This window comes from Anomaloglossus baeobatrachus, chromosome 9 (assembly GCF_048569485.1).
Source record: "Anomaloglossus baeobatrachus isolate aAnoBae1 chromosome 9, aAnoBae1.hap1, whole genome shotgun sequence".
Classification (NCBI taxonomy): domain Eukaryota; kingdom Metazoa; phylum Chordata; class Amphibia; order Anura; family Aromobatidae; genus Anomaloglossus; species Anomaloglossus baeobatrachus.
Window position 1 is genome coordinate 201,930,337 of NC_134361.1, and position 70,000 is coordinate 202,000,336.

General features: G+C 50.2%; 1 protein-coding gene across 2 annotated transcripts; it reads right to left on the bottom strand.

Moving 5' to 3' along the window:
* Positions 1-13,122: 13,122 nt before the first annotated feature.
* Positions 13,123-33,487, bottom strand: CCNQ (cyclin Q). 2 transcript variants are annotated; one of them, XM_075322873.1, is made up of 6 exons: positions 33,381-33,487; positions 31,013-31,107; positions 27,023-27,206; positions 26,764-26,896; positions 17,660-17,887; positions 13,123-13,861 (listed from the first exon to the last, which is right to left on the bottom strand). In XM_075322873.1, exons 2-6 carry the CDS (start codon positions 31,095-31,097, stop codon positions 13,772-13,774), a joined length of 720 nt encoding a protein of 239 aa, XP_075178988.1. In that variant the 5' UTR covers positions 31,098-31,107; positions 33,381-33,487; the 3' UTR covers positions 13,123-13,771. The 2 variants fall into 2 exon arrangements, with proteins under 2 accessions (XP_075178988.1, XP_075178989.1); XM_075322874.1 differs by lacking the exon at positions 33,381-33,487 and adding an exon at positions 33,199-33,279.
* Between the last annotated feature and the right edge of the window lie 36,513 nt (positions 33,488-70,000).

Here is a 70,000-nt window from a genome sequence, read left to right on the forward strand (position 1 = left end):
TGCTTAAAAAAAAAAATAACAATAAATATTAACTATGATTTAAGAAAAAAATACCATAAAAAAAGGGAAAAAAAATAAAAATTAAATTATAAAAAAAGCCAAAAGATGCAACTTTGTTTCTTTCAGCATATGAGTGTGACGATATTTAAAAAATAAAAATCGTTAAAAAAAAAATAAAAAAATTAAAAAAAAAACAAAGTTGTGTTTAATTTGAAGATGATAAAACAAATGTGTAATAATAATAATAATAATAATTAACTGTTCATTTGCAGGCTTCTTTTCATTATATATTGTAGATATATTGATAGAACAAAGGATACAAAGAATTATATATTTAAAAACCAAAAAAAGACAAAAAATTAAAAAAAAAAAATAATATAACAAAAAAGCCACTACTGCTGTATAAATCTGCCAAATGTAAGCGTGCTTTGCTTATTATTTTATGGGGTGGGGGAGATAGGTTGGGCTTGGGAGCAGTGCAATATGTCCATGCCGTCTTCTATTTATTTTTTCAATTTTAATTTTTTTTTATTTTATTTATTTTTTTTTATAAAGAGAAATGCTTGTAAATTTTTTCAGGGCGGAGCTTAAAAACTCATATTGGGAGGCCTCCCTGAAGCATAATACTGTATTGAATGGCTGATTTTGTTTAAATTGCTACACAATGTTAAAATTTTACCTGCCTGTTAAAAAAACCAACAAAAAAAAAGTTATATATGAAAGAACAACACCCTGTATAGTATATACAAGTCTGTATTGGAATTTAAAATTTAAATAGGCAAAAACTTTGTCTGTATAAAAAAAAATATGAAACTATTCTACAAGCTCAGTTCTGATAATGTGTGTTTTGTTCTGTGCTCTCTTTCATGTGGATATATTAGTTTTTGAGTAATGATGTCTAGCACAATGGACTTTACAAAACAGCAATCCCCCACGCGTTGTAAAGAGACAAATACTTCCTCTGACGTCCTGTAGAGTGACAAAATCTCTTTCCTATTTCCTGGAAAGAGACAAAAGACCTGCCTCCCCCCCCCTTCTTGTCGAATGGTAAAGACCTGCCCCCACTTCCTGCAGAAAGGCAAAGACCTGCCCCCACTTCCTGCAGAATGGTAAAGACCAGCCCCCACTTCCTGCAGAAAGGCAAAGACCTGCCCCCACTTCCTGTTGAATGGTAAAGACCAGCCCCCACTTCCTGTTGAATGGTAAAGACCTGCCCCACTTCCTGTAGAAAGGCAAATACCTGAGCTCACTTCATATATAGAGGCAAAGACCTGAGCTCACTTCATATATAGAGGCAAAGACCTGCCCCCACTTCCTGTAGAATGGTAAAGACCAGCCCCCACTTCCTGTAAAACGGCAAAGACCTGAGCTCATTTCCTGTAGAAAGGCAAAGACCTGCCCCCACTTCCTGTACAATGGTAAAGACCAGCCCCCACTTCCTGCAGAAAGGCAAAGACCTGCCCCCACTTCCTGTTGAATGGTAAAGACCAGCCCCCACTTCCTGTTGAATGGTAAAGACCTGCCCCCACTTCCTGTTGAATGGCAAAGACCTGACCTCACTTCCTGGAGAAAGGCAAAAACCTGCCCCTACTTCCTGTAGAAAGGCAAAGACCTGAGCTCACTTCATATATAGAGGCAAAGACCTGAGCTCACTTCATATATAGAGGCAAAGACCTGAGCTCACTTCATATATAGAGGCAAAGACCTGCCCCCACTTCCTGTACAATGGTAAAGACCTGCCCCCACTTCCTGTACAATGGTAAAGACCTGCCCCCACTTCCTGTACAATGGTAAAGACCTGCCCCCACTTCCTGTACAATGGTAAAGACCTGCCCCCACTTCCTGAAAAAGGCAAAGACCTGAGCTCACTTCCTGGAGAAAGGCAAAAACCTGCCCCCACTTCCTGTAGAAAGGAAAAGACCTGCCCCCACTTTCTGTAGAACAGCAAAGACCTTAGCCCACTTCAGTACAAATGCAAAGAACTGACACCAGTTCCTGTAGAAAGGCAAAAACCTAAGCCCACTTCATATATAGAGGCAAAGAGGCACCACAATTTCCTGTGAAGTGACAAAGACCTGAACTCAATTTCTGTAAAGAGAAAAATACTCGCTCACATTTCCTCTAGAGAGACAAAGACCCACCCGCACTTCTTGTAGAGGCAAAGATTCACCCTCACTTCCAGTAAAAAGACAAAGACCTTCTCATTTCCTGTAGAAAGACCATCCCAGCATTCTATAGAGACAAAGACCCACCCCACTTCCTAGAAAGAGACAAAGACACACACCACTTCCTATAAAGACACAAAGACCAGCCCAACTTCCTAGAGACAAAGACCCACCCACTTCCTATAGTGAGACAAAGACCTGCCCCACTTCCTATACAGCAAGAAACACCTACCCCACTTCTTATAGAAACAAAGACCCACCCCACTTCCAATAGAGAAACAAAGACCCACCCTACTTCCTACAGAGAGAGAAAGACCCCCCCACTTCCTATAGACACCCACCCCACTTCCTAAAGAGAGACAAAGACCCACCCTACTTCCTATAGAAACAAAGGCCCACGCCACTTCCAATAGAGAAACAAAGACCCACCCTACTTCCTACAGAGAGAGAGAAAGACCCACCCCACTTCCAATAGAGACAAAGACCCACCCCACTTCCAATAGAGTGACAAAGACCCACCACTTCCTATAGAGAGAGACTCACTTCAATTTCTATAGAGCGACAAAGACCCACTCCACTTCCTATAGAGACAAGGACCCATCCCACTTCCTATAGAGAGACAAGGACCCACTCCACTTCCTATAGAGCGACAGAGACCCACCCCACTTCCTATAGAGAGACAGAGACCCACCCCACTTCCTATAGAGACAGAGACCCACCCCACTTCCTATAGACAGAGACCCAGCCCACTTCCTGTAGAGACAGAGACTCACCCCACTTCCTGTAGAGAGACAGAGACTCACCCCACTTCCTATAGAGAGACAAAGACCCACGTCACTTCCTATAGAGAAACAGAGACCCACCCCACTTCCTGTAGAGAGACAGAGACTCACCCCACTTCCTGTAGAGAAACAGAGACCCACCCCACTTCCTATAGAGAGACAGAGACCCACCCCACTTCCTATAGAGAGACAGAGACCCACCCCACTTCCTATAGAGAGACAGAGACCCACCCCACTTCCTATAGAGAGACAGAGACCCACCCCACTTCCTATAGAGAGACAGAGACTCACCCCACTTCCTGTAGAGAAACAGACATCCACCCCACTTCCTATAGAGAGACAGAGACCCACCCCACTTCCTATAGAGAAACAGACATCCACCCCACTTCCTATAGAGAGACAGAGACCCACCCCACTTCCTATAGAGAGACAGAGACCCACCCCACTTCCTGTAGAGAGACAAAGACCCACGTCACTTCCTATAGAGAAACAGACATCCACCCCACTTCCTGCAACCGATATTAGGGTTTTTGCTACTGTAGATGGGTTAAACTTGACAACAGGCAGTAAACAATAGTAAAACACCAGGTGGCGGCACTTTGAAGTGATTTTATGGGGGTATATCATATCATCTATCTAATGAGTTCTTATTGTCTGAAGGTAGAGTGACCTTACAAATGGTTGTCTACAATGTAAAGCCGAAAACTGTGGTGCACTTTTTACACCTAGCTGCCTTCAGCTTATCAGACACTGGGTGTCCTTTCTTATTCCTAAAGCACTGTGGTAAGCTGTGTGCACAGGACACCAAAAACATAGCTGCTTTCTAACAGGAAACAGCGCCACACTTCTCACAAGGGTCTGTCTGGTATTGCAGCTTGGCTACATTGTAGGCGATGAGACTAAGCTTCAATGCTACAAAAGGTGTGCTATTTAAAGCAAGTAGCCATTTTTTTTTTTAGACCTCCGCAACCTCTGGAAACAAAAAGTGTCAACTCTCCTTCCATGTCCGGTTTATTAGACATATGTATTTTTCATGATAACACAAATCTGGAGCATCATTTCCAAGTGAATGGCAAAAGGGAAGGGAAACCCTGTGTCTAGGGAAGGGGGATATGGTGACACCTGACCAAACCTTCCGCTGGCCCCTGGCTTCCTTAACACCCTAGATAGGTTCCGCACCTATGCGCCGAGCAGGATACCTGGCCCTGACTGACCCTGAAATAGGCCTAAGGTAGGGAACGGATGCGATGAGTGCTTAGTCAACCCCACTAAGCTCTAAAGAACACACAGGGAGCACAAACAGGGGGAATGCACTAGACAGGTTTCACATCTACGCGCCGGACAGGATACGTGGCCCTGGCTGACCCTGAACTAAGCCCTAGGTAAGGAATGGATGGGATGAGCGCTTAGTCAACCCCACTAAGCTCTAAAGAACACACAGGGAGCACAAACAGGGGGAATGAACTAGACAGGTTTCACATCTATGCGACGAGCAGGATACCTTGCCCTGGCTGACCCTGAACTGGGCCCTAGGTAAGGAATGGATAGGATGAGCGCTTAGTCAACCCCATTAAGCTCTAGAGAATACACAGGGATAACAAACAGGGGGAAGTAAATGAATAACTTATCTCGAGATGATTCAGGGAATGGAACTGCAACAACAAAAAAGTCTCTCCAGATGAATACAAGCCGACTGCTTGCACTGAAGACTTGCTAAGGGTATTAGACCCATCAACAGCACAGAGTAAGGGGGAATCAGGGTAAATAAAGACACCAAAGGAAGTGCTGAAGATTAACAGCTGAAAAGGTGAGGAAATCCGCAGGGTCCTAAAGAGAAAGGGATAAACCCCAAGTAGGTAAAAAGGGAAAGTCACAGAGCAGCTCCTGGAGCGACACACTGCGACCTTCTACAGCCGGAAACTACAGGACTGTCTGTCAAACGTGACACACCCACGACACTACCAGTTGAAGGTATGTAAGACACATAGAAATATATATATACAGCAGGAGAAATAAGTATTGACCAATTTTCTAAATAAATATATTTCTGAAGGTATATTATGCGCAGAATTATTCCAATACGGGTAAAAGGGAAACAAAGCTATCTCAATGATTGTCAGGTACCGCAACGGCGTTGGACCTGCCAGGAACCCAGAACTCGTTCCATCTCATACTCGTGATCCTCCTTCAAATCCACTTCAGTTATGTCCTGAGGACCAGGTGTTTCCTCAAGCTTCTTAAGAAGAGAAGAATGGAAGGAGTTATCGATCTTCCAGGCCGCAGGGAGTTGAAGTTTAACCATCAGAGGACTCAGGATTTTAATAATCTTATAAGGACCTATAAATTTGGGAGCAAATCCACTTGGAGACGTAAACCTTTTGAGGACAACCACACAAACTCCCCCACCCTAAAGACAGGAGCCCTCCTAGGGTCAACCTCCCTCCAGACTTCAAAGGGAACCGGTCACCAGTTTTTTAGCGTATAACCTAATACCACCACCTTACTGACCCTCTGTTCTGCATTAAAAAAAAACATTGTATATTGTGTCCTGACCCCCCCTGTATATCCCCAAAAAACCTTTTGAATAGCTCCCGCACTGTATGCAAATCCAATCGGTCTGGTCTGATGGGCATTATTGCAGCGGCTCCTGTCCCTCCTCTCCGCTGTGAATTGCCATCCTTCTGATGTGATTAATGCGGTATCCTTATAGCAAAATGAAATCTCGCGCATGCGCAGGACCATCTTGGTTCGGGCACGGCCTGAAACCTAACTGCGCATGCGTCGGTACATGCGTTGGAACTCCTCTTCCGCTATTTCTAGTTGCAGGGAATAAAACGACTTTATTTTTCAGATTATAAGACGCAGTTTTCCTCCCAAACATTCGGGAGGAAAATGAGGGGTGCGTTTTATAATCCGGGAGGCGTTGGAGAGGGGTAGCAGGAGGCAAGGGCAATGCTGCGGTTGCGGATGCTGTCGGTTGCAAGGCAGGAGCCTTGTCGGCGGTGCGGGCTTCAAACAATGGCTCCCAGAGTTTGCGAATGCGCAGATGGAGCTCTTTGCTCAAGATCTTAACTGCGCATGCGCCACCTGTTGCTCACTGATCTCCCAGCAGCGGATTTAAGCAAAATGGCACTTGCGCAGATGAGATCTTGGCTTGTCATTGAGCTGATAGCTCAATCTGCACACGCGCCGACTACCAGCGACTTTTCTTTGAAGCCTGCACCGCCAATTTCTTGGTGTTTGCCTACCTCACAGTGCCGCTGCCGCCAGCAGCGAGCATCTGGGCCCCTCTTGGCACCACCCGCAGCATCGCCCTGCTCCACCACCGCCCCTGCCTCCTGTGACCTCGCTCCACCACCGCTGCTGCCCAACACCGGTAAGACACCACCGGATTATAAGACAGACTCCATTTTTTATTTTTAACCTTTTTTTTCTCTAAATTTGGGATACGTCTTATAAACTGAAAAATACGGTATATGGGTAAAATAGTTCCGGTGCAGGAGCCAGAAATACGAGTTCCAACACATGTGCGGTTAGGTTTCAGGGCAAAGTAAAGTGCGTCTGCGGGAATCGGGGATGTCCCTGCGCAGGTGCGAGATTTTTTCCGGCTACGTAGATGACGCAGGACGTGTCATCCACATCAATCACATTGGGAGGATGGCAATTCACAGCGGACAGAAGCCGCTGCAATGTCACTGAGTGGGTCGGTTGGATTTGCATACAACATGGCAGCTATTCAAAAGGTTTTTTTGGGGGGGCGGAGGATATACAGGGGGGTCAGGACATAACTTTTTAAAATGCAACAGAGGCCGAGTAAGGTGTTGGTATTAGGTCAAACACAAAACAAAACAAAAACTAGTGACAGGTTCCCTTTAATCAATCAGGAAGAAAAGCCGGCATTGAGGTCTTGCGCAGGCGCATTTGAATACTTTAATCTGCCCTGAGTAGGGCAGAGCAAAGTGCGCCTGCGCAAGACCTCAATGCCGGCTAATGTGGATAACATAGGAAGCGTCATGCACCCAGGCTTCAGAAGGAGGACAAAGATGGCCGAAACAGTAGGCGCAGGTACCGGAGAACAGAGACGCCCATCCAACCAGTCTGCACGGCCCTTTAGGTGAGTATTATAAAGAGATTTTTACGTTCTACACAGCGGCCTGGGCTCTTATATACAGTATGTAAGAATGCTGTATATAGGAGCTCACTGGTGGTGGCCGCAGCTTTTAGGCCCCAAATCTGGTGACAGGTTCCCTTTACTACCCAATGTGGAGCTAAAACTATGCCAAAATATAGCCAAAAACTGAAACCCGCTATTGGAAATAATGTTCTTGGGAACACCATTTAATTTAACGATATGGGACCCACTGGACTACAGAGCCCGGGCTTACCCTAGAGGGGAGTGACTAAGAGGCTACCTGGCCTTCTGGTGGGGAGGTTAGATTTGTGCTGCAGGTAGCCACCAGATACCACTCCAAGGCAGTCCCCAAGTTTACAGTAGCTGACCCGAGCAGCAGCAGGTGAGACAGAGGCGGAGCCACAGGCAAGGGTCTGGACTGACAGCAGGCGAGAGAGGCGGAGCCACAGGCAAGAGTCTGGACTGAAAGCAGGCGAGACAGAGGTGGAGCCACAGGCAAGGGTCTGGACTGACAGCAGGAGAGACAGAGGCGGAGCCACAGGCAAGAGTGTGGACTGACAGCAGGAGAGAGAGGCAAGAGTCTGGACTGACAGCAGGCGAGAGGCAGAGACACAGGCAAGAGTCTGGACTGAAAGCAGGCGAGACAGAGGTGGAGCCACAGGCAAGAGTCTGGACTGACAGCAGGCGAGAGAGGCGGAGCCACAGGCAAGAGTCTGGACTGAAAGCAGGCGAGACAGAGGTGGAGCCACAGGCAAGGGTCTGCACTGACAGCAGGAGAGACAGAGGCGGAGCCACAGGCAAGAGTGTGGACTGACAGCAGGAGAGAGAGGCAAGAGTCTGGACTGACAGCAGGCGAGAGGCAGAGACACAGGCAAGAGTCTGGACTGACAGCAGGCGACAGAGGCGGAGCCACAGGCAAGAGTATGGACTGACAGCAGTAGAGAGAGGCGGAGTCACAGGCAAGAGTATGGACTGACAGCAGGAGAGCGAGGAGGAGATACGGCAAGGGTCTGGACTGACAGCAGGTGAGGTGGAGTCGGAGCATAGGCTGGATTGGTAGCATGTGAGATTGAGTCGGAGCCTCACAGGCAAGACAGGAGCAGATGCAGGCTCAGACAGGACAGCTAGTATACGAACTGGCAAAGACAGGTTCACAATCTCAGGACAGGTACTGGAGCACAGGGAACTGACAATCTAGTAAATAACAGACACACTAGACACTGACTACAAACGTTGCTCAGGCACCTCCCTAAAGGGGAGGGTGACTTAAATACCTTGTGACTTAGCGGTAGGATAGGGAAACTTCACAATGGCGCACACTACCCCTTTTAAAAAGGGCAAGAAGGGGGAAGTGTTCGCCCCAGGCATGTTAATAGGAGACTTTTTTTTATTAAAAAATGAGTCACATAAACACCAAAATTCTAAGAAGAAAAACTACAACTTGTCACGGAAAAAATAAGTCCTTACAATTAATAATTAAAAATATAATCATTAAAAAAGGCACGGCTCTTACAATATGGAGACACAAAAACATTTTTTTTATTTGGAAAAATTAATGGATTTTATTGTAAAAACATTTGGTATCATCGTGTCCGAAACTACCCAAGCTAAATAGCATAAAAAAAGCAAAAAAATAAGCAGACAGAATTGCTGTTTTTGTTATTTTTGCATCCTTTTTCCTGTGAGACAATCACATATTCTCCAAAATGTTAACAATAAAATATACTCTTTCACCTGCAAAAAATAAGCCCAGCTCCAAAGTGGAGTGGATTTTTTTTTCGCGGATGACATTTTGTGAAAACAAAAACATTGTTTAAAAATAAGCAGGAAAATGTTTTACCTCACAGAAAGAATAATATATGATCCCGTGCTGTAATATCTGTATACTCTTCTGCGGCCTCCCCTGCTCAGGAGATGTGGTATGATCAGACCATGTTCCTGTACAGTCAGACATGGTCAGACACAGCCATTACACAGTACACAGCAGGGGCTGTCTTCCCTGCCTCGGATTTTATACTGGCTCTGACAGTCCTTCTTATATCATGTGATGTGATAGCTACAAGGCATTATGAGTAAAGCCACATCATATACAGCGGGTGGAGCCGTAGTCCTGCATGTACACTCCCAAGGAGAGTCCAAGACCCTTGCGTTCCCCATAGATCACCCACGATGGTGGAATAACCTTTTATTTCACCACATTGAACAGTATCTGGGTCTGATGGAGGTGAAGGTGGTCTGTGTTGTAGCACTTAAAAATTACACTTAAAGGCTTACAAATAAAATGTTGGATTTTTTTATTTTTTGCAGGAATAGCGCCACTCCTGTCCACTGGTTGGGTCTGGAATTGCAGCTCAGCCATATTTACCATTTAGGTACATACATTAAAGAGAACCCAACCATTGTAATAAAGGACACCCTGAACCAAAACCTGAAGCCCCCCGACACCCTGCAGGATGGGCAGTTCACGCCATATTGTGACCCATCAGAAATCGAGAGAGCAAGGTTTATCTGGTTGCGTTTATTGTAGTCTCCGCTTCCTTAGCTGGCGGGAGTCGTCTCTTCCACTAGAGAGATCGTCTTCAAAATATATACACAATATACCGCTGTATACAAGGAAGTACAATTACCCACAGTGATTGGTCCTACAGCCCCCCCACACAGTACGACGCCCCCACAGTGAATGGTCCTATAACCCCCCCCACACACAGTGCGATGCCCCCACAGTGAAGGTCCCACAGCCCCCACACACAGTATGATGCCCCCACAATGAATGTTCCTACAGTCCCCCACACACCGTACGATGACCCCACAGTGAATGGTCCTATAGCCCCCCACACACAGTATGATGCCCCCACAGTGAATGGTCCTATAGCCCCCCACACACAGTATGATGCCCCCACAGTGAATGGTTCTACAGCCCCCCACAGACAGTATGATGCCCCCACAGTGAATGGTCCTATAACCCTCCACACACAGTATGATGCCCCCACAATGAAGGTCTTACATCCCCCACACACAGTATGATGCCCCGACAAAGAATGGTCCTACAGCCCCCCACACACAGTACGATGACCCCACAGTGAATGGTCCTACAGCCCCCCACACACAGTACGATGCCCCAACAGTGAAGGTCCTACAGCCCCCCACACACAGTATGATGCACCCACAAAGAATGTTCCTACAGTCCCCCACACACAGTATGATGCCCCCACAGTGAATGGTTCTACAGCCCCCAAACAGTACAATGCCCCCACAGAAGGACAGTACTCACAATTAATGACTGTCAAAATAAAAAATTATATGTATGCATGTATTATATATATACAGTCATATGAAAAAGTTTGGGCACCCCTATTAATGTTAACCTTTTTTCTTTATAACAATTTGGGGTTTTGCAGCAGCTATTTCAGTTTCATATATCTAATAACTGATGGACTGAGTAATATTTCTGGATTGAAATGAGGTTTATTGCACTAACAGAAAATGTGCAATCTGCATTTAAACAAAATTTGACCGATGCAAAAGTATGGGCACCCTTATCAATTTCTTGATTTGAACCCTCCTAACTACTTTTTACTGACTTACTAAAGCACTAAATTGGTTTTGTAACCTCATTGAGCTTTGCACTTCATAGGCAGGTGTATCCAATCATGAGAAAAGGTATTTAAGGTGGCCACTTGCAAGTTGTTCTCCTATTTGAATCTCCTATGAAGAGTGGCATCATGGGCTCCTCAAAACAACTCTCAAATGATCTGAAAACAAAGATTATTCAACATAGTTGTTCAGGGGAAGGTACAAAAAGTTGTCTCAGAGATTTAAACTGTCAGTTTCCACTGTGAGGAACATAGTAAGGAAATGGAAGAACACAGGTACAGTTCTTGTTAAGCCCAGAAGTGGCAGGCCAAGAAAAATATCATAAAGGCAGAGAAGAAGAATGTTGAGAACAGTCAAGGACAATCCACAGACCACCTCCAAAGACCTGCAGCATCATCTTGCTGCAGATGGTGTCACTGTGCATCGGTCAACAATACAGCGCGCGTTGCACAAGGAGAAGCTGTATGGGAGAGTGATGCGAAAGAAGCAGTTTCTGCAAGCACGCCACAAACCGAGTCGCCTGAGGTATGCAAAAGCACAAGGAGAAGCTGTATGGGAGAGTGATGCGAAAGAAGCCGTTTCTGCAAGCACGCCACAAACAGAGTCGCCTGAGGTATGCAAAAGCACATTTGGACAACCCAGTTACATTTTGGAAGAAGGTCCTGTGGACTGATGAAACAAAGATTGAGTTGTTTGGTCATACAAAAAGGCGTTATGCATGGAGGCAAAAAACCACGGCATTCCAAGAAAAGCACTTGCTACCCACAGTAAAATTTGGTGGAGGTTCCATCATGCTTTGGGACTGTGTGGCCAATGCCGGCACCGGGAATCTTGTTAAAGTTGAGGGTCGCATGGATTCAACTCAGTATCAGCAGATTCTTGACAATAATGTGCAAGAATCAGTGACGAAGTTGAAGTTACGCAGGGGATGGATATTTCAGCAAGACAATGATCCAAAACACCGCTCCAAATCTACTCAGGCATTCATGCAGAGGAACAATTACAATGTTCTGGAATGGCCATCCCAGTCCCCAGACCTGAATATCATTGAAAATCTGTGGGATGATGTGAAGCGGCTGTCCATGCTCGGTGACCATCAAACTTAACTGAACTGGAATTGTTTTGTAAACAGGAATGGTCAAATATACCTTCATCCAGGATCCAGGAACTCATTAAAAGCTACAGGAAGTGACTAGAGGCTGTGATTTGTGCAAAAGGAAGATCTACAAAATATTAATGTCACTTTTATGTTGAGGTGCCCATACTTTTGCACCGGTCAAATTGTGTTTAAATGCGGATTGCACATTTTCTGTTAGTACAATAAACCTCATTTCAATCCAGAAATATTACTCAGTCCATCAGTTATTAGAGATATGAAACTGAAATAGCAAAAACCCAAATTGTTATAAAGAAAAAAGGTTAACATTAATAGGGGTGCACAAACGTTTTCATATGACTGTATACATATTTATTTATATCTATCTATCTATCTATATATATATATTATATACACACACACACACACAGGGTGGTCCAAAAGTAGGTGGACAGTATGTGTAATAGGGTTATGAAGGGGGTGATTTATCATACATGGTGTAAAGTGAAACTGACTCAGTTGCCCTTAGCAACCAATCACATTCCACTTTTCATTTCATACTTCAGACTTTGGAAAATGAAAGGTGGAATCTGATTGGTTGCTAAGGGCAACTGAGTCAGTTTCACTTTACACCATGTTCACCTACTTTTGGACCCATAATATATATATATATATATATATATATATATATATATATATATATATATATATATATATATATATATATATATATATATATGTATGTATGTATGTATGTATGTATGTATGTATGTATGTATGTATGTATGTATGTATGTATGTATGTATGTATATATATATATATATATATATATATATATATATATATATATATATATATATATATATATATATCTATATCTATATCTATATATATATATATATATATATATATATATATATATATATATAAAAGCAACATTAGGGGGGCAGGTTCCATTCTGATGCCCACCACAGACGTTCATGCTGCCGTTGAGCTCTTCCCCTTTACATTGCCCGCTGGAGAGGACTACCACTGCAGCTTAAAGGGAACCTGTCAGGTCCGATATGCATCCAGAACCACGAGCAGTTCTGGGTCCATATTGCTAATCCTCCCTGTATATAGTAGCATAGATAAAGAGATCTTTGAAAACAGTGTTTCCAAAGATCCTTTATGATATGCTAATGAGGCCAGCAACTAGTCACAAGGGCGTGATTTTCCCCCCGACTAGTCCACCCTCTTAGCATGTTAGCACGCCCATGATTAGCAATATGCCCCAGAACTGCTCGTGGTTCTTGGTGCATATTGGACCTGACAGGTTCCCTTTAAGGAAAGATAATCATACACGAACACGATGAATTTATAAAAGCACATGTATTAATCGTCTTGAAATACAAGAATTTGGTCTCAGCCTCTGCTTTGTCCCGATGAAATAATGGAGGGTCCTATGGTCGAGGAGGGTCCCGTCTCTCCTAGATGAGACCTTATAAGTCAGGTAATGGTCCCTGGGAAATAAGGGTATGCAAAGGAGCGCTCCTCTAGAAGAAAGCTGGCTCTCTAGTGCCCCCTACTGGAGATGGTGACCCTTTAAATGAGCCTTGACTTAGGATTTCTGCACCTCGCAGGGTGCGGGTTGGTACATTATCACAAGGAGACGGGGGACAATGTGTGGGACACGTTCCCCATGAGGTCTCATACCAGACACGTGGCTCCGTCCAGGCTGTATAACGTAGAGGGGTCTCAGCGGCTTCAGACCACCGTACCCAGCACCTACGGGGGAAATTGGTGACCCTCTGATGACAACTGTAAAGCAGCAACCCAGGGCTGCAATGTCTTCCATGTTGTTCCTCTGGAAGTGGCTACCTGGAGGACGTGGTCCAAGCAACGATATTGAATATCTGGGCGGACGCAACCCACACCAAGCATCTTGTGGAAGTTCCCTTTAAGGAATGGAGTTCATTCAGGTCCCATTAGTTCAAATGGTAGGAAAACAAACCTCAGGGGTCAGGGTATCCCCGTATCCATAGTGTATACGTGGATCAGCTCCGATATGATGCAGTCTATGGTCTCTTTGGTAATGTCTTCGCTAAACACCTAAGAGACAGATGACAAAGGGGAAAAATAAATCAGATTTTAGGCTTTTAAGTTCGCACTCAAGGTTTTTGCTCCATTCTGTCATTATACCCCATATAAAATTATATATAAATAATCCAGATAGTTTTGTAGTTGCTCCTTTCTTGCTAGATATTCACAACATACATCTGTTAGGTCATGTGATCGCATGGTCACCCCTTTTATGTTCTGTAAAACGGGGTGACCATAACGTCCTGTGTAATGCAACTGCATGGATTGTACCACTGAAGTTCTACACAATAGTGGGACAAAAGCTCCTATCAAAGGTAATGATGATGACTGCACAGCTCCTGTCACACAGCTATAATATAAGAAGCTACAATCAGTAAGGGGAGATAAAAGCTCCTATCAAAGGTAATGATGATGACTGCGCAGCTCATGTCACAAAATCACTAGGAGGACAAAAGCTCCTATCAAAAGTAATGATGCTGACTGCGCAGCTCCGGTCATACAGCTATAATATAAGAAGCCACAATCAGTAAGGGGAGAAAAGCTCCTATCAAAGGTAATGATGATGACTGCGCAGCTCCGGTCATACAGCTATAATATAAGAAACCACAATCAGTAGAGGGACAAAAGCTCCTATCAAAGGTAATGATGATGACTGCACAGCTCCTGTCACACAGCTATAATATAAGAAGCCACAATCAGTAGGGGGACAAAAGCTTCTATCAAAGGTAATGATGATGACTGCACAGCTCCTGTCACACAGCTATAAGAAACCACTTCTATCAAAGGTAATGATGATGACTGCACAGCTCCTGTTACACAGCTATAATATAAGAAGCCACAATCAGTAGGGGGACAAAAGCTTCTATCAAAGGTAATGATGATGACTGTGCAGCTTCTGTTACACAGCTATAATATAAGAAACCACAATCAGTAGAGGGACAAAAGCTCCTATCAAAGGTAATGATGATGACTGTGCAGCTTCTGTTACACAGCTATAATATAAGAAACCACAATCAGTAGAGGGACAAAAGCTCCTATCAAAGGTAATGATGATGACTGCACAGCTCCTGTCACACAGCTATAATATAAGAAACCACAATCAGTAGAGGGACAAAAGCTCCTATCAAAGGTAATGATGATGACTGTGCAGCTTCTGTTACACAGCTATAATATAAGAAGCACCAATCAACAGGGGAACAAAAGCTCCTATCAAAGGTAATGATGACTGCACAGCTCCTGTCACACAGCTTTAATATAAGAAGCCACCATCAGTAGGGAGAGAAAAGCTCCTATCAAAGGTAACGATGATGACTGCACAGCTCCTGTCACACAGCTATAATATAAGAAACCACTTCTATCAAAGGTAATGATGATGACTGCACAGCTCCTGTCACACAGCTATAATATAAGAAACCACTTCTATCAAAGGTAATGATGATGACTGCACAGCTCCTGTCACAGCTATAATATAAGAAGCCACCATCAGTAGGGAGAGAAAAGCTCCTATCAAAAGGTAATGATGATGACTGCACAGCTCCTGTCACACAGCTATAAGAAAATAATCAGTACAGGGACAAAAGCTTCTATTAAAGGAAATGATGATGACGACTGCGCAGCTCCTGTCACACAGCTATAAGAAAATAATCAGTACAGGGACAAAAGCTTCTATTAAAGGAAATGATGATGACGACTGCGCAGCTCCTGTCACACAGCTATATGAAACCACGTCTGTCAAAGGTAATGATGATGACTGCGCAGGTCAAGTCATACAGCTATAATATAAGAAGCCACAATCAACAGGGGAACAAAAGCTCCTATCAAAGGTAATGATGATGTCTGCACAGCTCCTGTCACACAGCTATAATATAAGAAGAAACAAATCAGCCTCTGTAACTTTATACTGATAATTTAGAAGGCTATAAAAGGAAGGATAATCAGAGGGTCATCCCAGGAGATCGAAACGAACTGGTTCTGGTTATTCACGGAATTGCATATTAGGTGGAAAACCCAAAGCAACTGATAATGGGGTGGTGATTATACAGACATAAGAAAACTGCCCTATAATCAGGGGGCAGGAGGTTCGTTATTTTGGGCATGGGATGGGTTAGCTTTCAGTAGTGGTCTGGTTTACATAACCCACCTCTCTTTAGGACCCTCATTATTTACACAAAGCGAGGAGTGGTACAAAGAGTCTCTATGGCGACATTACATATTAAGCTCATAGAATGCAACAGGCACTATGTAATGCATCCTCCCTCCTGTGGTGGCGCTGCAGGCAAACGCTACACTTACTGACTGGTGTCTGGGGTTCCTTAACTTGGGCAACCTGTGATCAGCTTGTTCAGAGCAGGTCCTTCTGACAAAAAGTGAATTTGGTCAATGGACAATACCTTTATATTGGCCTCATTTAAAATGTTTGTATGGAAGTGTAATGGTCGTCATCAGACATGAACATTCAGCTTTTATAGGCCGGGTAAGTGTAAACAAGTCAGCCATTAATGACACGGTGAACGTCTTGGCCTTGTTAGGACCCCCACTGATCAAGAGAATAAGGATCCCAGGTCTCGTGTATGAATGGAGCTGACCTTGACAGATGCGATTGCGTCTCTCACAGACAGAGAATGGAGCGTGTTATGATCTGGTAACCGTGGACAATCACAAAAAATCCCAATAATAAGGAAAAAACAAAAACCACAAGAGTAGTTTGAAACTGAGCTGACCGCAATCCCCTATCAGACAACACTAGAAGTAGCAGTGGGATGTTCCTAACACACCTCGTCGCTGCTGGAGAAACGTGCTAAACCTCAAAGATAGAAATGAGGAATCCTAACTTGCCTCGGAGCAGTCCCAAAGAAATAGCAAGCCCCAACATGTAAACGACGGTGATGTAAGAAAACACAATACACAGATAGAAAATATAGATCAGCAAAGGTGAGGCCCGACTCACTAAATAGAACAGGGCAGGACAGATAACTGATTGCGGCCAGCAAAAAAGCCTGAAAAAATACAAATCTCTTGATAATAAAAATACTGAGACTACACGGTCTCTCCCCCACTATATCAGATACTCTTGTGCCAGACACTTTAAACAAAACTGCAGATATAATGGGAAGAAACAAAGTCACAGAACAAGTCATTTTCTCAAGTGCAAATAATCCAAAACTGACCAGGGAGCAAGCTTCCTTTCTTGCTGGAGGGACTGCCCTGCTCACAAAAGCAGAAAGCCAGATCCTCACATACAAGAAGCCAAACAGAGAACCAAATGGAATAGGCAGAAACACTCAAGTGCAAATCCAGCAATTAAGCACAGAAACAGTAAACTTATCTGGAGTAGATTCAGGCACAGAATAAATGGGAAAATCAGAAGGGAAAACTCCCGGCCATCTTCAAAAGCAGGCAGGAACATTTATCACCGGCGACCGCCAGGCACACAATGCTCTCCTAAATAAACTAGGCTGATATGCAATAGGATTTCCTGGATTCCCAATTAATTCCATCACCTGTCTGAATCACAGATTCAAACTCAGCTTCCTTACCATTCCTGGCCACCAGAGGGAGCTCCACACCAGCACCCACTCGAATGACATTCACAACAGGAGCGGTAATCACACATGGGCACTACTCTGTCCTATTGATCTACAAAGATCCCAACATTCATACCCCCAACGATCCTACAGATGTAATCAGTGAATAAGAGGTAAATGTTTTGGTTGGAAGACCCCTTTAACAATGTGCACTATTTGCAGGTTCATACATTTGTTCGTGCCAATGCTTTCTACTAAAGTCCGGCACCCCCAGTGTCCTCACCTTCCACCACTCGGTTTCTGCGCTCTCGTTTCCTGGGACGTCCATCCCATAGCATTGCAGAGCGAAATATAACACTGCCACAGCTATGTGCTGTGCCTGGTAGCGGAGGCAGATGTCCCCGTGGTAGCTGTCCCTGAGAAGAGCCCAGGACGCGGTGGCAATAGGCGTGCGCTCCCAGCTGTGCCGATTCATCCAATTCTTTAAAGACACCAAATAATGAAGCAAATACTACAAAGGGAAAAAAAGAAAAAAAAAGACATACAGAAGACAAATGGTAAAACTCCAGGACTTAGGAAATTAACTGCAGTCCTCAACCCCTCCAATTTTCCCTTTTTTCCTCCCCTTTTTCCAAGAGCTATAACCTTTTTGTTTTTTCCTGTCAATATAACCGTATGAGGGCTTGTCTTTTGCGGGACGAGTTGTACTTTTGAATGACAATATTACCTTTACCATATAGTGTAGTGGAAAACAGGAAAAAAAAATTCCAAGTGCGGTGAAATGGCAAAGAAAGTTGAATATATGGTAAAACTGATAATTCCTCGGGTTAGTTACGAGTACACAGATGAGAGATGTGAACTTTTGTGATTTTTATTTCTGAATTTTTTTTTATTAAGTTTAAAATACTAAATAGTTCCCTATGGGGACTTGAAGCTGCAACCGCCCGATTGTCTGTGCTATACACAGCAGTGCATCAGCACTGCTATGTATAAATCATGGACCGGCGTTCACAGGACAATCGTAATGACAGGCACAGCGGTCTTCAGCAGACCCACGGCCCCCTGGCTGGCAGGACAACCCATCGGTGGCCTGCGATCATGTGACAGGAGTGCTGATGGGGGGGGAAGAAGGGAATTTTGTTTACTTACCGTAAATTCCTTTTCTTCTAGCTCTAATTGGGAGACCCAGACAATTGGGTGTATAGGCTATGCCTCCGGAGGCCGCACAAAGTACTACACTTAAAAGTGTTAAGCCCCTCCCCTTCTGCCTATACACCCCCCGTGCTCCCACGGGCTCCTCAGTTTTGGTGCAAAAGCAAGAAGGAGGAAAAAATAATTATAAACTGGTTTAAAGTAACTTCAATCCGAAGGAAACTCGGAGAACTGAAACCATTCAACATGAACAACATGTGTACACAAAAAAACAGGGGCGGGTGCTGGGTCTCCCAATTAGAGCTAGAAGAAAAGGAATTTACGGTAAGTAAACAAAATTCCCTTCTTCTTTTTCGCTCTATTGGGAGACCCAGACAATTGGGACGTCCAAAAGCAGTCCCTGGGTGGGTAAAATAATACCTCGTAAGAGAGCCGTAAAACGGCCCTTTCCTACAGGTGGGCAACCGCCGCCTGAAGGACTCGTCTACCTAGGCTGGCATCCGCCGAAGCATAGGTATGCACCTGATAGTGCTTCGTGAAAGTGTGCAGGCTCGACCAGGTAGCCGCCTGACACACCTGTTGAGCCGTAGCCTGGTGCCTCAAAGCCCAGGACGCTCCCACGGCTCTGGTAGAATGGGCCTTCAGCCCTGAGGGAACCGGAAGCCCAGCCGAACGGTAAGCTTCGATAATTGGCTCCTTGATCCACCGAGCCAGGGTTGATTTGGAAGCCTGTGACCCTTTACGCTGGCCAGCGACAAGGACAAAGAGTGCATCCGAGCGGCGCAGGGGCGCCGTACGAGAAATGTAGAGTCTGAGTGCTCTCACCAGATCTAACAAGTGCAAATCCTTTTCACATTGGTGAACTGGATGAGGATAAAAAGAGGGTAAGGAAATATCCTGATTGAGATGAAAGGAGGATACCACCTTAGGGAGAAATTCCGGAACCGGACGTAGAACCACCTTGTCCTGGTGAAAAACCAGAAAAGGGGCTTTGCACGACAACGCTGCTAGCTCAGACACTCTCCGAAGAGAAGTGACTGCTACTAGAAAAACCACTTTCTGCGAAAGTCGTGAGAGGGAGATATCTCTCATTGGCTCGAATGGTGGTTTCTGAAGAACCATCAGCACCCTGTTCAGATCCCAGGGTTCTAACGGCCGCTTGTAAGGTGGAACGATGTGACAAACTCCCTGCAGGAACGTGCGTACCTGTGGAAGTCTAGCTAGGCGCTTCTGGAAAAACACAGAGAGCGCTGAAACTTGTCCCTTAAGGGAACCGAGCGACAAACCCTTTTCCAGTCCGGATTGAAGGAAGGACAGAAAAGTAGGTAATGCAAATGGCCAGGGAGAAAAACCCTGAGCAGAGCACCACGACAGGAAAATTTTCCACGTCCTGTGATAAATCTTGGCGGACGTTGGTTTCCTAGCCTGTCTCATAGTGGCAATGACTTTTTGAGATAACCCTGAAGACGCTAGGATCCAGGACTCAATGGCCACACAGTCAGGTTGAGGGCCGCAGAATTCAGATGGAAAAACGGCCCTTGAGACAGCAAGTCTGGTCGGTCTGGTAGTGCCCACGGTTGGCCGACCGTGAGATGCCACAGATCCGGGTACCACGACCTCCTCGGCCAGTCTGGAGCGACGAGGATGGCGCGGCGGCAGTCGGCCTTGATCTTGCGTAACACTCTGGGCAACAGTGCCAGCGGAGGAAACACATAAGGGAGCTGAAACTGCGACCAATCCTGAACTAAGGCGTCTGCCGCCAGAGCTCTGGGATCTTGAGACCGTGCCATGAACGTTGGTACCTTGTTGTTGTGCCGGGACGCCATGAGGTCGACGTCCGGCACCCCCCAGCGGCAACAGATCTCCTGAAACACGTCCGGGTGAAGGGACCATTCCCCTGCGTCCATGCCCTGGCGACTGAGATAATCTGCTTCCCAGTTTTCCACGCCTGGGATGTGAACTGCGGATATGGTGGAGGCCGTGGCTTCCACCCACATCAAAATCCGCCGGACTTCCTGGAAGGCTTGTCGACTGCGTGTGCCGCCTTGGTGGTTGATGTAAGCCACCGCTGTAGAATTGTCCGACTGAATTCGGATCTGCTTGCCTTCCAGCCACTGCTGGAACGCTTTCAGGGCAAGATACACTGCCCGAATTTCCAGAACATTGATCTGAAGCGAGGACTCTTGCCGGGTCCACGTACCCAGAGTCCTGTGGTGGAGAAAAACCGCTCCCCACCCTGACAGACTTGCGTCCGTCGTGACTACTTCCCAGGATGGGGGTAGGAAGGATTTCCCCTTCGATAATGAAGTGGGAAGAAGCCACCACCGAAGGGAAGCTTTGGTCGCCTGAGAAAGGGAGACGGTCCTGTCGAGGGACGTCGGCTTCCTGTCCCATTTGCGTAGGATGTCCCATTGAAGAGGACGCAGGTGAAACTGCGCGAAAGGGACTGCTTCCATTGCTGCCACCATCTTCCCCAGGAAGTGCATGAGGCGCCTCAAGGGGTGTGACTGGCCTTGAAGGAGAGATTGTACCCCTGTCTGTAGTGACCGCTGCTTGATCAGCGGAAGCTTCACTATCGCTGAGAGGGTATGAAACTCCATGCCAAGGTATGTGAGCGATTGGGCCGGTGTCAGATTTGACTTTGGAAAATTGATGATCCACCCGAAACTCTGGAGAGTCTCCAGGGTAGCGTCGAGGCTGTGTTGGCATGCCTCTAGAGAGGGTGCCTTGATCAACAGATCGTCCAAGTACGGGATCACCGAGTGACCCTGAGAATGGAGGACCGCTACTACAGTAGCCATAACCTTGGTGAAAACCCGTGGGGCTGTTGCCAGGCCGAATGGCAGTGCCACGAACTGCAGGTGTTCGTTTCCTATGGCGAAGCGCAAGAAGCGCTGGTGCTCTGGGGCAATCGGAACGTGGAGATAAGCATCTTTGATATCGATCGATGCAAGGAAATCTCCTTGGGACATTGAGGCGATGACGGAGCGAAGGGATTCCATCCGGAACCGCCTGGTCTTTACGTGTTTGTTGAGAAGTTTCAGGTCTAGGACAGGACGGAAAGACCCGTCCTTCTTTGGGACCACAAACAAGTTGGAGTAAAAACCGTGGCCCTGTTGATGAAGAGGAACAGGGACCACCACTCCTTCTGCCTTCAGAGTGCCCAGCGCCTGCAGAAGAGCCTCGGCTCTCTCGGGAGGCGGAGAAGACCTGAAGAATCGAGTCGGGGGACGAGAGATGAACTCTATCTTGTAACCGTGAGACAGAATGTCTCTCACCCAGCGGTCTTTTATTTGTGGCAGCCAGGCGTCACAAAAGCGGGAGAGCCTGCCACCGACCGAGGATGCTACTAGAGGAGGTCGAAAGTCATGAGGAAGCCGCCTTGTTAGCGGTGCCTCCAATGTTCTTTTTAGGACGTGACTTAGACCGCCATGCATCAGAGTTCCTTTGTTCTTTCTGAGACCTTTTGGACGAGGAGAATTGGGACCTGCCCGCGCCCCGAAAGGACCGAAACCTCGACTGCCCTCTCCTCTGTTGGGGAATGTTCTGTTTGGGCTGGGGTAAGGATGTATCCTTTCCCTTGGATTGTTTGATGATTTCATCCAGACGCTCGCCAAACAGCCTGTCGCCAGAAATTGGCAAACTGGTTAAGCGCTTTTTGGAAGCAGAATCTGCCTTCCATTCCCGTAGCCACAAGGCCCTGCGGAGTACCACCGAATTGGCGGTCGCCACCGCCGTACGGCTCGCAGAGTCCAGGACAGCATTAATAGCGTAAGACGCAATTGCCGAGGTCTGGGTGGTAATGGATGCCACTTGTGGCGCGGCCGTGCATGTGGCTGCTTCAATTTGCGCTTGACCTGCTGAGATAGCTTGCAGCGCCCATACGGCTGCGAATGCTGGGGCAAAAGAAGCTCCGATAGCTTCATAGATGGATTTCAACCAGAGCTCCATCTGCCTGTCAGTGGCATCTTTGAGCGAGGCCCCATCTTCCACTGCAAGTATGGATCTAGCCGCCAGTCTGGAGATTGGAGGATCCTCTTTGGGACATTGAGTCCAACCTTTAACCACGTCCGGGGGGAAAGGATAACGTGTATCCTTAAGGCGCTTAGAAAAACGCTTATCTGGACAAGCATGGTGATTCTGGATTGCCTCTCTGAAATCAGAGTGGTCTAGAAACATACTCTGTGTCCGCTTGGGAAACCTGAAACGAAATTTCTCCTGCTGAGAAGCTGACTCCTCCGCCGGAGGGGCTGAGGGAGAAATATCCAGCAACTGATGGATGGACGCAATGAGATCGTTCACTATGGCGTCCCCGTCTGGAGTATTAAGATTGAGAGCGCTCTCAGGATCAGAATCCTGATCAGCTGTCTCCGCATCATCAACCAAAGATTCCCCCCGCTGAGACCCTAAACAATATGATGTCGAGGGAAATTCTAAGCGAGCCCGCTTAGTCAATCTGGGGCTGGGGTCTAAGTCAGAACCCTCAGACTGGGATGTATGAGATACCCCGGGAGGACATTGTTGGTCCAACTGAGGGGGGCCAGGGAACAACGATTCAACAGGGTCCCGTTGCTGAGATACCGGCCTGGACTGCAAGGCTTCTAGTATCTTAGCCATAGTCTCAGAGAGTTTAGCAAACTCAGTCCCCGTCACCTGGACAGTGTCAACAGGTGGCTCCCCCTGGGCCCCTCTTAGCATAGGCTCCGGCTGAAGAAGTGGCACAGGGGTCGAACACTGCACACAATGAGGGTCAGTGGAACCTGCCGGTAGTGGGGTCTTACAAGTGGCGCAGGCAGCATAATAAGCCTGTGTTTTGGCACCCCTGCCTTTTGTGGGCGCCATGCTATAGTTTTCCTTGAGTTACACAAAAGGGTATATAGCCAGAATACACTGTGCTCATACAGTGTAAAGTATATATGATACACAAATAATGTACCAATACCCTACAGCACCATGGGGCTAGCACCAACAGGTGCTGCTTACCAGCCGCCTAAAGCGGTTGTGAGGCCACCAGAGACCGTGTCTGGGTCTCCCAGGACTTGTCCCTCTTCTGCAGCGTCGGTGGAGCTGACAGGAATGGCTGCGGCGTCCTGACGAGATGAGGGAGCTGTGGGCGTGGCCGAGAAAGAGCGCGAACTGGTGCTCACACCGTGCACAGTGAGGGGGGTGGAGTATGTAAATCATACTCCAGCCCTCAGAGCTGCTCGCTCCGTGCAGCGTCCCGCCCTTCCCCCTGCCTGTCAGGGCTGAGGGCGGGAGAAAAGTAAACTAGGCCGCAAGGAAGCCGGGGACTCTAGTAATAAACGCGGCCGCCGTAAAAGCGCGGCCGGCGTGAAAGTCCCCGGCGAACTACAAGTCCCAGCCGCGCCGCAGTGTCCCATGGCAGCGGCGGTTAGTGCGGTAGCCCTTACATATAAACACACTCAGCGACGCTGAGTGTGTAATGGCACATATAGACCCGGTCAGCGCCGCGGTCCCCGGTGCACTAGCACACCCAGCAAAGCTGAGGTGATGCCGTGCGCGGTCCCCACAGGGATACAGAGTACCTCTAAGATGCAGGGCCATGTCCCTGAACGATACTCGGCTCCTATCCATCAGGCTCCACAGGAGTTGTGGATGGAGCACGGTCTCAGTGCCTGGAGACCGGTAAGATCCCACTTCACCCAGAGCCCAGAGGGGGATGGGGAAGGAAAGCAGCATGTGGGCTCCAGCCTCCGTACCCGCAATGGATACCTCAACCTTAACAACACCGCCGACAAGAGTGGGGTGAGAAGGGAGCATGCTGGGGGCCCTATATGGGCCCACTTTTCTTCCATCCGACATAGTCAGCAGCTGCTGCTGACTAATCTGTGGAGCTGTGCTGTGCGTGTCTGACCTCCTTCGCACAAAGCAAAAAACTGAGGAGCCCGTGGGAGCACGGGGGGTGTATAGGCAGAAGGGGAGGGGCCTAACACTTTTAAGTGTAGTACTTTGTGCGGCCTCCGGAGGCATAGCCTATACACCCAATTGTCTGGGTCTCCCAATAGAGCGAAAAAGAAATCAATAATGCGCTCCCTGCCTGCCCGTGATAAGTGATTGACAGAGGCATTTAACTGGCCAACAGCAGTGGGTATATCTTTTATCCACTCGTTGCTGTTAAAGGCTCTTGATGGCTGATTAAATCAGCCATCAAGTGCAGGGAAAGATGCGGGCACAGCATCAAAGAGAGGGACACGGCCGATGAGGTAAATATACATCATCGGCTGTGAAGGGTTAAAAGGAGGTGACAATTGGAACTGCCAACTCTGTCATGCAGTATGTCATCATGTAAATAACTCGAGAAGTGTCAGCATATGGACTCTCGGACTAAGCCTGGTCTCGCACATACAACATTCAAGGTCCAAGTTCAAATTGTGATGTCCTTGAGACGACATGGACTCTGTCAGTGCCTAGCATGGGTTAAGTTTCTTAAAATTCAGCCAGACATGATGACAGTTTGTTAATAAACGGGGGATAAGCCCCTCATTGTTCCTACAAGACTCCTAGGAGTCTAGTGTTAAAGTTCTTGTTGACTCATGTAATTGCCTTGGCCAGTGAAGGTCAGATACCCAGACCAATCAGTTATGTGAACCTCCCATTGTATTACTATGTGTATTGCTAGATGCGATGTAACTTAGCTGTCTCTGCCAGAGACCATTACTACTAGGGATATTCTGTATATGGCTTGAAATCTAGCCAATAAGAGCCCAGTCTTACCCATTAATCGTAAAGACACCAATGGTCTGAATGGAGAGCTCAGGGGTATAAGAAGGAGGTCTCTACATTGCCCGGGTAGACTCTTGCTACATGCTACCAATCTAGGATCTGCGGATCCGATTGGATAGCCATAACCGAACCTGGATTATAACACTACATGGACTTCAGCATCAAATGCAAGGATTCGGCTGAGATATCAAGGACTACCCTAAGGAAGGAATCCAGTCACCGGACTACAGACTTTGCGGTCCTCAGCCAGCTTCCTAAATCTGGCGTTATTCCATTCTCAGTGGGTGCCCGCTGAAAGCGGGATGCTGCTGGTTTGGAGTAAGTAGCCCTGGAAGCTCTGAGGCACGGACATTCTAATCCCTGGTGAGCCAGCGGAAGGGGGAGAAACTGCTGCCGGTTACATTCTGTGGTTTTGCTGGTTATGTGTTATGTGCCGTTAATTGTTTGGGGATCCAATAAAGTCTTAATATTGTGATTCCCGCACCCTGTGTTGTCTGAGTAGTGTTCCGCCCACGGTTAAGGAGGTCGGGAGTTCAGTTGGGATGAGCCCTGGGCCATGCTGTCTTTCTAAAGGCGGCCGGGCCAGCGGACGAGAGCGCCCGCTGACCCCCGGGACTCCACAGGAGAGCGCCCGCTGACCCCCGTGTCTCCACAGGAGAGCGCCCGCTGACCCCCGTGTCTCCACAGGAGAGCGCCCGCTGACCCCCGTGTCTCCACAGGAGAGCGCCCGCTGACCCCCGTGTCTCCACAGGAGAGCGCCCGCTGACCCCCGTGTCTCCACAGGAGAGCGCCCGCTGACCCCCGTGTCTCCACAGGAGAGCGCCCGCTGACCCCCGTGTCTCCACAGGAGAGCGCCCGCTGACCCCCGTGTCTCCACAGGAGAGCGCCCGCTGACCCCCGTGTCTCCACAGGAGAGCGCCCGCTGACCCCCGTGTCTCCACAGGAGAGCACCCGCTGACCCCCGTGTCTCCACAGGAGAGCACCCGCTGACCCCCGTGTCTCCACAGGAGAGCACCCGCTGACCCCCGTGTCTCCACAGGAGAGCACCCGCTGACCCCCGTGTCTCCACAGGAGAGCACCCGCTGACCCCCGTGTCTCCACAGGAGAGCACCCGCTGACCCCCGTGTCTCCACAGGAGAGCACCCACTGGCCCCCGTGTCTCCACAGGAGAGCACCCACTGACCCCCATGTCTCCACAGGAGAGCACCCACTGACCCCTGTGTCTCCACAGGAGAGCACCCACTGACCCCTGTGTCTCCACAGGAGAGCACCCACTGACCCCCGTGTCTCCACAGGAGAGCACCCACTGACCCCCGTGTCTCCACAGTCCTGACCGGCTGCAGATCATCAACAGCCTCACTGGCATATATCAGGTCAGGAGACGCACAGCCGGTCCGTACTCTGACTGTGAACTCGGCCTAAATATGGTGGGAAGAACAAGCCCGGTATAAAAGAAAAGGGTCCACAGAGGATGTATCACTTGTCGCTCACCTTGTGAGGATGAATGAAGGAGACGCGGAAGTGCAGGAGTCGGAGCATCAGTAATTCACACTGCACGATGCTGTCCCGCAGCTCCCAGAACTTAGCGTCAACTTCCAGGGGGTCACTGCCTGGATTCAGATACCTGTCAAGAGAAAAGAGCGAAACATCAGACAGTAAACCCCTCCTATCCCCCACTCTATACCAGGGGAATCTCGTAGGTCGTAAATACAAAGTAGAGGATCCCACTGATCTTACAGAGGCGTCTTACCTGTGGCACACATTAATGATGTCCCTGGTCCTCAGATGTTGCTCCTCTACCTTCCCAGCCAGGTAGATGGCAGACATAGCCACCAGGTACGGGTCATAGGCATCTAACGAGGTCTCATGGAAGAACTTGTGGTACACGGTGCAAGCTGTGGCTATGGGGATAGACTGCATCCCGAGCTTCACCCCTAAAAAAAGAGGACAGTGATTAGGACAACAGCGGATGAGGGGTCAGATAACCCCCGATCACCTCCTCCTGGTCAGGGGTAAGGATAGAAGTGAAGCGTCGTCACCCTGCCACATTGGGGAGAGCGAAGACAGGTCCCGGCTCATCACAGGGATTCAAATCATTCAGGAAGGATTTGGACAAAGGGGAGGTGTAAATATACATTCATGGCACCTTCATGTGTGAGCAGCGGCCACAGCTCTCCTTCTGTGTGCAAAGATGGTGTCAACTCTCCTGTCCCACCAGAAAATGACAAAAACCCACATCAGAGCATAGTATTACTCTGTATTGTCCCCAGGCCACTCGTAGACCTCGTACGCCTGAGCCACCCGCAACCCTCTTTCCCCTGCACACGGGGAACCCACAGCCCTCCATCCCCTGCACACGGGGAACCCACAGCCCTCCATCCCCTGCACATGGGGAACCCACAGCCCTCCATCCCCTGCACACGGGGAACCCACAGCCCTCCATCCCCTGCACATGGGGAACCCACAGCCCTCCATCCCCTGTACCCGGGGAACCCACAGCCCTGCTTTCCCTGCACCCAGGAAACCCACAGCCCTCCATCCCCTGCACACGAGGAACCCACAGCCCTCCTTCCCCTGCACTTGGGGAACCCACAGCCCTCCATCCCCTGCACACGGGGAACCCACAGCCCTCCTTCCCCTGCACTTGGGGAACCCACAGCCCTCCATCCCCTGTACCCGGGGAACCCACAGCCCTGCTTTCCCTGCACTCGGGGAACCCACAGCCCTTCTTCCCCTGCACCCGGGGAACCCGCAGCCCTTCTTCCCCTGCACCCGGGGAACCCGCAGCCCTCCTTCCCCTGCACCTGGGGAACCCGCAGCCCTCCTTCCCCTGCACCTGGGGAACCCGCAGCCCTCCATCCCCTGCACCCGGGGAACCCACAGCCCTCCTTCCCCTGCACCCGGGGAACCCGCAGCCCTCCATCCCCTGCACCCGGGGAACCCGCAGCCCTCCATCCCCTGCACCCAGGAAACCCACAGTCCTCCTTCCCCTGCACCTGGGGAACCCGCAGCCCTCCTTCCCCTGCACCTGGGGAACCCGCAGCCCTCCTTCCCCTGCACCTGGGGAACCCGCAGCCCTCCATCCCCTGCACCCGGGGAACCCACAGCCCTCCTTCCCCTGCACCTGGGGAACCCGCAGCCCTCCTTCCCCTGCACCTGGGGAACCCGCAGCCCTCCTTCCCCTGCACCCGGGGAACCCGCAGCCCTCCATCCCCTGCACACGGGGAACCCACAGCCCTCCTTCCCCTGCACACGGGGAACCCACAGGCCTCCTTCCCCTGCACTTGGGGAACCCACAGCCCTGCTTTCCCTGCACCCGGGGAACCCACAGCCCTTCTTCCCCTGCACCCAGGGAACCCGCAGCCCTTCTTCCCCTGCACCCGGGGAACCCGCAGCCCTCCTTCCCCTGCACCCGGGGAACCCGCAGCCCTCCTTCCCCTGCACCTGGGGAACCCGCAGCCCTCCTTCCCCTGCACCCGGGGAACCCGCAGCCCTCCTTCCCCTGCACCCGGGGAACCCGCAGCCCTCCTTCCCCTGCACCCGGGGAACCCGCAGCCCTCCTTCCCCTGCACCCGGGGAACCCGCAGCCCTCCTTCCCCTGCACCCGGGGAACCCGCAGCCCTCCTTCCCCTGCACCCGGGGAACCCGCAGCCCTCCTTCCCCTGCACCCGGGGAACCCGCAGCCCTCCTTCCCCTGCACCTGGGGAACCCGCAGCCCTCCTTCCCCTGCACCTGGGGAACCCGCAGCCCTCCTTCCCCTGCACCTGGGGAACCCGCAGCCCTCCTTCCCCTGCACCTGGGGAACCCGCAGCCCTCCTTCCCCTGCACCTGGGGAACCCGCAGCCCTCCTTCCCCTGCACCTGGGGAACCCACAGCCCTCCTTCCCCTGCACCTGGGGAACCCACAGCCCTCCTTCCCCTGCACCCGGGGAACCCGCAGCCCTCCTTCCCCTGCACCCGGGGAACCCGCAGCCCTCCATCTCCTGCACCCGAGGAACCCGCAGCCCTCCTTCCCCTACACCCGGGGAACTCGCAGCCCTCCATCTCCTGCACCCAGGCCACCAGCAGCCCTTTATCCCCTGCGCCCGGGCCACCCGCAGCCCTCTTTTCTCCGTGCCCAGGCCACTTGCAGCCCTCCATCCCAAGCACCCGGGGAACCTACAGCCCTGCTTTCCCTGCACCCGGGGAACCCACAGCCCTTCTTCCCCTGCACCCAGGGAACCCACAGCCCTTCTTCCCCTGCACCCAGGGAACCCACAGCCCTTCTTCCCCTGCACCCAGGGAACCCACAGCCCTTCTTCCCCTGCACCCAGGGAACCCACAGCCCTTCTTCCCCTGCACCCAGGGAACCCACAGCCCTCCTTCCCCTGCACCTGGGGAACCCGCAGCCCTCCTTCCCCTGCACCTGGGGAACCCGCAGCCCTCCTTCCCCTGCACCTGGGGAACCCGCAGCCCTCCTTCCCCTGCACCTGGGGAACCCGCAGCCCTCCTTCCCCTGCACCTGGGGAACCCGCAGCCCTCCTTCCCCTGCACCTGGGGAACCCACAGCCCTCCTTCCCCTGCACCTGGGGAACCCGCAGCCCTCCTTCCCCTGCACCTGGGGAACCCACAGCCCTCCTTCCCCTGCACCTGGGGAACCCGCAGCCCTCCTTCCCCTGCACCTGGGGAACCCGCAGCCCTCCTTCCCCTGCACCTGGGGAACCCGCAGCCCTCCTTCCCCTGCACCTGGGGAACCCACAGCCCTCCTTCCCCTGCACCCGGGGAACCCGCAGCCCTCCTTCCCCTGCACCCGGGGAACCCGCAGCCCTCCATCTCCTGCACCCGGGGAACCCGCAGCCCTCCTTCCCCTACACCCGGGGAACCCGCAGCCCTCCATCTCCTGCACCCAGGCCACCAGCAGCCCTTTATCCCCTGCGCCCGGGCCACCCGCAGCCCTCTTTTCTCCGTGCCCAGGCCACTTGCAGCCCTCCATCCCAAGCACCCGGGGAACCTACAGCCCTGCTTTCCCTGCACCCGGGGAACCCACAGCCCTTCTTCCCCTGCACCCAGGGAACCCACAGCCCTTCTTCCCCTGCACCCAGGGAACCCACAGCCCTTCTTCCCCTGCACCCAGGGAACCCACAGCCCTTCTTCCCCTGCACCCAGGGAACCCACAGCCCTCCTTCCCCTGCACCCGGGGAACCCGCAGCCCTCCTTCCCCTGCACCTGGGGAACCCGCAGCCCTCCTTCCCCTGCACCTGGGGAACCCGCAGCCCTCCTTCCAGCCCTCCTTCCCCTGCACCTGGGGAACCCGCAGCCCTCCTTCCCCTGCACCCGGGGAACCCGCAGCCCTCCTTCCCCTGCACCCGGGGAACCCGCAGCCCTCCTTCCCCTGCACCCGGGGAACCCGCAGCCCTCCATCTCCTGCACCCGGGGAACCCGCAGCCCTCCTTCCCCTGCACCCGGGGAACCCGCAGCCCTCCATCTCCTGCACCCAGGCCACCAGCAGCCCTTTATCCCCTGCGCCCGGGCCACCCGCAGCCCTCTTTTCTCCGTGCCCAGGCCACTTGCAGCCCTCCATCCCAAGCACCCGGGGAACCTACAGCCCAAAACATCCACTTGGGGTACCCACAGCCCTTCATCCCCTGCACCTGGGCCACCCGCAGCACTCCTTCTCCTACGCCTGGGCCACCCACAGTCCATGAGAACAACATATGATACACAGGACAGTTCCTGCAGCCTCCACTAGGGGCGCCGCTCACCAGCCTCCATAATAAATCGTATAATCTTGAAGTGAGTTTTGGCTGCTTTCTCGTTGTCAGGGGGCGCTGTGCTGGACGACTCCATCTCTCCGGAGCTTGAAACAAACAAAAAAAAAGTCAGCAAAATACCACAAAGAACGTTACAAAACTACAGACAAAAGTGACGGACAATGATCACGTGAGGGAAGAGGGGTAGAAACAAATCCGACCCTCGGAGGCCGCACCGAGCCACTGAACCGGTCACAGCTCGGAGCAGGGATACACTGGGCAGGCGGCTCTCATGTTATGGGGCACACCGGGCAGGCGGCTCTCAGGTTATGGGGCACACCGGGCAGGGGGCTCTCAGGTTATGGGGCACACCGGGCAGGGGGCTCTCATGCTATGGGGCACACCGGGCAGGGGGCTCTCAAGTTATGGGGCACACCGGGCAGGGGGCTCTCAAGTTATGGGGCTCACCGGGAAGGGGGCTCTCCTGTTATGGGGCACACCGGGCAAGGGGCTCTCATGCTATGGGGCACACCGGGCAGGGGGCTCTCATGCTATGGGGCACACCGGGCAGGGGGCTCTCAAGTTATGGGGCACACCGGGCAGGGGGCTCTCAAGTTATGGGGCACACCGGGCAGGGGGCTCTCCTGTTATGGGGCACACCGGGCAGGGGGCTCTCCTGTTATGGGGCACACCGGGCAGGGGGCTCTCCTGTTATGGGGCACACCGGGCAGGGGGCTCTCCTGTTATGGGGCACACCGGGCAGGGGGCTCTCCTGTTATGGGGCACACCGGGCAGGGGGCTCTCCTGTTATGGGGCACACCGGGCAGGGGGCTCTCCTGTTATGGGGCACACCGGGCAGGGGGCTCTCCTGTTATGGGGCACACCGGGCAGGGGGCTCTCCTGTTATGGGGCACAGCGGGCTCTCCTGTTATGGGGCACACCGGGCAGGGGGCTCTCCTGTTATGGGGCACACCGGGCAGGGGGCTCTCCTGTTATGGGGCACACCGGGCAGGCGGCTCTCCTGTTATGGGGCACACCGGGCAGGCGGCTCTCCTGTTATGGGGCACACCGGGCAGGCGGCTCTCCTGTTATGGGGCACACCGGGCAGGGGGCTCTCCTGTTATGGGGCACACCGGGCAGGGGGCTCTCCTGTTATGGGGCACACCGGGCAGGGGGCTCTCCTGTTATGGGGCACACCGGGCAGGGGGCTCTCCTGTTATGGGGCACACCGGGCAGGGGGCTCTCCTGTTATGGGGCACACCGGGCAGGGGGCTCTCCTGTTATGGGGCACACCGGGCAGGGGGCTCTCCTGTTATGGGGCACACCGGGCAGGGGGCTCTCCTGTTATGGGGCACACCGGGCAGGGGGCTCTCCGGTTATGGGGCACACCGGGCAGGGGGCTCTCAGGTTATGGGGCACACCGGGCAGGCGGCTCTCAGGTTATGGGGCACACCGGGCAGGCGGCTCTCATGTTATGGGGCACACCGGGCAGGGGGCTCTCATGTTATGGGGCACACCGGGCAGGCGGCTCTCAGGTTATGGGGCACACCGGGCAGGGGGCTCTCCTGTTATGGGGCACACCGGGCAGGGGGCTCTCATGTTATGGGGCACACCGGGCAGGGGGCTCTCAGGTTATGGGGCACACCGGGCAGGGGGCTCTCAGGTTATGGGGCACACCGGGCAGGGGGCTCTCAGGTTATGGGGCACACCGGGCAGGGGGCTCTCATGTTATGGGGCACACCGGGCAGGGGGCTCTCATGTTATGGGGCACACCGGGCAGGGGGCTCTCAGGTTATGGGGCACACCGGGCAGGGGGCTCTCAGGTTATGGGGCACACCGGGCAGGGGGCTCTCAGGTTATGGGGCACACCGGGCAGGCGGCTCTCAGGTTATGGGGCACACCGGGCAGGGGGCTCTCAGGTTATGGGGCACACCGTGCAGGCGGCTCTCAGGTTATGGGGCACACCGGGCAGGGGGCTCTCATGTTATGGGGCACACCGGGCAGGGGGCTCTCAGGTTATGGGGCACACCGGGCAGGCGGCTCTCAGGTTATGGGGCACACCGGGCAGGGGGCTCTCAGGTTATGGGGCACACCGGGCAGGGGGCTCTCATGTTATGGGGCACACCGGGCAGGGGGCTCTCATGCTATGGGGCACACCGGGCAGGGGGCTCTCAGGTTATGGGGCCACAAAACAACACCTGGAGCTGCAGAATACGGCGGGAACCAGAGACACAGAGAATTCAGCCTCCGGGACGGGGACATGATGCACCGGCCGCAGCCACACATGTAAGAGGCGTACAGAAGAGATTGTCTGGTGGAGAAAACTACAAGTCCCAGCATGCACTGCAGTAACGGCTGACGCGGGGGGACGTCCGTGTACCTGACGTGCAGGCGGCGCAGTCAGTGCGGCAACAACAGCTGCGGAGCAACCGGACGCACATGGAAGGCAGCAAGGAAAAGGACCTGTGGTGACGTCACGGTCATGTGATCCGTCACATGACTATAAGGTTGTTTATTCTGTATTGCTGGGGTATATTGCGTGCGGGGGGCGGGGCAATAAGGCTGCAGTGGAGGGGGCGTGGTTTGGGCGTGTCTAATGTATGGCAGAGCTGTGTGTGTGCGGCAGAGCTGTGTGTGTGCGGCAGAGCTGTGTGTGTGCGGCAGAGCTGTGTGTGTGCGGCAGAGCTGTGTGTGTACGGCAGAGCTGTGTGTGTACGGCAGAGCTGTGTGTAATGTGTGTGTGTACGGCAGAGCTGTGTGTAATGTGTGTGTGTACGGCAGAGCTGTGTGTAATGTGTGTGTGTACGGCAGAGCTGTGTGTGTACGGCAGAACTGTGTGTGTGCGGCAGAGCTGTGTGTGTAATGTGTACGGCAGAGCTGTGTGTGTAATGTGTACGGCAGAGCTGTGTGTGTAATGTGTACGGCAGAGCTGTGTGTGTAATGTGTACGGCAGAGCTGTGTGTGTAATGTGTACGGCAGAGCTGTGTGTGTAATGTGTACGGCAGAGCTGTGTGTGTAATGTGTACGGCAGAGCTGTGTGTGTAATGTGTGTGCGGCAGAGCTGTGTGTGTAATGTGTGTGCAGCAGAGCTGTGTGTGTAATGTGTGCGGCAGAGCTGTGTGTGTAATGTGTACGGCAGAGCTGTGTGTGTAATGTGTACGGCAGAGCTGTGTGTGTAATGTGTGTGCGGCAGAGCTGTGTGTGTAATGTGTGTGCAGCAGAGCTGTGTGTGTAATGTGTGCGGCAGAGCTGTGTGTGTAATGTGTGTGTGGCAGAGCTGTGTGTGTAGTGTGTGTGCGGCAGAGCTGTGTGTGTAATGTGTGTGCGGCAGAGCTGTGTGTGTAATGTGTGTGCGGCAGAGCTGTGTGTGTAATGTGTGTGCGGCAGAGCTGTGTGTGTAATGTGTGTGTGTGCGCGTGGCAGAGCGGTGTGTGTAATGTGTGCGGCAGAGCTGTGTGTGTAATGTGTGTGCGGCAGAGCTGTGTGTGTAATGTGTGCGGCAGAGCTGTGTGTGTAATGTGTGTGCGGCAGAGCTGTGTGTGTAATGTGTGTGCGGCAGAGCTGTGTGTGTAATGTGTGCGGCAGAGCTGTGTGTAATGTGTGTGTGTACGGCAGAGCTGTGTGTAATGTGTGTGTGTGCGGCAGAGCTGTGTGTAATGTGTGTGTGTACGGCAGAGCTGTGTGTGTACGGCAGAGCTGTGTGTAATGTGTGTGTGTACGGCAGAGCTGTGTGTAATGTGTGTGTGTACGGCAGAGCTGTGTGTGTACGGCACAGCTGTGTGTGTGCGGCAGAGCTGTGTGTGTAATGTGTGTGCGGCAGAGCTGTGTGTGTACGGCAAAGCTGTGTGTGTAATGTGTACGGCAGAGCTGTGTGTGTAATGTGTACGGCAGAGCTGTGTGTGTAATGTGTACGGCAGAGCTGTGTGTGTAATGTGTACGGCAGAGCTGTGTGTGTAATGTGTGTGCGGCAGAGCTGTGTGTGTAATGTGTGTGCGGCAGAGCTGTGTGTGTAATGTGTGTGCGGCAGAGCTGTGTGTGTAATGTGTGTGCGGCAGAGCTGTGTGTGTAATGTGTGTGTGTGCGCGTGGCAGAGCTGTGTGTGTAATGTGTGCGGCAGAGCTGTGTGTGTAATGTGTGTGCAGCAGAGCTGTGTGTGTAATGTGTGCGGCAGAGCTGTGTGTGTAATGTGTGTGCGGCAGAGCTGTGAGTGTAATGTGTGTGCGGCAGAGCTGTGTGTGTAATGTGTGTGCGGCAGAGCTGTGAGTGTAATGTGTGTGCGGCAGAGCTGTGTGTGTAATGTGTGTGCGGCAGAGCTGTGTGTGTAATGTGTGTGTGGCAGAGCTGTGTGTAATGTGTGTGCGGCAGAGCTTTGTGTGTAATGTGTGTGTGTGTGTGCGCGGCAGAGCTGTGTGTGTAATGTGTACGGCAGAGCTGTGTGTGTAATGTGTACGGCAGAGCTGTGTGTGTAATGTGTGTGCGGCAGAGCTGTGTGTGTAATGTGTGTGCAGCAGAGCTGTGTGTAATGTGTGTATGACAGAGCTGTGTGTGTAATGTGTGTGCGGCAGAGCTGTGTGTGTAATGTGTGTGCGGCAGAGCTGTGTGTAATGTGTGTATGGCAGAGCTGTGTGTGTAATGTGTGTGTATGGCAGAGCTGTGTGTGTAATGTGTGTGTGTGTGCGGCAGAGCTGTGTGTGTAATGTGTGTGTGTGCCTGGCAGAGCTGTGTGTGTAATGTGTGCGGCAGAGCTGTGTGTAATGTGTGCGCGCGGCAGAGCTGTGTGTGTAATGTGTGTGCGGCAGAGCTGTGTGTGTAATGTGTGTGTGTGTGTGTGTGTGGCAGAGCTGTGTGTGTAATGTGTGTGTGTAATGTGTGCGGCAGAGCTGTGTGTAATGTGTGTGTGCGCGGCAGAGCTGTGTGTGTAATGTGTGCAACAGAGCTGTGTGTGTAATGTATGTGCGGCAGAGCTGTGTGTGTAGTGTGTGTGTGTGTCAGAGCTGTGTGTGCAATGTGTGTGTGTGCGGCAGAGCTGTGTGTAATATGTCTGCGGCAGAGCTGTGTGTGTAATGTGTGTGTGTAATGTGTGTGTAGCAGGGCTGTGTGTGTGTGCGGCAGAGCTGTGTGTGTAATGTGTGGGCGGCAGAGCTTTGTGTGTAATGTGTGTGTATGGCAGTGCTGTGTGTGTAATGTGTGTGCGGCAGAGCCGTGTTTGTAATGTGTGTGTACGACAGAGCTGTGTGTGTAATGTGTGTATATGGCAGAGCTGTGTGTGTAATGTGTGTGTGGCAGAGCTGTGTGTGTAATGTGTGTGTGTAATGTGTGTGCGGCAGAGCTGTGTGTGTAATGTGTGTGCGGCAGAGCTGTGTGTGTAATGTGTGTGCAGCAGAGCTGTGTGTGTATGACAGCTGTGTGTAATGTGTGTGCGGCAGAGCTGTGTGTAATGTGTGTGCGGCAGAGCTGTGTGTAATGTGTGTGCGGCAGAGCTGTGTGTGTAATGTGTGTGCGGCAGAGCTGTGTGTGTAATGTGTGTGCAGCAGAGCTGTGTGTGTATGACAGAGCTGTGTGTAATGTGTGTGCGGCAGAGCTGTGTTTAATGTGTGTGCAGCAGAGCTGTGTGTGTATGACAGCTGTGTGTAATGTGTGTGCGGCAGAGCTGTGTGTAATGTGTGTGCGGCAGAGCTGTGTGTAATGTGTGTGCGGCAGAGCTGTGTGTGTAATGTGTGTGCGGCAGAGCTGTGTGTGTAATGTGTGTGCAGCAGAGCTGTGTGTGTATGACAGAGCTGTGTGTAATGTGTGTGCGGCAGAGCTGTGTGTGTAATGTGTGTATATGGCAGAGCTGTGTGTGTAATGTGTGTGTGGCAGAGCTGTGTGTGTAATGTATGTGTGTAATGTGTGTGCGGCAGAGCTGTGTGTGTAATGTGTGTGCGGCAGAGCTGTGTGTGTAATGTGTGTGCAGCAGAGCTGTGTGTGTAATGTGTGTGCAGCAGAGCTGTGTGTGTATGACAGAGCTGTGTGTAATGTGTGTGCGGCAGAGCTGTGTGTAATGTGTGTGCGGCAGAGCTGTGTGTGTAATGTGTGTGCGGCAGAGCTGTGTGTGTAATGTGTGTGCAGCAGAGCTGTGTGTGTATGACAGAGCTGTGTGTGTAATGTGTGTGCGGCAGAGCTGTGTTTAATGTGTGTGCAGCAGAGCTGTGTGTGTATGACAGAGCTGTGTGTAATGTGTGTGTGTGCGGCAGAGCTGTGTGTGTAATGTGTGTCTGGCAGAGCTGTGTGTGTAATGTGTGTGTGCGGCAGAGCTGTGTGTGTAATGTGTGTGCGGCAGAGCTGTGTGTGTAATGTGTGTGCGGCAGAGCTGTGTGTGTAATGTGTGTGTGTCAGAGCTGTGTGTGTAATGTGTGCGGCAGAGCTGTGTGTGTAATGTGTGTGTGTGTGCGGCAGAGCTGTGTGTGTAATGTGTGTGTGTGCCTGGCAGAGCTGTGTGTGTAATGTGTGCGGCAGAGCTGTGTGTAATGTGTGTGCGGCAGAGCTGTGTGTGTAATGTGTGTGTGTGTGTGTGGCAGAGCTGTGTGTGTAATGTGTGTGTGTGTGTAATGTGTGCGGCAGAGCTGTGTGTAATGTGTGTGTGCGCGGCAGAGCTGTGTGTGTAATGTGTGCAGCAGAGCTGTGTGTGTAATGTGTGTGCGGCAGAGCTGTGTGTGTAGTGTGTGTGTGTGTCAGAGCTGTGTGTGCAATGTGTGTGTGTGTGTGTGTGTGCGGCAGAGCTGTGTGTGTAATGTGTGTGTGTGCCTGGCAGAGCTGTGTGTGTAATGTGTGCGGCAGAGCTGTGTGTAATGTGTGTGCGGCAGAGCTGTGTGTGTAATGTGTGTGCGGCAGAGCTGTGTGTGTAATGTGTGTGTGTGTGTAATGTGTGCGGCAGAGCTGTGTGTGTAATGTGTGTGTGTGTGTGTGTGTGGCAGAGCTGTGTGTGTAATGTGTGTGTGTGTGTGTAATGTGTGCGGCAGAGCTGTGTGTAATGTGTGTGTGCGCGGCAGAGCTGTGTGTGTAATGTGTGTGTGTGTCAGAGCTGTGTGTGTAATGTGTGCGGCAGAGCTATGTGTGTAATGTGTGTGCGGCAGAGCTGTGTGTGTAATGTGTGTGTGTGTGTGGCAGAGCTGTGTGTGTAATGTGTGTGTGTGTGTGTGTGTGTAATGTGTGCGGCAGAGCTGTGTGTAGTGTGTGTGCGCGGCAGAGCTGTGTGTGTAATGTGTGCAGCAGAGCTGTGTGTGTAATGTGTGTGCGGCAGAGCTGTGTGTGTAATGTGTGTGTGTGTCAGAGCTGTGTGTGTAATGTGTGCGGCAGAGCTGTGTGTGTAATGTGTGTGTGTGTGCGGCAGAGCTGTGTGTGTAATGTGTGTGTGTGCCTGGCAGAGCTGTGTGTGTAATGTGTGCGGCAGAGCTGTGTGTAATGTGTGCGGCAGAGCTGTGTGTAATGTGTGCGCGCGGCAGAGCTGTGTGTGTAATGTGTGTGTGTGTCAGAGCTGTGTGTGTAATGTGTGCGGCAGAGCTGTGTGTGTAATGTGTGTGTGTGTGCGCGGCAGAGCTGTGTGTGTAATGTGTGTGTGTGCCTGGCAGAGCTGTGTGTGTAATGTGTGTGCGGCAGAGCTGTGTGTGTAATGTGTGCGGCAGAGCTGTGTGTAATGTGTGCGCGCGGCAGAGCTGTGTGTGTAATGTGTGTGCGGCAGAGCTGTGTGTGTAATGTGTGTGTGTGTGTGTGTGGCAGAGCTGTGTGTGTAATGTGTGTGTGTAATGTGTGCGGCAGAGCTGTGTGTAATGTGTGTAATGTGTGTGCACACCAGTGACTATGGAAGGGGAATACATGGAATAGCAGAAACTGCTGTGTGAATACTGACATGAAAAATTCAATAGCTATTTGTAAGAATGAAATGTGAAAAATGGAACCTGCATTACTGCCATGAATATATGAATAAAGAGAAATTTAGCTACTGAATTGATCAATGCAGAAGAGCCCCAACACTACGCCAAAGTATTTCTCTACGTTGGGGTCCCTAGCTTGTGTGTGTCCTCTCATGCAGTTAAAAAACTTACCGTGTATGGGACGCTGAGACCCAGGCTATATATGTCAGTATTTCATGTCAGTATTCACACAGCAGTTTCTGCTATTCCATGTATTCCCCTTCCATAGTCACTGGTGTGCATACCTTATCTCCCCATAGTGATGTTTTTTAGGTTTTTTGCACCCAGTTCAGACATAGAATGGAGTTCCAAACGTTATTCCTTAATGTTAGTAGTTTTTCGTTTGTGAACCCTCCCCATACACACCTATTGCCAATCCACATTATACGCATATATAGCCTGGGTCTCAGCGTCCCATACACGGTAAGTTTTTTAACTGCATGAGAGGACACACACAAGCTAGGGACCCCAACGTAGAGAAATACTTTGGCGTAGTGTTGGGGCTCTTCTGCATTGATCAATTCAGTAGCTAAATTTCTCTTTATTCATATATTCATGGCAGTAATGCAGGTTCCATTTTTCACATTTCATTCTTACAAATAGCTATTGAATTTTTCATGTCAGTATTCACACAGCAGTTTCTGCTATTCCATGTATTCCCCTTACATAGTCACTGGTGTGCATACCTTATCTCCCCATAGTGATGTTTTTTAGGTTTTTTGCACCCAGTTCAGACATAGAATGGAGTTCCAAACGTTATTCCTTAATGTAATGTGTGTGCGGCAGAGCTGTGTGTGTAGTGTGTGTGTGTGTCAGAGCTGTGTGTGCAATGTGTGTGTGTATGTGTGCGGCAGAGCTGTGTGTGTAATGTGTGTGTGTGGCTGGCAGAGCTGTGTGTGTAATGTGTGCGGCAGAGCTGCGTGTAATGTGTGTGCGCGCGGTAGAGCTGTGTGTGTAATGTGTGTGCGGCAGAGCTGTGTGTGTAATGTGTGTGTGTGTAATGTGTGCGGCAGAGCTGTGTGTGTAATGTGTGCGCGCGGCAGAGCTGTGTGTGTAATGTGTGTGTGTGTAATGTGTGCAGCAGAGCTGTGTGTGTAATGTGTGTGCGGCAAAGCTGTGTGTGTGTGGCAGAGCTGTGTGTAATGTGTGTGCGCGTGGCAGAGCTGTGTGTGTAATGTTTGCAGCAGAGCTGTGTGTTTAATGTGTGTGCGGCAGAGCTGTGTGTGTAATGTGTGTGTGTAATGTGTGTGTGTGTGTGTGTGTGTGTGCGTGGCAGAGCTGTGTGTGCGGCAGAGCTGTGTGTGTAGTGTGTGTGTGGCAGAGCTGTGTGTGTAATGTGTGTGCAGCAGAGCTGTGTGTGTATGACAGAGCTGTGTGTAATGTGTGTGCGGCAGAGCTGTGTGTGTAATGTGTGTGCGGCAGAGCTGTGTGTGTAATGTGTGTGTACGGCAGAGCTGTGTGTGCCGCAGAGCTGTGTGTGTAATGAGTGTGTGGCAGAGCTGTGTGTGTAATGTGTGTGTGTAATGTGTGTGCGGCAGAGCTGTGTGTGTAATGTGTGTGCAGCAGAGCTGTGTGTGTAATGTGTCTGCAGCAGAGCTGTGTGTGTATGACAGAGCTGTGTATAATGTGTGTGCGGCAGAGCTGTGTGTGTAATGTTTGTGTGTAATGTGTGTGTACGGCAGAGCTGTGTGTGCGGCAGAGCTGTGTGTGTAATGTGTGTGTGTGGCAGAGCTGTGTGTGTAATGTGTGTGCGGCAGAGCTGTGTGTGTAATGTGTGTGTGTGTGTGGCAGAGCTGTGTGTGTAATGTGTGTGTGCGGCAGAGCTGTGTGTGTAATGTGTGTGTGCGGCAGAGCTGTGTGTGTAATGTGTGTGCGGCAGAGCTGTGTGTGTAATGTGTGTGTGTGTGTGTCAGAGCTGTGTGTGTAATGTGTGCGGCAGAGCTGTGTGTGTAATGTGTGTGTGTGTGTGCGGCAGAGCTGTGTGTGTAATGTGTGTGTGTGTGCCTGGCAGAGCTGTGTGTGTAATGTGTGCGGCAGAGCTGTGTAATGTGTGTGCGCGCGGCAGAGCTGTGTGTGTAATGTGTGCGGCAGAGCTGTGTGTAATGTGTGTGTGTGCAGCAGAGCTGTGTGTGTAATGTGTGTGCGGCAGAGCTGTGTGTAATGTGTGTGTGTCAGAGCTGTGTGTGTAATGTGTGTGTGTGTGCGGCAGAGCTGTGTGTGTAATGCGTGTGTGTGCCTGGCAGAGCTGTGTGTGTAATGTGTGCGGCAGAGCTGTGTGTAATGTGTGTGCGCGCGGCAGAGCTGTGTGTGTAATGTGTGTGCGGCAGAGCTGTGTGTGTAATGTGTGTGTGTAATGTGTGTGCGGCAGAGCTGTGTGTGTAATGTGTGTGCAGCAGAGCTGTGTGTAATGTGTGTGCAGCAGAGCTGTGTGTGTATGACAGAGCTGTGTGTAATGTGTGTGCGGCAGAGCTGTGTGTGTAATGTGTGTGCGGCAGAGATGTGTGTATAATTTGTGTGCAGCAGAGCTGTGTGTATGACAGAGCTGTGTATAATGTGTGTGCGGCAGAGCTGTGTGTGTAATGTGTGTGTGTAATGTGTGTGTACGGCAGAGCTGTGTGTGCGGCAGAGCTGTGTGTGTAATGTGTGTGTGTAATGTGTGTGCAGCAGAGCTGTGTGTGTAATGTGTGTGTGTGGCAGAGCTGTGTGTGTAATGTGTGTGTGTGCGGCAGAGCTGTGTGTGTAATGTGTGTGTGCGGCAGAGCTGTGTGTGTGCGGCAGAGCTGTGTGTGTAATGTGTGTGTGTGTCAGAGCTGTGTGTGTAATGTGTGCGGCAGAGCTGTGTGTGTAATGTGTGTGTGTGTGCGGCAGAGCTGTGTGTGTAATGTGTGTGTGTGTGCCTGGCAGAGCTGTGTGTGTAATGTGTGTGTACGGCAGAGCTGTGTGTGTAATGTGTGTGTACGGCAGAGCTGTGTGTGCCGCAGAGCTGTGTGTGTAATGAGTGTGTGGCAGAGCTGTGTGTGTAATGTGTGTGTGTAATGTGTGTGCGGCAGAGCTGTGTGTGTAATGTGTGTGCAGCAGAGCTGTGTGTGTAATGTGTCTGCAGCAGAGCTGTGTGTGTATGACAGAGCTGTGTATAATGTGTGTGCGGCAGAGCTGTGTGTGTAATGTTTGTGTGTAATGTGTGTGTACGGCAGAGCTGTGTGTGCGGCAGAGCTGTGTGTGTAATGTGTGTGTGGCAGAGCTGTGTGTGTAATGTGTGTGCGGCAGAGCTGTGTGTAATGTGTGTGCGGCAGAGCTGTGTGTGTAATGTGTGTGTGTGTGTGTAATGTGTGCGGCAGAGCTGTGTGTAATGTGTGTGTGCGCGGCAGAGCTGTGTGTGTAATGTGTGCAGCAGAGCTGTGTGTGTAATGTGTGTGCGGCAGAGCTGTGTGTAATGTGTGTGCGGCAGAGCTGTGTGTGTAATGTGTGTGTGTGTGTAATGTGTGCGGCAGAGCTGTGTGTAATGTGTGTGTGCGCGGCAGAGCTGTGTGTATAATGTGTGCAGCAGAGCTGTGTGTGTAATGTGTGTGCGGCAGAGCTGTGTGTGTAATGTGTGTGTGTGTGTCAGAGCTGTGTGTGTAATGTGTGTGTGTGTGTGCCTGGCAGAGCTGTGTGTGTAATGTGTGCGGCAGAGCTGTGTGTAATGTGTGTGCGCGCGGCAGAGCTGTGTGTGTAATGTGTGTGTGTGTGTAATGTGTGCGGCAGAGCTGTGTGTAATGTGTGCGCGCGGCAGAGCTGTGTGTGTAATGTGTGCAGCAGAGCTGTGTGTGTAATGTGTGTGCGGCAGAGCTGTTTGTGTGTGTGGCAGAGCTGTGTGTAATGTGTGTGCGCGTGGCAGAGCTGTGTGTGTAATGTTTGCAGCAGAGCTGTGTGTGTAATGTGTGTGCGGCAGAGCTGTGTGTGTAATGTGTGTTTGGCAGAGCTGTGTGTGTAATGTGTGTGTGTGCGCGTGGCAGAGCTGTGTGTGCGGCAGAGCTGTGTGTGTAGTGTGTGTGCGGCAGAGCTGTGTGTAATGTGTGTGCAGCAGAGTTGTGTGTGTATGACAGAGCTGTGTGTGTGATGTGTGTGCGGCAGAGCTGTGTGTGTATGACAGAGCTGTGTGTGTAATGTGTGTGCAGCAGAGCTGTGTGTGTATGGCAGAGCTGTGTGTAATGTGTGTGCGGCAGAGCTGTGTGTGTATGACAGCTGTGTGTGTAATGTGTGTGCAGCAGAGCTGTGTGTGTATGACAGAGCTGTGTATAATGTGTGTGCGGCAGAGCTGTGTGTGTAATGTGTGTGTAATGTGTGTGTACGGCAGAGCTGTGTGTGCGGCAGAGCTGTGTGTGTAATGTGTGTGTGTAATGTGTGTGCAGCAGAGCTGTGTGTGTAATGTGTGTGTGTGGCAGAGCTGTGTGTGTAATGTGTGTGTGTGCGGCAGAGCTGTGTGTGTAATGTGTGTGTGCGGCAGAGCTGTGTGTGTGCGTCAGAGCTGTGTATGTAATGTGTGTGTGTGTCAGAGCTGTGTGTGTAATGTGTGCGGCAGAGCTGTGTGTGTAATGTGTGTGTGTGTGCGGCAGAGCTGTGTGTGTAATGTGTGTGTGTGTGCCTGGCAGAGCTGTGTGTGTAATGTGTGCGGCAGAGCTGTGTGTAATGTGTGTGCGGCAGAGCTGTGTGTGTAATGTGTGTGTGTGTAATGTGTGCGGCAGAGCTGTGTGTAATGTGTGTGTGCGCGGCAGAGCTGTGTGTGTAATGTGTGCAGCAGAGCTGTGTGTGTAATGTGTGTGCGGCAGAGCTGTGTGTGTAATGTGTGTGTGTGTGTGTGTCAGAGCTGTGTGTGTAATGTGTGTGTGTGTGTGTGTGCGGCAGAGCTGTGTGTGTAATGTGTGTGTGTGCCTGGCAGAGCTGTGTGTGTAATGTGTGCGGCAGAGCTGTGTGTAATGTGTGTGCGCGCGGCAGAGCTGTGTGTGTAATGTGTGTGTGTGTGTGTAATGTGTGCGGCAGAGCTGTGTGTAATGTGTGCGCGCGGCAGAGCTGTGTGTGTAATGTGTGCAGCAGAGCTGTGTGTGTAATGTGTGTGCGGCAGAGCTGTTTGTGTGTGTGGCAGAGCTGTGTGTAATGTGTGTGCGCGTGGCAGAGCTGTGTGTGTAATGTGTGTGTGCGGCAGAGCTGTGTGTGTATGACAGAGCTGTGTGTGTAATGTGTGTGCAGCAGAGCTGTGTGTGTATGGCAGAGCTGTGTGTAATGTGTGTGCGGCAGAGCTGTGTGTGTATGACAGAGCTGTGTGTGTAATGTGTGTGCAGCAGAGCTGTGTGTATGGCAGAGCTGTGTGTGTGATGTGTGTGCGGCAGAGCTGTGTGTGTATGACAGAGCTGTGTGTGTAATGTGTGTGCAGCAGAGCTGTGTGTGTATGGCAGAGCTTTGTGTAATGTGTGCGGCAGAGCTGTGTGTGTATGGCAGAGCTGTGTGTGTAATGTGTGTGCAGCAGAGCTGTGTGTGTAATGTGTGTGCGGCAGAGCTGTGTGTGTATGGCAGAGCTGTGTGTAATGTGTGTGCGGCAGAGCTGTGTGTGTATGGCAGATCTGTGTGTGTAGTGTGTGTGCGGCAGAGCTGTGTGTGTATGGCAGAGCTGTGTGTAATGTGTGTGCGGCAGAGCTGTGTGTGTATGGCAGAGCTGTGTGTGTATGGCAGAGCTGTGTGTAATGTGTGTGCGGCAGAGCTGTGTGTGTATGGCAGAGCTGTGTGTGTAGGGTGTGTGCGGCAGAGCTGTGTGTGTATGGCAGAGCTGTGTGTAATGTGTGTGCGGCAGAGCTGTGTGTGTATGGCAGAGCTGTGTGTGTATGGCAGAGCTGTGTGTAATGTGTGTGCGGCAGAGCTGTGTATGTATGGCAGAGCTGTGTGTGTAATGTGTGTGCAGCAGAGCTGTGTGTGTAATGTGTGTGCGGCAGAGCTGTGTGTGTATGGCAGAGCTGTGTGTAATGTGTGTGCGGCAGAGCTGTGTGTGTATGGCAGAGCTGTGTGTGTATGGCAGAGCTGTGTGTGTAGTGTGTGTGCGGCAGAGCTGTGTGTGTAATGTGTGTGCAGCAGAGCTGTGTGTGTATGGCAGAGCTGTGTGTGTAATGTGTGTGCGGCAGAGCTGTGTGTGTAATGTGTGTGCAGCAGAGCTGTGTGTGTAATGTGTGTGCAGCAGAGCTGTGTGTGTAATGTGTGTGCGGCAGAGCTGTGTGTGTAATGTGTGTGCAGCAGAGCTGTGTGTGTATGACAGAGATGTGTATAATGTGTGTGCGGCAGAGCTGTGTGTGTAATGTTTGTGTGTAATGTGTGTGTACGGCAGAGCTGTGTGTGCGGCAGAGCTGTGTGTGTAATGTGTGTGTGTGTGGCAGAGCTGTGTGTGTAATGTGTGTGCGGCAGAGCTGTGTGTGTAATGTGTGTGTGTGTGTGTGGCAGAGCTGTGTGTGTAATGTGTGTGTGCGGCAGAGCTGTGTGTGTAATGTGTGTGTGCGGCAGAGCTGTGTGTGTAATGTGTGTGTGCGGCAGAGCTGTGTGTGTAATGTGTGTGCGGCAGAGCTGTGTGTGTAATGTGTGTGTGTGTAATGTGTGCGGCAGAGCTGTGTGTGTAATGTGTGTGTGTGTGTGCGGCAGAGCTGTGTGTGTAATGTGTGTGTGTGTGCCTGGCAGAGCTGTGTGTGTAATGTGTGCGGCAGAGCTGTGTAATGTGTGTGCGCGCGGCAGAGCTGTGTGTGTAATGTGTGCGGCAGAGCTGTGTGTAATGTGTGTGTGTGCAGCAGAGCTGTGTGTGTAATGTGTGTGCGGCAGAGCTGTGTGTAATGTGTGTGTGTCAGAGCTGTGTGTGTAATGTGTGTGTGTGTGCGGCAGAGCTGTGTGTGTAATGTGTGTGTGTGCCTGGCAGAGCTGTGTGTGTAATGTGTGCGGCAGAGCTGTGTGTAATGTGTGTGCGCGCGGCAGAGCTGTGTGTGTAATGTGTGTGCGGCAGAGCTGTGTGTGTAATGTGTGTGTGTAATGTGTGTGCGGCAGAGCTGTGTGTGTAATGTGTGTGCAGCAGAGCTGTGTGTAATGTGTGTGCAGCAGAGCTGTGTGTGTATGACAGAGCTGTGTGTAATGTGTGTGCGGCAGAGCTGTGTGTGTAATGTGTGTGCGGCAGAGATGTGTGTGTAATTTGTGTGCAGCAGAGCTGTGTGTATGACAGAGCTGTGTATAATGTGTGTGCGGCAGAGCTGTGTGTGTAATGTGTGTGTGTAATGTGTGTGTACGGCAGAGCTGTGTGTGCGGCAGAGCTGTGTGTGTAATGTGTGTGTGTAATGTGTGTGCAGCAGAGCTGTGTGTGTAATGTGTGTGTGTGGCAGAGCTGTGTGTGTAATGTGTGTGTGTGCGGCAGAGCTGTGTGTGTAATGTGTGTGTGCGGCAGAGCTGTGTGTGTGCGGCAGAGCTGTGTGTGTAATGTGTGTGTGTGTCAGAGCTGTGTGTGTAATGTGTGCGGCAGAGCTGTGTGTGTAATGTGTGTGTGTGTGCGGCAGAGCTGTGTGTGTAATGTGTGTGTGTGTGCCTGGCAGAGCTGTGTGTGTAATGTGTGTGTACGGCAGAGCTGTGTGTGTAATGTGTGTGTACGGCAGAGCTGTGTGTGCCGCAGAGCTGTGTGTGTAATGAGTGTGTGGCAGAGCTGTGTGTGTAATGTGTGTGTGTAATGTGTGTGCGGCAGAGCTGTGTGTGTAATGTGTGTGCAGCAGAGCTGTGTGTGTAATGTGTCTGCAGCAGAGCTGTGTGTGTATGACAGAGCTGTGTATAATGTGTGTGCGGCAGAGCTGTGTGTGTAATGTTTGTGTGTAATGTGTGTGTACGGCAGAGCTGTGTGTGCGGCAGAGCTGTGTGTGTAATGTGTGTGTGGCAGAGCTGTGTGTGTAATGTGTGTGCGGCAGAGCTGTGTGTAATGTGTGTGCGGCAGAGCTGTGTGTGTAATGTGTGTGTGTGTGTGTAATGTGTGCGGCAGAGCTGTGTGTAATGTGTGTGTGCGCGGCAGAGCTGTGTGTGTAATGTGTGCAGCAGAGCTGTGTGTGTAATGTGTGTGCGGCAGAGCTGTGTGTAATGTGTGTGCGGCAGAGCTGTGTGTGTAATGTGTGTGTGTGTGTGTGTAATGTGTGCGGCAGAGCTGTGTGTAATGTGTGTGTGTGCGGCAGAGCTGTGTGTGTAATGTTTGCAGCAGAGCTGTGTGTGTAATGTGTGTGCGGCAGAGCTGTGTGTGTAATGTGTGTGTGTGTGTGTGTCAGAGCTGTGTGTGTAATGTGTGTGTGTGTGTGCCTGGCAGAGCTGTGTGTGTAATGTGTGCGGCAGAGCTGTGTGTAATGTGTGTGCGCGCGGCAGAGCTGTGTGTGTAATGTGTGTGTGTGTGTAATGTGTGCGGCAGAGCTGTGTGTAATGTGTGCCCGCGGCAGAGCTGTGTGTGTAATGTGTGCAGCAGAGCTGTGTGTGTAATGTGTGTGCGGCAGAGCTGTTTGTGTGTGTGGCAGAGCTGTGTGTAATGTGTGTGCGCGTGGCAGAGCTGTGTGTGTAATGTTTGCAGCAGAGCTGTGTGTGTAATGTGTGTGCGGCAGAGCTGTGTGTGTAATGTGTGTTTGGCAGAGCTGTGTGTGTAATGTGTGTGTGTGCGCGTGGCAGAGCTGTGTGTGCGGCAGAGCTGTGTGTGTAGTGTGTGTGCGGCAGAGCTGTGTGTAATGTGTGTGCAGCAGAGTTGTGTGTGTATGACAGAGCTGTGTGTGTGATGTGTGTGCGGCAGAGCTGTGTGTGTATGACAGAGCTGTGTGTGTAATGTGTGTGCAGCAGAGCTGTGTGTGTATGGCAGAGCTGTGTGTAATGTGTGTGCGGCAGAGCTGTGTGTGTATGACAGCTGTGTGTGTAATGTGTGTGCAGCAGAGCTGTGTGTGTATGACAGAGCTGTGTATAATGTGTGTGCGGCAGAGCTGTGTGTGTAATGTGTGTGTAATGTGTGTGTACGGCAGAGCTGTGTGTGCGGCAGAGCTGTGTGTGTAATGTGTGTGTGTAATGTGTGTGGCAGAGCTGTGTGTGTAATGTGTGTGTGTGCGGCAGAGCTGTGTGTGTAATGTGTGTGTGCGGCAGAGCTGTGTGTGTGCGTCAGAGCTGTGTATGTAATGTGTGTGTGTGTCAGAGCTGTGTGTGTAATGTGTGCGGCAGAGCTGTGTGTGTAATGTGTGTGTGTGTGTGTGCGGCAGAGCTGTGTGTGTAATGTGTGTGTGTGTGCCTGGCAGAGCTGTGTGTGTAATGTGTGCGGCAGAGCTGTGTGTAATGTGTGTGCGGCAGAGCTGTGTGTGTAATGTGTGTGTGTGTAATGTGTGCGGCAGAGCTGTGTGTAATGTGTGTGTGCGCGGCAGAGCTGTGTGTGTAATGTGTGCAGCAGAGCTGTGTGTGTAATGTGTGTGCGGCAGAGCTGTGTGTGTAATGTGTGTGTGTGTGTGTCAGAGCTGTGTGTGTAATGTGTGTGTGTGTGTGTGTGCGGCAGAGCTGTGTGTGTAATGTGTGTGTGTGCTTGGCAGAGCTGTGTGTGTAATGTGTGCGGCAGAGCTGTGTGTAATGTGTGTGCGGCAGAGCTGTGTGTGTATGGCAGAGCTGTGTGTAATGTGTGTGCGGCAGAGCTGTGTGTGTATGGCAGAGCTGTGTGTGTATGGCAGAGCTGTGTGTGTAGTGTGTGTGCGGCAGAGCTGTGTGTGTAATGTGTGTGCAGCAGAGCTGTGTGTGTATGGCAGAGCTGTGTGTGTAATGTGTGTGCGGCAGAGCTGTGTGTGTAATGTGTGTGCAGCAGAGCTGTGTGTGTAATGTGTGTGCAGCAGAGCTGTGTGTGTAATGTGTGTGCGGCAGAGCTGTGTGTGTAATGTGTGTGCAGCAGAGCTGTGTGTGTATGACAGAGCTGTGTATAATGTGTGTGCGGCAGAGCTGTGTGTGTAATGTTTGTGTGTAATGTGTGTGTACGGCAGAGCTGTGTGTGCGGCAGAGCTGTGTGTGTAATGTGTGTGTGTGGCAGAGCTGTGTGTGTAATGTGTGTGCGGCAGAGCTGTGTGTGTAATGTGTGTGTGTGTGTGGCAGAGCTGTGTGTGTAATGTGTGTGTGCGGCAGAGCTGTGTGTGTAATGTGTGTGTGCGGCAGAGCTGTGTGTGTAATGTGTGTGCGGCAGAGCTGTGTGTGTAATGTGTGTGTGTGTGTGTCAGAGCTGTGTGTGTAATGTGTGCGGCAGAGCTGTGTGTGTAATGTGTGTGTGTGTGTGCGGCAGAGCTGTGTGTGTAATGTGTGTGTGTGTGTGCCTGGCAGAGCTGTGTGTGTAATGTGTGCGGCAGAGCTGTGTAATGTGTGTGCGCGCGGCAGAGCTGTGTGTGTAATGTGTGCGGCAGAGCTGTGTGTAATGTGTGTGTGTGCAGCAGAGCTGTGTGTGTAATGTGTGTGCGGCAGAGCTGTGTGTAATGTGTGTGTGTCAGAGCTGTGTGTGTAATGTGTGTGTGTGTACGGCAGAGCTGTGTGTGTAATGTGTGTGTGTGCCTGGCAGAGCTGTGTGTGTAATGTGTGCGGCAGAGCTGTGTGTAATGTGTGTGCGCGCGGCAGAGCTGTGTGTGTAATGTGTGTGCGGCAGAGCTGTGTGTGTAATGTGTGTGTGTAATGTGTGTGCGGCAGAGCTGTGTGTGTAATGTGTGTGCAGCAGAGCTGTGTGTAATGTGTGTGCAGCAGAGCTGTGTGTGTATGACAGAGCTGTGTGTAATGTGTGCGGCAGAGCTGTGTGTGTAATGTGTGTGCGGCAGAGATGTGTGTGTAATTTGTGTGCAGCAGAGCTGTGTGTATGACAGAGCTGTGTATAATGTGTGTGCGGCAGAGCTGTGTGTGTAATGTGTGTGTGTAATGTGTGTGTACGGCAGAGCTGTGTGTGCGGCAGAGCTGTGTGTGTAATGTGTGTGTGTAATGTGTGTGCAGCAGAGCTGTGTGTGTAATGTGTGTGTGTGGCAGAGCTGTGTGTGTAATGTGTGTGTGTGCGGCAGAGCTGTGTGTGTAATGTGTGTGTGCGGCAGAGCTGTGTGTGTGCGGCAGAGCTGTGTGTGTAATGTGTGTGTGTGTCAGAGCTGTGTGTGTAATGTGTGCGGCAGAGCTGTGTGTGTAATGTGTGTGTGTGTGCGGCAGAGCTGTGTGTGTAATGTGTGTGTGTGTGCCTGGCAGAGCTGTGTGTGTAATGTGTGTGTACGGCAGAGCTGTGTGTGTAATGTGTGTGTACGGCAGAGCTGTGTGTGCCGCAGAGCTGTGTGTGTAATGAGTGTGTGGCAGAGCTGTGTGTGTAATGTGTGTGTGTAATGTGTGTGCGGCAGAGCTGTGTGTGTAATGTGTGTGCAGCAGAGCTGTGTGTGTAATGTGTCTGCAGCAGAGCTGTGTGTGTATGACAGAGCTGTGTATAATGTGTGTGCGGCAGAGCTGTGTGTGTAATGTTTGTGTGTAATGTGTGTGTACGGCAGAGCTGTGTGTGCGGCAGAGCTGTGTGTGTAATGTGTGTGTGGCAGAGCTGTGTGTGTAATGTGTGTGCGGCAGAGCTGTGTGTAATGTGTGTGCGGCAGAGCTGTGTGTGTAATGTGTGTGTGTGTGTGTAATGTGTGCGGCAGAGCTGTGTGTAATGTGTGTGTGCGCGGCAGAGCTGTGTGTGTAATGTGTGCAGCAGAGCTGTGTGTGTAATGTGTGTGCGGCAGAGCTGTGTGTAATGTGTGTGCGGCAGAGCTGTGTGTGTAATGTGTGTGTGTGTGTGTGTGTAATGTGTGTGTGTGTGTGTGTGTAATGTGTGCGGCAGAGCTGTGTGTAATGTGTGTGTGCGCGGCAGAGCTGTGTGTGTAATGTGTGCAGCAGAGCTGTGTGTGTAATGTGTGTGCGGCAGAGCTGTGTGTGTAATGTGTGTGTGTGTGTGTGTCAGAGCTGTGTGTGTAATGTGTGTGTGTGTGTGCCTGGCAGAGCTGTGTGTAATGTGTGTGCGCGCGGCAGAGCTGTGTGTGTAATGTGTGTGTGTGTAATGTGTGCGGCAGAGCTGTGTGTAATGTGTGCGCGCGGCAGAGCTGTGTGTGTAATGTGTGCAGCAGAGCTGTGTGTGTAATGTGTGTGCGGCAGAGCTGTTTGTGTGTGTGGCAGAGCTGTGTGTAATGTGTGTGCGCGTGGCAGAGCTGTGTGTGTAATGTTTGCAGCAGAGCTGTGTGTGTAATGTGTGTGCGGCAGAGCTGTGTGTGTAATGTGTGTTTGGCAGAGCTGTGTGTGTAATGTGTGTGTGTGCGCGTGGCAGAGCTGTGTGTGCGGCAGAGCTGTGTGTGTAGTGTGTGTGCGGCAGAGCTGTGTGTAATGTGTGTGCAGCAGAGTTGTGTGTGTATGACAGAGCTGTGTGTGTGATGTGTGTGCGGCAGAGCTGTGTGTGTATGACAGAGCTGTGTGTGTAATGTGTGTGCAGCAGAGCTGTGTGTGTATGGCAGAGCTGTGTGTAATGTGTGTGCGGCAGAGCTGTGTGTGTATGACAGCTGTGTGTGTAATGTGTGTGCAGCAGAGCTGTGTGTGTATGACAGAGCTGTGTATAATGTGTGTGCGGCAGAGCTGTGTGTGTAATGTGTGTGTAATGTGTGTGTACGGCAGAGCTGTGTGTGCGGCAGAGCTGTGTGTGTAATGTGTGTGTGTAATGTGTGTGCAGCAGAGCTGTGTGTGTAATGTGTGTGTGTGGCAGAGCTGTGTGTGTAATGTGTGTGTGTGCGGCAGAGCTGTGTGTGTAATGTGTGTGTGCGGCAGAGCTGTGTGTGTGCGTCAGAGCTGTGTATGTAATGTGTGTGTGTGTCAGAGCTGTGTGTGTAATGTGTGCGGCAGAGCTGTGTGTGTAATGTGTGTGTGTGTGTGTGCGGCAGAGCTGTGTGTGTAATGTGTGTGTGTGTGCCTGGCAGAGCTGTGTGTGTAATGTGTGCGGCAGAGCTGTGTGTAATGTGTGTGCGGCAGAGCTGTGTGTGTAATGTGTGTGTGTGTAATGTGTGCGGCAGAGCTGTGTGTAATGTGTGTGTGCGCGGCAGAGCTGTGTGTGTAATGTGTGCAGCAGAGCTGTGTGTGTAATGTGTGTGCGGCAGAGCTGTGTGTGTAATGTGTGTGTGTGTGTGTCAGAGCTGTGTGTGTAATGTGTGTGTGTGTGTGTGTGCGGCAGAGCTGTGTGTGTAATGTGTGTGTGTGCCTGGCAGAGCTGTGTGTGTAATGTGTGCGGCAGAGCTGTGTGTAATGTGTGTGCGCGCGGCAGAGCTGTGTGTGTAATGTGTGTGTGTGTGTGTGTAATGTGTGCGGCAGAGCTGTGTGTAATGTGTGCGCGCGGCAGAGCTGTGTGTGTAATGTGTGCAGCAGAGCTGTGTGTGTAATGTGTGTGCGGCAGAGCTGTTTGTGTGTGTGGCAGAGCTGTGTGTAATGTGTGTGCGCGTGGCAGAGCTGTGTGTGTAATGTTTGCAGCAGAGCTGTGTGTGTAATGTGTGTGCGGCAGAGCTGTGTGTGTAATGTGTGTTTGGCAGAGCTGTGTGTGTAATGTGTGTGTGTGCGCGTGGCAGAGCTGTGTGTGCGGCAGAGCTGTGTGTGTAGTGTGTGTGCGGCAGAGCTGTGTGTAATGTGTGTGCAGCAGAGTTGTGTGTGTATGACAGAGCTGTGTGTGTGATGTGTGTGCGGCAGAGCTGTGTGTGTATGACAGAGCTGTGTGTGTAATGTGTGTGCAGCAGAGCTGTGTGTGTATGGCAGAGCTGTGTGTAATGTGTGTGCGGCAGAGCTGTGTGTGTATGACAGAGCTGTGTGTGTAATGTGTGTGCAGCAGAGCTGTGTGTGTATGGCAGAGCTGTGTGTGTGATGTGTGTGCGGCAGAGCTGTGTGTGTATGACAGAGCTGTGTGTGTAATGTGTGTGCAGCAGAGCTGTGTGTGTATGGCAGAGCTTTGTGTGATGTGTGCGGCAGAGCTGTGTGTGTATGGCAGAGCTGTGTGTGTAATGTGTGTGCAGCAGAGCTGTGTGTGTAATGTGTGTGCGGCAGAGCTGTGTGTGTATGGCAGAGCTGTGTGTAATGTGTGTGCGGCAGAGCTGTGTGTGTATGGCAGATCTGTGTGTGTAGTGTGTGTGCGGCAGAGCTGTGTGTGTATGGCAGAGCTGTGTGTAATGTGTGTGCGGCAGAGCTGTGTGTGTATGGCAGAGCTGTGTGTGTATGGCAGAGCTGTGTGTAATGTGTGTGCGGCAGAGCTGTGTGTGTATGGCAGAGCTGTGTGTGTAGGGTGTGTGCGGCAGAGCTGTGTGTGTATGGCAGAGCTGTGTGTAATGTGTGTGCGGCAGAGCTGTGTGTGTATGGCAGAGCTGTGTGTGTATGGCAGAGCTGTGTGTAATGTGTGTGCGGCAGAGCTGTGTATGTATGGCAGAGCTGTGTGTGTAATGTGTGTGCAGCAGAGCTGTGTGTGTAATGTGTGTGCGGCAGAGCTGTGTGTGTATGGCAGAGCTGTGTGTAATGTGTGTGCGGCAGAGCTGTGTGTGTATGGCAGAGCTGTGTGTGTATGGCAGAGCTGTGTGTGTAGTGTGTGTGCGGCAGAGCTGTGTGTGTAATGTGTGTGCAGCAGAGCTGTGTGTGTATGGCAGAGCTGTGTGTGTAATGTGTGTGCGGCAGAGCTGTGTGTGTAATGTGTGTGCAGCAGAGCTGTGTGTGTAATGTGTGTGCAGCAGAGCTGTGTGTGTAATGTGTGTGCGGCAGAGCTGTGTGTGTAATGTGTGTGCAGCAGAGCTGTGTGTGTATGGCAGAGCTGTGTGTGTAATGTGTGCGGCAGAGCTGTGTGTGTAATGTGTGTGCAGCAGAGCTGTGTGTATGGCAGAGCTGTGTGTGTAATGTGTGTGCAGCAGAGCTGTGTGTGTATGGCAGAGCTGTGTGTAATGTGTGTGCGGCAGAGCTGTGTGTGTATGACAGAGCTGTGTGTCTAATGTGTGTGCAGCAGAGCTGTGTGTGTATGGCAGAGCTGTGTGTGTGATGTGTGTGCGGCAGAGCTGTGTGTGTATGACAGAGCTGTGTGTGTAATGTGTGTGCAGCAGAGCTGTGTGTGTATGGCAGAGCTTTGTGTAATGTGTGTATGGCAGAGCTGTGTGTGTAATGTGTGTGCAGCAGAGCTGTGTGTGTAATGTGTGTGCGGCAGAGCTGTGTGTGTATGGCAGAGCTGTGTGTAATGTGTGTGCGGCAGAGCTGTGTGTGTATGGCAGAGCTGTGTGTAATGTGTGTGCGGCAGAGCTGTGTGTGTATGGCAGAGCTGTGTGTGTATGGCAGAGCTGTGTGTAATGTGTGTGCGGCAGAGCTGTGTGTGTATGGCAGAGCTTTGTGTGTAGGGTGTGTGCGGCAGAGCTGTGTGTGTATGGCAGAGCTGTGTGTAATGTGTGTGCGGCAGAGCTGTGTGTGTATGGCAGAGCTGTGTGTGTATGGCAGAGCTGTGTGTAATGTGTGTGCGGCAGAGCTGTGTATGTATGGCAGAGCTGTGTGTGTAATGTGTGTGCAGCAGAGCTGTGTGTGTAATGTGTGTGCGGCAGAGCTGTGTGTGTATGGCAGAGCTGTGTGTAATGTGTGTGCGGCAGAGCTGTGTGTGTATGGCAGAGCTGTGTGTGTATGGCAGAGCTGTGTGTGTATGGCAGAGCTGTGTGTGTAGTGTGTGTGCGGCAGAGCTGTGTGTGTAGTGTGTGTGCGGCAGAGCTGTGTGTGTATGGCAGAGCTGTGTGTGTAGTGTGTGTGCGGCAGAGCTGTGTGTGTAATGTGTGTGCAGCAGAGCTGTGTGTGTAATGTGTGTGCGGCAGAGCTGTGTGTGTAATGTGTGTGCAGCAGAGCTGTGTGTGTAATGTGTGTGCAGCAGAGCTGTGTGTGTAATGTGTGTGCGGCAGAGCTGTGTGTGTAATGTGTGTGCAGCAGAGCTGTGTGTGTATGGCAGAGCTGTGTGTGTAATGTGTGCGGCAGAGCTGTGTGTGTAATGTGTGTGCAGCAGAGCTGTGTGTATGGCAGAGCTGTGTGTGTAATGTGTGTGCGGCAGAGCTGTGTGTATGGCAGAGCTGTGTGTGGGTCAGTCTGGTTACGGTGATACTTTTTTTTTTCTTGTTGTTTCAGTACTTAAAAAAATAAAACAAAAAAATACCGTATTTTTCTGTTTTTAAGACGCACCCCAAATTTAGAGCAAAAAAAGGTGGAAAAAAAATGGAGTGCGTCTTTTGATCCGGTGGTGTCTGACTGGAGGTGGCAGTAGCGGTCGTGGAGGAGTCGCAGGAGGCAGGGGCGTGGGTGTCCCAGAAACCGCGGCGGAGGCTCGGGGTGCCGTGCTGGGGTAGCGGCTGTGCGCGGTGAGGGCTTCAAAGAAATGGCGCCCAGAGTCAGCGCAGATTGTGTTCTCAGCTCAATGGCAAGCTGAGATCTCATCTACGCACGCGCCATTTTCCTGAAGTCCGCTGGAGGGAGATCAGTGTCCCGGAGGTGGCGCCTGCGCAGATGAGCGCTTGAGCCAAGGGCTCCATCTGCACACGTGCTGACATCGGGTGCCATTATTTGAAGTCACTGCTAAACCCAAAGCGCCAGTCCAGTCGCTGGAGACTCCGCACAGCCGCCTCCGTATTCCCCCGACCTCCTGCGACCCCCCCTCCACCACCGCAGTAAGCTACATTCAGATTATAAGACGCACCCCTCACTTTCCTCCCAAATAGTATAATCCAAAAAATACGGTATTTATTTTCTGTGAACAGCATTACACTAGAGCTTGACTTTTGCGGTGTGAGGTGAGCCATCATTTTCCTGATTGGGCGTCAATACGACTTTCTCACGTCATTCCATAAACAGCGGGGATTTTTTAAAAGTTATTATTATTTCTTTTTTTTCCCCTTTTCTTTCTTTTTTTTTTCTTCTTTCTTTTCACTTTTTTTTCCCTTTTTTTCTCCTGTTTTTCCTTTTCTTTCTTCTTTGTTCCTTCTCCTTTTTTCCTCCTTTTTTCCCCTTTATTTTTCTTCCTTTTCATTCTCTTTTTTTCCTTTCCTTTTGTTTTCCTTTTTTCCCCTTTTTTCCTTTTCTTTTTTTCCTTTTTCCCTCTTTTTTCCTTTACTTTTTTTTTCCTTTTATCCCCTCCTTTTTTTTAAACTTTTTCTTTTTTTTAAACATTTCATATAAAATAATAATTTTATTCAGTTATATAGTGCTGTTAATTCCGCAGCGCTTTACATACATTGGCAACACTGTCCCCATTGGGGCTCACAATCTAAAGTCCCTATGAGTGTGTTTTTGGAGTGTGGGAGGAAACCGGAGACCCCGGAGGAAACCCACGCAAACACGGGGAGAACATACAAACTCCTTGCAGATGGTGTCCTTGGTGGGATTTGAACCCAGGACCCCAGCGCTGCAAGACTGCAGTGCTAACCACTGAGCCACCACAAGACTGCAGTGCTAACCACTGAGTCACCACAAAACTGCAGTACTAAACACTGAGCCATCACAAGACTACAGTGCTAACCACTGAGCCACCACAAGACTGCAGTGCCAACCACTGAGCCACAACAAAACTGCAGTGCCAACCACTGAGCCACCACAAGACTACAGTGCTAACCACTGAGTCACCACAAAACTGCAGTGCTAAGAACTGAGCCACCACAAGACTTCAGTGCTAACCACTGAGCCACCACAAGACTGAACTGCCAACCACTGAGCCACCACAAGACTGCAGTGCTAACCACTGAGCCACCGTGCCGCCCTTTATATATATGGCAGAAAAATGTTGGTATATTATTATACCAGCGACAGAATGTGTTTTGGTTTTTTTTAGTGTTTATTTCTATGTTTTTTAAAAAGTGTTTTGTTTTTTTTGTTTTAATTTGTTTTTTACGTTCATAAATAATTGCTTGATCACGTTTAATCCCATTATAACAGTCTCACGGAAATAAACGGCGGCGGAGAAGGGTACTTATTCTGATAAAGTCTGTAGTGCCCCCCAGCGCCGGAAAATCTCCAGGCATTTCAACTACTGGGGGTAGTTGAGACCCTGGAGATCATGATTCGGGTCGTTTTTTACCGGCCCCTGGTCACGTGATCACCGCTAAATGCAGTGTAACAACGAACACATTTAAGAAACGTGCTGAAATATGTCAGATGGGAGAGAAATGTTCTTCCCCGGTCATACGGTGCTGCCTCGGTCCCCCCTGACCCCCTCCACGTCTTCAGCCTCCAAATTGGTGACCGCATACTCTATGCAGCCGCCGAGAAGTGTCGCCATCTGGTGATCTCGCTCACATCTGACATGATCAAACACATCAGATGGGAGGCAGAGTCCTCACCCAGTCCCCTCCGGTCCCCAGTCCACCAGTCCCATCAATGTCCCCTCCAGCTTGTCAAATAGTGGGCGCATGCCCACTGAAATAATCTATCCCATATAACGTGATCAAGCATGTCAGATGGGTCAGAAGTGTTTTCACTGACACCTCCATAAAATTACAGGTCCCCACAACCCCTCTTTTTCTCTCCTCCAAAATGGCGCACACATACGCAGTCCACAATAGTCTGCCTCCTCCACATAGCAACCAATTTCATTCACGGTTAGGATTATGGTTAAAAAAACGATCCAAAAAAAAATAGTATTTTCTTTTTAGTTAGGCAGTGAAAAATAATGGCTTGCAGAACATTCACCTCCGAGTAGGTATGCACTCTGCTTGCCGCCAGCAGTTCAGGCTCGGATATGGAGACTGGCTCTGAAATCAAGGGATTTTCGGACACTGACGACTCGGCTTCCTCCTGGCGTAGTCAGTGCTGGAGCTTCAGAGGCAGGCATAGTCAGTGCTGGAGCTACAGACACAGGCGTAGTCAGTGCTGGAGCTTCAGAGGCAGGCATAGTCAGTGCTGGAGCTTCAGACACAGGCGTAGTCAGTGCTGGAGCTTCAGAGACAGGCGTAATCAGTGCTGGAGCTTTAGAGGCAGGCGTAGTCAGTGCTGGAGCTTCAGAGGCAGGCGTCGTCAGTGCTGGAGCTTCAGAGGCAGGCGTCAGTGCTGGAGCTTCAGAGGCAGGCGTAGTCAGTGCTGGAGCTTCAGAGGCAGGCGTCAGTGCTGGAGCTTCAGACACAGGCGTGGTCAGTGCTGGAGCTTCAGACACAGGCGTAGTCAGTGCTGAAGCTTCAGAGGCAGGCATAATCAGTGCTGGAGCTTCAGAGGCAGGCGTAGTCAGTGCTGGAGCTTCAGAGGCAGGCATAGTCAGTGCTGGAGCTTCAGAGGCAGGCGTAATCAGTGCTGGAGCTTCAGTGGCAGGCATAGTCAGTGCTGGAGCTTCAGAGGCAGGCATAGTCAGTGCTGGAGCTTCAGACACAGGCGTAGTCAGTGCTGGAGCTTCAGAGACAGGCGTAATCAGTGCTGGAGCTTCAGAGGCAGGCGTAGACAGTGCTGGAGCTTCAGAGGCAGGCATAGACAGTGCTGGAGCTTCAGAGGCAGGTGTAGACAGTGCTGGAGCTTGAGAGGCAGGCGTAGTCAGTGCTGGAGCTTCAGAGGCAGGCAAAGTCAGTGCAGGAGCTTCAGCAGACACAGGCATAGTCAGTGCTGGAGCTTCAGAGGCAGGCGTAATCAGTGCTGGAGCTTCAGAGGCAGGCGTAGACAGTGCTGGAGCTTTAGAGGCAGGCGTAGTCAGTGCTGGAGCCTCAGTGGCAGGCATAGTCAGTGCTGGAGCTTCCGTGGCAGGCGTAATCAGTGCTGAAGCTTCAGAGGCAGGCGTAGTCAGTGCTGGAGCTTCAGAGGCAGGCGTAATCAGTGCTGGAGCTTCAGAGGCAGGCGTAGACAGTGCTGGAGCTTCAGAGGCAGGCGTAGTCAGTGCTGGAGCTTCAGAGGCAGGCATAGTCAGTGCTGGAGCTTAAGCGGCAGGCATATACAGTGCTAGAGCTTCAGCGGTAGGCATAGTCAGTGCTGGAGATTCAACAGCAGGCATAGTCAGTGCTGGAGCCTCAGCGGCAGGCATAGCAGTGCTGGAGCTTCAGCGGCAGGCATAGTCAGTGCTGGAGCCTCAGCGGCAGGCATAGCAGTGCTGGAGCTTCAGCGGCAGGCATAGTCAGTGCTGGAGCTTCAGAGGCAGACCGAAGTACTGCATTCCCCTTCCACTGTTGTATCCAAATGAGTCATTTTTCCCCCAAATTCACCCTTTTGTAGCAGCCCCTGGAATCAAAATAAATGTAACCAATTTTGCCCCTTTCAATTTTTTTCAAAATCTTTATAAGTCAAAATGTTCTAGGCCTTATTGTCCAACAAACCAATTTGTATGGCCAACAATATTGTTCCCAAAATCCGAACTCCATCCATTCCCACTCCTGAATCCCCACAACCGTCCCAGAAATAAAATGTTTAGGCTTTACCTTCAACATGGGTTTAGTTTAAAAAAAAAAAAAACAAAAAAAATACTCTCCGCTCACGCTAGGCCACTAAATGTGTCCTCAGCACCCCATTTTTACAGAAAGGGTACCATGTGTACACCGATAACTTACACCAGTGTCCACCTTTATAAATCTCTCTACGCTGAAAGTAAAATCAGAGTTGGTCTACCGTCACCGTTGGTGTCCAGGCGTCTGGAAAAGGGTGCGTCCTGCTCACTGGCAAGTGACCATCTTCTTGCAGTGAAATGGAAAGACCGCAAGGACATATTATGCTGACCACCCTGCTTGCGGACACCACTGCGACGGGCAGAGACAGGGGCGAAAAAAACCCGGAAAGCGCAAAATCGGCCGATCGTGAAGGGGTTAATATTACAATATATTGTAAATATGACGATCCACTAATTACATGGCTAAAACGCGCGCAAGGGGGGGGTAGTCTTCTTGCTTCTATTATAGCCATCCACATCTGTTCCTTATCGAAGGCCCTTTGGGCGTCGGAAACGACACTTTTCCGCACTGCGATCGGAGCTAGAAGTGCCTGCGCTCAGTTCCTGTAAAGATAGTGCGCCGTAAATGTATGGCAGATGTCGCCAAGGGGTTAATTTGTCGCACGTTTTGCGATACCCCGCAGTACCACCAGGTGGCGCGTTATCACCTCATTATACACAAACCCATAAGGAATTTCATGTCCCCGAAGCAGTGATTTATCCTTCGGACGGCCATGCCAGCGTACCCTGCACAATACTCATTTTTCCCCAACTTTATCATTGCGCTTGGTAACAGATCGGAGGGCCGTGAAGCCCCCGTATCGCTCTCGGCTATGAGCCCGCACACGGCACTGCTGTATTCCCTAAATATTCTCTGGTTTTTCCTCCGGTTGCCATGGCGGTGCAGATGCCGCATGGTTACAGAGCACGAAGCATTGCTCATCCAGTCTTCCCTGCCTCGCTTGGCTGTGAATTGAAGAATTTTTTTTTTTTTTTGCTGGTTGTTTCTAAACTTAGCTCTCGATGTCACTGCCAGAAAGGTGGGCCGAGAAAACGGCCCCATCTGCATGCAGACGGCAGGAACATTGGTGAATATGTTATAGGAGAAACCCCCAAGATGTAAACTAGCAAGGTCACTATATACCCACTAATAGTCCCCAAACAGGCCTTACCGCCACAAATGGTTAACAAAAAATATACCTTCCCCGACTGGCAATCCTCATTAAATTGCGCTACACTCCCCCTCTTTTACAATGGCCGTCCTCATCTACTGTGCCCAATTTCTGCATGGAGAAAGACTTGCTCCTCCCACTTGACTTGTTTTATGTCGTAGTAGCATGACCATCACTCTGGCTCTTCTATGCCATTATGTCCAGGGGGCATCTGGTTTCGACACTACCACTCTCCCACACTGGTAGCATTAATTTTCAAGTTTGTTCTCATCTGGGCCTGTTCTTCGGCACCAGGCCCCCTCTACCTTGGAGGTACTTGTGGCTAATTTGGGACCCCCTATGACCTGAGAATGTATACAGTGTCAGACTGTGGCAATAGGGGTAAGTGATGTACGACTGGAAAAGGGCCCACCAGAGGATTCTCCGGTACTCCGGTTGGCCAGTCCAAGCCTGAGTGTACACCATGCTTTTCATGACAACATCCAATGCTTATATTTTTTTCCCCTTCTAAAGTCACCAAAGGGTCTTCCACCCTCTTGAGCCAGTTACCTGCCTCCTCTCTCAGGTGATACTACTTGCCCATATGCGGCCATGATGCTTAAGTATTGCTGCTTATTGAATGACAAACTCCCAGTAGGTCCCTCTTTGTCTTCTATTTTTTCTTCAAAAAGCTATAACTTTCTTATTTTGGGGGTCTTTAAACTTTTTTTTTGCGGTACGAGCTGAGGACTTTCACTAGGCCATTGTTTGCCATGACAACCATCAGCACCCCATTTCCAACCGCTTAAATGCCACTGTCACAGTTAATAGCAGCATCTAAGGGGGTTAAATTGCTGACAATCAGGGCTAGCTATGATTGAAGAAATTACAACACAGCTGTATGGTGAAAGCTTAGTTCATGTCTACAGGGGTGACTAGTTGACCTAAGACGGGGCTCCTTATTTTACAAAATGGCCGCCAGTGGTTGTAACTTCTAATCCCAATACAGAATCAGACTAATTTCAGATATTTTCTGTCATGATGTTTGTGAAATGTGCTATCACAATGACTTTGGGATAGGGGGGGAACCAGGGCTCCTAAGCTGTCAAGCTAAGGGACCCAATGCTACCTTAATCTCAGGGATACTCCTGATGGTGGACAGGCCTGAGTCTCCTTCCTGACCAGTCCTGATCTAATGCCCCTTCCGCCCCCCCAAGGGAGGGATGGGACAGATGTGTGATGAAACCACAGATAAAGTCAGACAAGGGAAAAACAAAACTCTGTCACACAGCACACACACAGAAAGGTAAAGACAATAAAAGATTCAGGAGGAAAACAAGAGCAGGAAGGAAGCTACAAAACAACATGGGTAAATGCCACAACCGCTCCAAACTATAGGCACAACTTTCACCAAAGGGTCTTGGACACCACACCTCACAGTCCAACATAGAATACACTATAGCTGTCATGGGTAGAAGGATTCCTCCAGCATAAATAGGAGGAAAGCAGATGTGATAGGTCTCCCCACAACATGTGATTAAAGGAGCAAGCAGACCAGCAGAGATTAAGTGTTGCTAGTCTGCCTATGAATCAGCACAATGCAGGTATACGCCTGAGTCTGTCTGTGTAGACACCAGAGAAACCATTGAGCGGAGTGTTAGAATCTGCAATCTGAACAGAGTCCAATGCCGCCATGACAGTCTGCGAAGTTAGTGCAAAACTCCATGCGAAGTGCACCTTTGATATATGTAATTGTTACCCTCTGTATTTAGTGTTATCTCAGTCAAGCGGGCCATTGTTGTAGTAGTAGTGAGCGATCTGTCCGAGCGCAGCCCCAATGAATCAGACTGGCGTGTTCTGCTGAGACAATGGAGCTGTTGTGACTGCCATCCGGTATAGGAACTGCCCAGGGCATCGCTATGGACACAATGCCCCCAGTCACTGATACAAGCCTGTGTACATGTAGGCAGCTTAAAGAGCATTTCCCAGAAAAGTAAAGAAATATGTCACTGAAATGTCCACATCAGCTGTGGGACAACTATCATGGCCTCCAGCACGTCCAGCCCTAAATAGAAATTCTGCCTCAAAAGAGTGGGATAAAGGAGAAAACTAAGTGGGAACTCGGATGGCGGCCATATTGTCCTGCAATATTCGGGGAACACTCCCATGAAAAGCAGGCAAATCTCCCAGCCTGTGCCACACTCCGCTCTACTCAGGAACCTAGTAATGATCTTCACTTCTGGGAGGTTTGGGTCTCCATTTAGTAGTTCAGAAAAGGTGTCTACTATACTATACGAGGCCTGGTTTAGGGTCTGTATTTAGGGGGCGTGGTCTGGGGGGGTCTGTATTTAGGAGGCGTGGCATTAGGTCTGTATTTAGGAGGTCTTGTCTGAGGTCTGTATTTAGGTGGCCTGGTCTGGGGTCTGTATTTAAGAGGCCTGGTCTGTGGTCTGTATTTAGGAGGCCTGGTCTGGGGTCTGCATATAGGAGGTCTGGTCTGGGGTCTGTATTTAGGAGGCCTGGTCTGGGGTCTGCATATAGGATGTCTGGTCTGGGGTCTGTATTTAGGAGATCTGGTCTGGGGTCTGTATTTAGGAGGCCTGGTTCGGGGTCTGTATTTAGGAGATCTGATCTGGGGTATGTATATAGGAGGCCTGGTCTGGGGTCTGTACTACTTTAGAGGGCCTGGTCTGGGGTCTGAATTAGTTTAAGGCATCTGGTCCAATGTCTATGTATTTAAGGGGTCTGAGTCTGTAATTAGGGAGTTCAGTTTTAAGGCCTGTTATATTTTTGGAGGCTGGTACGGTACGGGTCTTTATTACATTATTGGTCTGTCTTTATTTAGTCCGGTCCGGTTTGGGTCTATATTTAAGGGTTGAAGTCTGGGATCTGTTTGCGTTTAGGGTGTCTGGTGGGGTTTTAATTAGTTAAGGTTTTCAAGTCTGTAATTAGCATGGTCTGGAGTTTGTTTTAATATACTGGGTTCTATTTTTTTCTTCAGGAGGTCTTTTTTGAGGGACTTTTTATTTAGGAGGTCTGGTCTGGGTCTCTTTTAGTCTTGGGTCTGCATTTAGGAGGTCTGGTTTAGGTTCTGTACTACTTTATGGGATCTGGTTTCGGTTCTGTACTACTTTAGGAGGTCTGGTTTGGGATCTGTACAACTTTATGGGGTCTGTTTTGGGTTCTGTACTACTTTATGGGGTCTGGTTTGGGTTATATACTACTTTAGGAGATCTGTTTTGGGTTCTGCACTACTTTAGGGAGTCTGGTTTGGGTTCTGTACTACTTTAGGGGGTGTGGTTTGGGTTCTGTACTACTTTAGGGGGTCTGGTTTGGCTTCTGTACTATTTTAGGAGGTCTGGTTTTTGTACTACTTTAGGGGGTCTGGTGTAGGTCCTGTACTACTGTAGGGGTGTCTGGTTCGTGTTCTGTACTACTTTAGGGTATGGTTTAGGTTCTATACTACTGTAAGGATTCTAGTTTGGGTTCTGTACTAGTTTAGGAGGTCTGGTTTGGGTTCTGTACTACTTTAGGAGATCTTGTTTGGGTTCTGCACTACATTAGGAGGTCTGGTTTGGGTTCTGTACTACTTTAGGAGGTGTGGTCTGGGGTCTGTACTCCTTTAGGTGTGTCTGGTTTGGGTTCTGTACTTCTTTAAGGGGCCTGGCTTGGGTTCTGTACTACTTTAAGGGGCCTGGCTTGAATTCTGTTCTACTTTAGGGGGTCTGGTTTGGGTTCTGTACTACTTTAGGAGGTCTGGTTTGGGTTCTGTATTACTTTAGAGGATCTGGCCTACGATCTGTACTAGTTTGTGGAGCTGGCTCTGAGTTAGTTTTGAGGGTCTGGGTCTGTATATGGGGGGTCTGTACTACTTTATTAGGTTTAGTCTTGGGCCTGTATTTTTTAAGGATGTCTGGATTGGGTCCTGTATTTAGGGGGTCTGTTCTGTATCCTGTTTATAAGGGGTCTATATTTAGTTTGTATCGTGATGAAGCGGGGGGGGGGGGGGGTGTCATACATAAAATGTAGGGGGCACCCTGTATAAATGGATGGGGAATAAATGCTCACCACCTCTTAAATCATTTTTCAGAGTCCTCCCAATGTGCGTTCTGAAAAGTTGTCAAATATGCACATTGGTTGTCGGCCAGCTTTCCCGAGAACAGATGTGCGCTGATGATATAGCTGACGAGCGCAGAATAATTGGGGATGAGGGTGCTGTGCTATCTGTGCTTTACTGGGTGCAATGGCAACCGGGCCCTCTAGGATGATAGGGGTCAAAGGTTTTCTGATAGTTAAGGACTCCTAGGAGGATCCTGGACAATTGCCGGGCCTTCTATGTCCGGAGAGACCACTCAGCCCCATAGGAAATTAATGTATGGAGCAGGCTCAGGTTTTGGTCTATCTTTATTTAGTCCGGCCCAATTTGGATCTATATTTAAGTGGTGGAGTCTGGGATCTGTTGGCTTTTAGGGTGTCTGGTTGGGGTTTTACTATTTTAGTTGTTCAAGTCAGCATCTGTAATTAGCACGGTCTGCAGTTTGTATTCATTTACTGGGGTCTGGTTAAGGCTCTTGTTTTATTCAGGAGGTCTTTTTTGAGGGACTCTGTTTATTTAGGGGGCCTGGGTCTCTATTAATCTTGGGTCAGCATTTAGGGGGTCTGGTTTGGGTTCTATATTACTAAGACCCCCTATATTAGTACAGAACCCAAACCAGACCTCCTAAAGTGGTACAGAATCCAAACCAGACCCCCTAAAGTAGTACAGAACCAAAATAAAACCTCCTAAAGTAGTAGAGACCCCAGACCAGACCTCCTAAAGTAGTAGAGACCCCAGACCAGACCTCCTAAAGTAGTTCAGAACTCAGACCAGACTCCCTAAAGTAGTACAGAACTCAGACCAGACTCCCTAAAGTAGTACAAAACCCAGACCAGACCCCCTAAAGTAGTACAAAACTCAGACCAGACCCCCTAAAGTAGTACAAAACCCAGACCAGACTCCCTAAAGTAGTACAAAACCCAGACCAGACCCCCTAAAGTAGTACAAAACCCAGACCAGACCCCCTAAAGTAGTACAAAACCCAGACCAGACTCCCTAAAGTAGTACAAAACCCAGACCAGACTCCCTAAAGTAGTACAGAACCCAAACCAGACCCCCTAAAGTTGTACAGAACCCAAACCAGACCCCCTAAAGTAGTACAGACCCCAGACCAGACCTCCTAAAGTAGTACAGACCCCAGACCAGACCTCCTAAAGTAGTACAGACCCCAGACCAGACCTCCTAAAGTAGTACAGACCCCAGACCAGACCCTCTTAAATAGTACAGAACCCAGACCTCCTAAAGTAGTACATACCCCAGACCAGACCCCCTAAAATAGTGCAGAATCCAAACCAGACCTCCTAAAGTAGTACAGACCCCAGACCAGACCCCCTAAAATAGTACAGAACCCAGACTAGACCTCCTAAAGTGGTACAGAACCCAAACCAGACCCTGTAAAGTAGTACATACCCCAGACCAGACCCCTTAAAGTAGTACAGAACCCAGACCCCCTAAAGTAATATAGAATCCAAACCAGACCCCCTAAAGTAATACAGACCCCAGACCAGTCCCCCTAAAGTAGTACAGAACCCAGACCCCCTAAAGTAATATAGAATCCAAACCAGACCCCCTAAAGTAATACAGACCCCAGACCAGACCCCCTAAGTAGTACAGAACCCAGACCAGTCCCCCTAAAGTAGTATGGAATCCAAACCAGACCTCCTAAAGTAATACATACTCTAGACCGGACCCTCTGAAGTAGTACAGAACCCAGACCAGACCCCCTAAAGTAGTACAGAACCCAAACTAGACCCCCTAAAGTAGTACAGAATTTAAACCAGACCCCCTAAAGTAGTACAGACCCCAGACCAGACCCCCTTAATTAATAAAGATTCCAGACTGGACCCCTTAAAGTAGTACATACCCCAGACCAGATCCCCTAAAGTAGTACAGAACCCAGAACTCCTTAAAGTAGTACAGAACCCAAACCAGACCCCCTTAATTAATAAAGATTCCAGACCGGACTCCCTAAAGTAGTACAGACCCCAGACCACACCCCTTAAAGTAGTACAGAACCCAAACCAGGCTGAGCCCACTAAATATAGAACAGATGCCAGATGTGCACAGCTGGCACCTATGTCTTAACTGTTGTGACCGGACCTAGCAGAACTAAACCTACTGCTCGTATTGCCCAATAATAATAAGAGGAACGTTCTAAGTCTAAGAATGGGGAGGAGGAAAATCAGCAGTGAAGTGGGGCCACTGGAATTGGGTCACCACAGGTCCACATGGGCCTGGTGCCACAGTCTACAGATTGTGGCATACTCGATAATGTTAAGGCATTACAGGTCCCACTGCCAGCTATGCCGTCAATCGATGCGCTTCACGGTGTCTGGTGACCTTGTCTCGTCCTTCGTGGTCGGGTATCAGAAGAGACTTGCACTCAGCAGAACGGCGTAAGGTCACGGCAGCGATGATTTGGGCTTTTTATAGACCCTTTGTTTCCCGACACATTCAGCTCTGAGGTCTATGGTCATAAATCAGATGAGATGAGCACAGAACAGATAGATAAAAGAGGTATGCTCTCCTTTAAGACTGTTGGGTTGAGCTCACTGACAGATCCTCAGTTTCCTCCATTACTGAGACACAAGTGTAAAAATGATTTTAATGAAAAAAACAAAAACAGTCAAGACTAAAAGAGTAGGAAGAGGGACAGTAGACAGCTGAGCGGCCCCTATAGGGGATTTGGGTTCTAAGCCTCTTATGTTTCTGGACCATATACGTGACCCCGCGATGCCGCCTGCTGATCACCCGCCACTTTACAAATCTCAAATCCTCATTTAACTATATGGCGAATGGTTCGTGTCATCATCCATCTTGTGATTTAATGAAGGGTTCATCATTTCGGAAATTGCTTCCATCCGTCTAGTTTCCAGGAAGACTCCATATGTCGTCCAGACTTCCCGGCAGTTCCCATTACACTCTGTGTTATATTCCAGTGATCTGATCTGTAAGCTCAACCCCTGCTCGCGGGCCACACAAAGAACCTCAGCTGCTGCAGAACCTTATAATACACTCATCAACTGCCGCAGAACCTCATAATACCCGCCTCATCTGCTGCGGAACCTCATAATACAACTTGGCTGCTGTAAAACCTCATAACACACAACTGGTGTGGAACCTCGTAATGCACACCTCAGCTACTACGGAACCTCATAATACACGCCTCATCTGCTGCGGAACCTCAATACAACTCAGCTACTGTAAAACTTCATAACACACACAACAACTGGTGGGGAATCTCATAATGCACACCTCAGCTACTACGGAGCCTCATAATACGCACCTCAGCTACTACAGAACCTCATAATACGCACCTCAGCTACTGCAGAACCTCATAATACGCACCTCAGCTGCTATAAAACCTCATAATACATACATCAGCTGCTGCGGAAGCTCATAATAAAAACTTACCTGCCAGGGAGCCCCTCATAAAACACACATCAGCTGCTGTGGAACTTAATAATACACACCTCCGCTGCTATAAAACCTCATAATACACATCAGCTACTGCGGAACCTCATAATGCACACCTCAGCTGCTGTGGAACTTTATACTACGCACCTCAGCTGCTATAAAACCTCATAATAAACACATCAGCTGCTGCAGAACCTCATAATTCACACCTCAGCTGCTGTGGAACCTCATACTACGCACCTCAGCTGCTATAAAACTTCATAATACACACATCAGCTGCTGCAGAACTTCATAATGCACACCTCAGCTGCTGTGGAACTTTATACTATGCACCTCAGCTTCTATAAAACCTCATGATACACACATCAGCTGCTGCAGAACCTCATACTACGCACCTCAGCTGCTATAAAACCTCATAATACACACATCACCTGCTGTGGAACCTCTTAATACACACAACTTTTGCGGTATCTCATAATGCACACCTCATCTGCTGCAAAACCTCATAATACACACCTCAGCTGCAACAGAACCTCATAATACGCACCTCAGCTGCTCTAAAACTTCATAATACACACATCAGCTGCTGCAGAACCTCATAATCCACACCTCAGCTGCTGTGGAACTTTATACTATGTACCTCAGCTGCTATAAAACCTCATAATACACACCTCAGCTGCTGCAGAACCTCATAATAAGCGCCACAGCTGCTGTGCAACATCATAATACACACCTTAGCTTCTGAGGAACCTCATAATAAGCGCCACGGCTGCTGCAGAACCTTTATAATACACACAAAAGTTGCTGTAAAACTTTCTGAAAACAATGAGCGTTTTATATCATTCAAGTCAAGGCGGATGGAATCTCCATCTTACCCTTCAAGAAGAGGTTTTGCAGCAGCTGAGGGGTGCCAAAGTAATGATGACAATATAGTGACCTGTACGCTGTGCAGAATTATTAGGCAAATGAGGATTGTGATCACATGATATGTTTTATACATGTCGTCCTACTCCAAGCTGTATAGGCTGACAGCCAACTAACAATGAAGTAAATCCGGTGATGTGCCCCTCTGTAATGAGGAGGGGTGCGGTGTAATGACATCAACACCCTATATAAGGTGTGCTTAATTATTAGGCAACTTCTATTCCTTTGGCAAAATGGGTCAGAAGAGAGATTTGTTGGGCTCTGAAAAGTCCATATTGTGAGCTGTCTTGCAGAGGGATGCAGCAGTCTTGAAATTGCCAAACTTTTGAAGCGTGATCACCGAACAATCAAGCGTTTCATGGCAAATAGCCAACAGGGTCGCAAGAAGCGTGCTGGGCAAAAAAGGCGCAAAATAACTGCCCATGAATTGAGGAAAATCAAGCGTGAAGCTGCCAAGATGCCATTTGCCACCAGTTTGGCCATATTTCAGAGCTGCAACGTTACTGGAGTATCAAAAAGCACAAGGTGTGCCATACTCAGGGACAGGCCAAGGTAAGGAAGGCTGAAAACCACCACCTCTGACCAAGAAACATAAGATAAAACGTCAAGACTGGGCCAAGAAATATCTTAAGGCCCTGTGCGCACTGGAAAATGGAATTTTCTTAAAAAATTCCGCAGGGTCTGAAAGATTACCGCACCTGCGGTAAAAAACCGCAGCAAACCGCACCCGAAAACCGCATGCGGTTTGCTACGGTTTTACCGCGGTAATGTTCGCAGTATTGCCGCGGTTTCGCCGCATGCGGGTTGGTACATGTGCTTTAATGCATTCAATGCAATAAAGCACATTGGAAAAAAAAAAAAAAAGTAATTTCCTTCTGATCTTCTGAGATAGATAGACAGAAGAACAGAAGGATAGATAGATAGAGGGATAGATAGATAGATAGATAGATAGAGGGATAGATAGATAGATAGATAGATAGAGGGATAGATAGAGAGAGATAGATAGATAGATAGATAGATAGAGGGATAGATAGATAGAGG

Coding starts and splice junctions, on each gene's coding strand:
- CCNQ (XM_075322873.1), bottom strand. CDS start 31,097: ATGGAGTCGTCCAGCACAGCGCCCCCTGACAACGAGAAAGCAGCCAAA. Junction 26,897..27,022: donor ATCATTAATGTGTGCCACAG/GTAAGACGCCTC, acceptor TTCTCTTGACAG/GTATCTGAATCCAGGCAGTG. Junction 13,862..17,659: donor CAGAAACCGAGTGGTGGAAG/GTGAGGACACTG, acceptor TCTGTCTCTTAG/GTGTTTAGCGAAGACATTAC.